Source organism: Panicum virgatum, chromosome 4K (assembly GCF_016808335.1).
Source record: "Panicum virgatum strain AP13 chromosome 4K, P.virgatum_v5, whole genome shotgun sequence".
NCBI lineage: Eukaryota > Viridiplantae > Streptophyta > Magnoliopsida > Poales > Poaceae > Panicum > Panicum virgatum.
The window spans coordinates 2,090,075-2,158,277 of record NC_053139.1 but is presented as its reverse complement, the minus strand read 5'-3'; the positions used below and the strand labels follow the sequence as shown (position 1 = coordinate 2,158,277).

The 68,203-nt window shown below is 48.1% G+C and overlaps 8 protein-coding genes and 1 long non-coding RNA gene across 13 annotated transcripts; 6 read left to right on the top strand and 3 right to left on the bottom strand.

Annotated features, from left to right (window-relative positions):
* The first annotated feature begins 3,738 nt into the window (after positions 1-3,738).
* Positions 3,739-7,759, top strand: LOC120702486 (indole-3-glycerol phosphate synthase, chloroplastic-like). The gene is made up of 10 exons (XM_039986302.1): positions 3,739-4,071; positions 4,275-4,499; positions 4,892-5,068; positions 5,154-5,228; positions 5,311-5,355; positions 5,438-5,602; positions 6,034-6,112; positions 6,275-6,354; positions 7,044-7,112; positions 7,459-7,759. Exons 1-10 carry the CDS (start codon positions 3,922-3,924, stop codon positions 7,540-7,542), a joined length of 1,149 nt encoding a protein of 382 aa, XP_039842236.1. The 5' UTR covers positions 3,739-3,921; the 3' UTR covers positions 7,543-7,759.
* A 13,564-nt stretch (positions 7,760-21,323) lies between these two features.
* Positions 21,324-30,041, bottom strand: LOC120702482 (protein DECREASED SIZE EXCLUSION LIMIT 1-like). Of its 3 annotated transcripts, none has more exons than XM_039986300.1 (14): positions 29,897-30,041; positions 29,701-29,763; positions 29,556-29,624; positions 29,031-29,155; positions 25,348-25,547; positions 25,206-25,261; positions 24,935-25,028; positions 24,283-24,349; positions 23,858-23,940; positions 23,661-23,752; positions 22,498-22,604; positions 22,188-22,251; positions 21,791-21,931; positions 21,324-21,641 (listed from the first exon to the last, which is right to left on the bottom strand). In XM_039986300.1, exons 4-13 carry the CDS (start codon positions 29,063-29,065, stop codon positions 21,791-21,793), a joined length of 939 nt encoding a protein of 312 aa, XP_039842234.1. In that variant the 5' UTR covers positions 29,066-29,155; positions 29,556-29,624; positions 29,701-29,763; positions 29,897-30,041; the 3' UTR covers positions 21,324-21,641. The 3 variants fall into 3 exon arrangements, with proteins under 3 accessions (XP_039842234.1, XP_039842232.1, XP_039842233.1); XM_039986298.1 differs by having other exon boundaries at positions 29,099-29,155; positions 29,897-30,035; XM_039986299.1 differs by having other exon boundaries at positions 25,348-25,436; positions 29,099-29,155; positions 29,897-30,035.
* LOC120702485 lies at positions 26,122-28,769 on the top strand. 2 transcript variants are annotated; one of them, XR_005686417.1, is made up of 5 exons: positions 26,122-26,896; positions 27,098-27,131; positions 27,331-27,363; positions 28,151-28,212; positions 28,591-28,769. It is a non-coding gene; the product is annotated as an uncharacterized LOC120702485 (long non-coding RNA). The 2 variants fall into 2 exon arrangements; XR_005686416.1 differs by having other exon boundaries at positions 26,123-27,131.
* Positions 30,042-32,303: 2,262 nt separating the features above from the next.
* On the top strand, positions 32,304-33,199 carry LOC120702484 (histone H3.3). The gene is made up of 2 exons (XM_039986301.1): positions 32,304-32,506; positions 32,617-33,199. Exons 1-2 carry the CDS (start codon positions 32,435-32,437, stop codon positions 32,953-32,955), a joined length of 411 nt encoding a protein of 136 aa, XP_039842235.1. The 5' UTR covers positions 32,304-32,434; the 3' UTR covers positions 32,956-33,199.
* Positions 33,200-38,608: 5,409 nt separating this feature from the next.
* Positions 38,609-39,814, top strand: LOC120702481 (histone H1-like). The gene is made up of 2 exons (XM_039986297.1): positions 38,609-38,951; positions 39,053-39,814. Exons 1-2 carry the CDS (start codon positions 38,700-38,702, stop codon positions 39,515-39,517), a joined length of 717 nt encoding a protein of 238 aa, XP_039842231.1. The 5' UTR covers positions 38,609-38,699; the 3' UTR covers positions 39,518-39,814.
* Positions 39,815-44,987: 5,173 nt separating this feature from the next.
* On the top strand, positions 44,988-50,091 carry LOC120702479 (barley B recombinant-like protein D). Of its 2 annotated transcripts, none has more exons than XM_039986295.1 (3): positions 44,988-45,309; positions 47,647-47,770; positions 48,781-50,091. In XM_039986295.1, the coding sequence occupies exons 2-3, from the start codon at positions 47,702-47,704 to the stop codon at positions 49,702-49,704; spliced, it is 993 nt and encodes a 330-aa protein (XP_039842229.1). In that variant the 5' UTR covers positions 44,988-45,309; positions 47,647-47,701; the 3' UTR covers positions 49,705-50,091. The 2 variants fall into 2 exon arrangements, with proteins under 2 accessions (XP_039842229.1, XP_039842228.1); XM_039986294.1 differs by having other exon boundaries at positions 45,041-45,314.
* A 323-nt stretch (positions 50,092-50,414) lies between these two features.
* Positions 50,415-51,618, bottom strand: LOC120702480 (peptidyl-prolyl cis-trans isomerase CYP18-1). The gene is made up of 3 exons (XM_039986296.1): positions 51,486-51,618; positions 51,149-51,385; positions 50,415-51,017 (listed from the first exon to the last, which is right to left on the bottom strand). The coding sequence occupies exons 1-3, from the start codon at positions 51,486-51,488 to the stop codon at positions 50,775-50,777; spliced, it is 483 nt and encodes a 160-aa protein (XP_039842230.1). The 5' UTR covers positions 51,489-51,618; the 3' UTR covers positions 50,415-50,774.
* A 108-nt stretch (positions 51,619-51,726) lies between these two features.
* Positions 51,727-55,071, top strand: LOC120702478. The gene is made up of 2 exons (XM_039986293.1): positions 51,727-52,344; positions 52,565-55,071. The coding sequence occupies exon 2, from the start codon at positions 53,151-53,153 to the stop codon at positions 54,759-54,761; it is 1,611 nt and encodes a 536-aa protein (XP_039842227.1). The 5' UTR covers positions 51,727-52,344; positions 52,565-53,150; the 3' UTR covers positions 54,762-55,071.
* A 6,565-nt stretch (positions 55,072-61,636) lies between these two features.
* On the bottom strand, positions 61,637-65,505 carry LOC120702477 (probable aminotransferase ACS12). Its single transcript, XM_039986291.1, has 4 exons — positions 64,863-65,505; positions 64,617-64,769; positions 63,256-63,416; positions 61,637-63,165 (listed from the first exon to the last, which is right to left on the bottom strand). Exons 1-4 carry the CDS (start codon positions 65,370-65,372, stop codon positions 62,307-62,309), a joined length of 1,683 nt encoding a protein of 560 aa, XP_039842225.1. The 5' UTR covers positions 65,373-65,505; the 3' UTR covers positions 61,637-62,306.
* Between the last annotated feature and the right edge of the window lie 2,698 nt (positions 65,506-68,203).

Sequence of the window (68,203 nt, the reverse complement as noted above, 5' to 3'; positions counted from 1 at the left end):
CCCCACAAAAACATCACTTTCCATCACATCTCCATCACATCGAAATATTAAATGTAGCAAATGACCCATGCATGGAGTACTAAATGTAGGTAAATAAAAAAATTAATTGCATAGTTTTGATGTACGTTGCGAGACGGATTTTTTGAGCCTAGTTAGGTCATGGTAGGACAATATCTACCACAAACAAATGAAACGTGCTACAGTGTGCTACAGTTGTTTTTTCTGACGCTACAGTGCTTTCCAGGGGAACTAAACACAGCCTCGAGTGTCAGGTAGTCATTCCCAGAAAAGTTTCAGTCACAGAGTTTTCTGTCCTTCTGTAACGAGCTGAAGAAAGCAGGCGACAGAAGGAATTCAGCAAACGTACTGCCAGTTGCGATCCTGCATTCCTGACAGTGCGCCACTAGTCTTGCAGAGGGGATGATGCCATCAGCTTTGGAAGCCTAGCAGGGAAGAACCCCGTGACCGACCCGTTGCCATCCCACGTCACGTTGTGCTCCTATACAATTTTTTTTCCATGTCTGAAATAGTCAGTCTTGTGCTTTTCGCAGAGCTTTGGTGATGGAGCTGGTGAGATCTTGGTTGACGCTACTAGCTCTTTTATGATCTCCACGGGTTGAAAACTAAGTCCAACGCAAGTGGGTGAAAAACAATAGTTTTTTTATTTATTTTTGAGCCGGGAAAAACAATAGTTTGCCTCGTGGTTTTTCTGTGGGTGATTTTTCAGAGGTGGTTACTGGGAACAGTGACATTTTGGCGATCTGAAAAGGAGCCGACGAGCCAGGTATGCAGTAGGTCGAGGCTGATGGTTGATAAACGGGCGAAAATAACGCGAGGTAAAGAGTACTGCCTCTGTGTACGTCTACACTGCAGCTAAGGATCAACCACGACTGAAGAAGAAGGCAGCGGAAGTACTTCAAAGAAAAAAAAAGGCAACGGAAGAAGCCATGGGTTCCGTGGGCCAGCCCATGTGGAGAGCAGCGCGGATTGGGTTCGGCCCAGCCGCGCAGACAACAACAACGTCGCCTAGACTGTGGTTGGCTGGGAAGCCGAGAAGCCTTTTGAATTTTGATGATGGACCCCAATTGTCTTCCAATTCCAATTTATTATGCCGAAGTTGAGGCGCTCGGCAGATGGGCCCCCAATAGTCCGCAAATACTCAGGAACTCCGCTGAGGGCCATTCAGCATTTCAGCAGACTTACTGCCAGTTGCAACCTTCATTGTCGAAGATGATAGCGCGCCTCTAGTCTTGCAGAGGGGATGCCATAAGCTTTGAAAGCTATGCAGTGATGCAGAGAAGAACCCCGTGATCGGAAGTCTGCTGGGACGACAAAGCTTGCTAAGGCTGTCACGAAGATCAATGGCATCCAGCAACATACACACATTGTGCCTGGCAAAGCCGTGGGTTTCTCAGGTTCAGCTGTTGATTGCAGCCAGACTGTTTTCTTGATGTCTTGTCTTGTTATGACCTGATCAATTTAACTGAAACATGGTGATTCCCCATTATGCGTCGTTGATGCTCATTCGCTCTCTCTGGGAAGTAATGCAGTGTGCAGACGTTGTGATGACAATTCGCTCTCTGACTATTGGCGCGAGCTGCAATTGCTCATAGCATCACGGCATTACGGCAAGCATATTCATAAGCAGTATCTTGAGCCCATGATTAGCATATGGATCATGAATATTGAGCAGTTTCGGAGCTTGCAAGAAGCTCCGGGGAATGAAATCCACACACCCCACCCCACACCCAGGGTTAACCCTCAAAAAAGGGACAGGACCAAGGCCTCCATAAATCAATCTTTCATCATTCTGCAATGTGCAATCCCTGTCCATTATCTGAATGCAACAGGAATTCATTAATCCGAGATCCCTGATCCCAGATTTTTGCGTTGCTGCTCAGAAGTAGTTACTCGTGCTTTCGAATATTTTTTCAGTGTGCAGGGCTGCAGGCTATAGAATATTGTAGACAACAGTGGACCATGTCGATGTGATCTACGATGAATATTTTTTTTCCAGAAACTTAGATGGTCTCGTGAACAATTCCTTGGTTGTGTGTAACCTGTGTCTGATATTGAGCTCATCGTGCCATTTAGCCCCATCTATATTGAGCTGAAGAAAGGATTGGGCCAACTTTCCTGGCTCCCAGCTCATGTGCTCTCAGAACTTATCAAGAGTTTCATCAATGACAGGCAAAACCTAGCCTATCACTTTCTGACTAGAAATAGAAGAGAACTTCTTCAGAGGTATATTTGGTACTTGCTGTTACAATTGCTATTGGACAATTCTGGTGATATTTTTTTCTTCAAATGTTTATCTCTACAAAAAAAAATCCCAGGTCCCAATATACTTGTGTTAGGGCACGTTTTAAGAGGAAAGAAGGAGAGAAGAAGAAATAGCAGAGCTCAACCCGGAGATTAAAAACTGAAGAGGAGGAGGCGCATCCTAACTTGTCCTTTCAGTTTACTTCGTTTAAACTTGAACATAGGTATTCAAACGCTTACTCAGGACTCGATTCTTGAGGCTGTCTTGCTGCTGTGATTTAAATTTCTGCGATGGATTTTGAAGTTGCAACGTTTTTTTTTTTTGATAAACGGAGCGACCTGTATTATGCATTAAGGAAAACATACATGGGAACAGTACAAATACAGGCACCCTCGGGAAGGATACAGAAGCACAGGTGTCCCAACCATTTTGCACAAAAGACCCTATGAAAAGATGAAATTACAATCAAGTACTGAAGATCTTTTGCACATCCTGTGATCATCGGCCGTCGTCTTCGCCTTCCGCCGCCGTCAAAAACTCCGGCACCAGGGAAAGGGAACAAGGCCACCCAGGCGAGAAGAAGCCACATCTCCCAAAGGCTTCGAGGAGAGCCGCAACAAGAGAAAACCAAAAAGGCACATCGGCTGGGGACGCGCCCCAAGCTTCTTCGGCCATGGATCCATACCTCATACCGACAAGCAGCAAAGGAAGAACATGGATCCATCCACCCCGCAACCAGCAACCCGAACACCTCTCTGTAATCCAAACCCCACTCCGTATACACCAACTCCGCCGGCCAAACAGCCCGGCGGAAAACGACTCCTGTACAAAAGCTTACCGGAGCTGAAACCACCACAGGACCACCAGATCCGGAAGCAAACGACCTCACAAGCTTGTCACCGATGCCGGAGGACGTAACGGCGAGGTGGAGAAGAAGCCGGAGGACCTTATTCCACCACAGCAGCAGCACCTCCACCCTGCGCTCACCACCTGGGGACACAAACCTAGATAAACTAGGACCTACCCTACACAGCCGGGCAGAGAACCACCCGTTCCCCTCGCATCCGAGGCCAACCAGGCCACCGGAGGCGAGGAAGAACGGAGGTCTCGCCGACTGGAGCACAAGATTCTCTCGCCGCCTTCGCAGTCGCCGAGAGAAAAGGAGAGGCTTCGAGAGAAAGGGAGGAGGTAGAAAGAGAGAGCTTAAAGTTTTGAAGTTGCAACGTTGAAGAGGCAGTGCCCTGATCTTCAGTTCCAGAGGTGTGATGCTCCTTGATGTGGCTGAGCTTACCTCTCTGCTATGTGCTCTTCCAGATCTAGATCACCGGCAGCAGTGCAGTTTATGAATTATGATTCCTTAACTTTGGTGATTTATCTCTATAATGCCTTTCTATAATCCTTACTAATAATAAAATAATAAATACGCACCAGATAATTGTTAAAGAGAAATTGCCATCCCGCAAGCGATGCAGTGCGGCACGTGCGCGCCTCCTCCTCTCCCTCGTGTCCGATGCCTCCCTGTCCCTTCCAAACCAGGGCAGCAGCTCATCCCACCAACCCCGCCGTGCCCCTCACACTACTAGTAGCCGCCGGCACCGTCCGTCCCCGCCTCCCCGATCCCACCACCCACCGAGACCCCCACCACCTCCGTGGCCCACATGATGGAGTCCGCCCTCGTCTCGCGATCCGTTGGGTCCTCCTCCTTCGCCGCCGCCCCCAGGGGTTCTTTGCCCCCAGGGCCCTTGCGCGTCGCCACCCTCACCGGCGTCCGCGCCCGCGCCCGCCCGCTCCGCGCCGTCCCCTCCAAGGTACGCCCTGCTGTCCAAGAGCTCCATTTCGTTGTGGTTTCATGTTTTCTTGGTACCATTTTGCATTTCTTTCCCCATTTCCCAAGCGCGATTTGCTTGTTTATCTGCCAGTAGAATCGTGCGTATAAAGAAGACTTTGTTGCTATGCTTATTTCCTTGGGCGCGTTCCTCGTGTTTGTGACAAATTTCCGTGGCTTACTCAGGACTCGATTCTTGAGGCGCTGGCACAGGACGATATGCTCAACGCCGCGGAGCTGGTCCAATGGGAGAACGGCAAGTCGGTCAACAGCATTGCAGCTAGCCAGGGGATCCGCATCCGCAGGCACTGCCGGCCCACTGCCTCCTTGAAGGAGGTAGAGGAGGAGCTGGGGGCGCCTCGCAACATCCTAGAGAAGATCATCTGGGACAAGGAGATTGAGGTGGCGGAGGTATGCAGCTGTAACTTGCTGATAATAATTGTATGTATTAGGCAAATCAAGTGACTGTGCACAACCACCTGCTCACTCAAATCAAGTGATTCGTTTGTGTATAACTCTCCTTGTCATTAAACATAGGTCGCATTGATAATGCTCACATTCTGCAATCTAGATCTTTGACCATTTCTTTACAAAAATTGTACCTCCAGTAAATGAAAAATCTGCACTGTCAAATTATATTTCACTAAAAATGTAATAAATCTGTTTTCATATGGTCGACCTACGTACTTTTACATATGCAGCAATCACTATTTCATAAGCTTGAACAGGGTTCGATCTCAAAAAAAAAAAAACTTGAACAGGGTTCTACATGATGGTTAACAGATGGTACTCGTCTTGTGCAGGGGCTCGCGAAGAACCCTCTGAAGGAGGTGATGGAGGCTGCAGCGAAGGCCCCTCCTACAAGAGACTTCTATGGCGCTTTACAAGCTGCCTTTAAGCGTAATGGGTTGCCTGCACTGATTGCTGAGGTCAAGAAAGCGTCCCCAAGCAGGGGTGTGCTCAGGGAGAACTTTAATCCTGTATGTTCTGGGCTTTGATTGCTGTCAAATCTCAAGTCAGTTTCAATGGCCGGTTTTGTAACTAATATGTATTTTCTAATTGCAGGTTGAAATTGCTAAAGCTTATGAGAAGAATGGGGCTGCATGTTTGAGCATCTTGACTGATGAGAAGTACTTTCAGGTATTATTTTCAATTCATTTGTGTTTATGGGGATCATAGAAGCTGTCTCTACAGGACTCGCTCAATTTTCTTCATTGTACAGGGGAGCTTTGAGAATCTTGAGAAAGTGCGCACCTCAGGAGTGAAGGTACCAATACATTTAATCTTTAAATATGAGGATGATTGAGTTACCAATTGTTCTCAAGATGAGCATATTCTGTTGTATACAGTGCCCTCTTCTCTGCAAAGAATTTGTCATTGATAAGTGGCAAATCTATAACGCTCGATCAAAGGGCGCCGATGCAATCTTGCTGATTGCTGCTGTGCTAACTGATCTCGACATAAAGTACTTCCTTCGGATATGCAAAGAGTTGGGAATGACAGCTCTTATTGAGGTTTGATATATTCTGCAACTTGTTTTGCCATACCTACCCATTAATTAGAAACTGGCTTCAATGATGCAAAGTTTAACATTATCCTTTTTAGTGGAAAAATCATAGCTAACTTTGCATGATATAACAATAGTTGGTTTTTATGCTTCTATATCGACTTGACCGTATAGGGACCATCCTTCTGTGTGTCTTTTAAAATACTGAACAACTATTTTGTAAAAAAAATTACTGCAATTTTCCCATTTGCATCTTCATAATGAAATATTGTGAAACTCCTTGCAATTCCCTGCTGCGCTTATACAATGTTTCAGTTTTCATGTATTACTTGTTAAGTTTGAAGTTTATGTCTGAGCAGAAAACATTAGTGTGTAAACTCAAATAATCTGTAATATGCCAAGCTTAATTTCAATATTCTGGTGGGTTTTATACTTTAGGTTCATGATGAAAGAGAGATGGAGCGTGTGCTGAATATAAATGGAGTTAAGCTCATCGGCATCAATAATCGCAGCCTTGGTATGATGTTCTTCTGGTGCTTGATTTTTTTCTGAAGACATTTTGTCATCTTAAGTTTAACCATTTTTAGTCCACATGGACTAATGCTTTCCATTTGTGTTTTCTTTAAACCATTTTACTGATTATGTTTATTTTTTTTCTTGAAAATTATTCACATTGCAGAGACATTTGTTGTTGATACTGCAAACACCAAGATGTTGCTTGAGAAGCATGGGGATAGCATCAGGGAGAAGGGAATTTTGGTAATATCTATGATCTTGGGTTCATATTTGATTTATTAAATACTTTTGTCAGTTCCTAGTTACTTATTGTACATACTATGCTCCCTCCTGGGGATTCAGAGCACATATTTTTAGTAGTACTATGCACAAGTGGGAGTGTTTCTTTAAACTTAGAATAATTGTGGTATTCTTTATGTATCCCTAATAAATATCTAATTTTTTTACTTTGTATTTCTTATGCATAGAGTGAGTGCTCAGAAATAATAGTTCTGGGGCAGCCGAGGCATATTAAATGCCGCATTCTTCTACATGCATGTTAAAATTTTCACTATCATTTTTTGAGGGAGGGAGCTGTTGGAACTTGATTAGTTACAAGAGTGTAGCTTATTCAGAAATGTGAAGGCACTAAGATGCCCTATTTTCCAGTGTGTTGAACATATTTCCTGCCATTACGTCTTAACATATATAAAAACAAGTTTCTTTACAACAAAACAGAAACAGAATATATTATGAAACTGAAACAGACACAATTTATCTTAAGTAACTATGTTAACTTATGTTCACTATCTATGTTGTCGTTATATTGTGTTTTGATGGATAGGGCATTTTTTCTAGCTTGCTCCTGATTTCTTTATTCGTAGAGTTAGCCCATTAAGTTTTATAACATCAACCTTGCTAATTGTTTCCCTGTTCCTTTTTTTACTTTTCAGGTTGTGGGTGAATCTGGGCTGTTTACCCCGGATGATGTTGCTTATGTGCAAAATGCTGGCGTTTCTGCTGTAAGTTCTGCTGATTCCCTGTGAATTTAGAGACTGTCTGCATGACTTTATAAGGACATATTTTGGAGCACAAATACTTAATATGGCTTCACCTTATCTTTTCATTTCTGTATTGGCTCACACATTTGTCAGTTTATCTTCAGTTCACTTCAATTTTGTCTCCATAATTTATAGATCGCTGAAATACGACTCAGTGTTGACAAACTCGCTTATGCTATACATGCTTAAGTATATCGTAATACATTTAATGAAGGCTAATATGCCTTGCTGGTGATATTTTCTCAGTTTACAAGTTCCCTTCCGTGCTTGAACTGAACTAACTGAGGCGCTCCTGTTGTTGCTGCAGGTTTTGGTGGGAGAATCCCTGGTGAAGCAAGAGGACCCTGGACGAGCCATCGCTGGGCTGTTTGGGAAAGAACTACTGCATTGAAAGGATAAAGATTCTAGTAGTACTTGCTTTGAAATAATAACATGTGAGCATTAGTTGTATTAATAAATTCGTATGTCGCCATATGCAAATAAAATAATGTTCACTTGTAAGCTTCATATGATGTTATATTTTCTAGGACGAGAGATAAAAATTTTGGTGATTTCTTAGTATGGAAAACCCATTGAGAAAAATGAAATTGGATGTTGTTACTTGAGTATGCGTTTCAGTTCCTTGCCAGAGAAATAAAAAATTGTCCTCCTTTTGTTTCGATCCAAACTTTCCAACTGCGTTAATACCCCGTTGTTGACAAACTGAGACAACGGCTCCAACTCAACCTGGGCTAGAAAGATCAGAGGACATGGCGAAACGGTCGGTGAGCCTGTATGTTTGAACTTGGCCACTGCTACAAGTCGCCCGATCATCAGCAGCTGTTGCTTGCTGAGGCGCCGTGGATGAGCAGCAGCATGTCTGCATAACTTGGACTCGATCTTTTCGACTCTAATTTTACACGATTGTGGGAAAAGTTAGTCAAGCGTCGCAGGTTGCATCTCGTACGCTTGGAAATTTCGCAACGGCACGTGTGTAAATGTTTTATGTTTACTGCTAGATGGTTGTTGCTTGGCAGCAGTGTTCAATTCAGGGTGGTAAAACGATGGCTGATGAAGACCGGCGACTCTGTCTGACGTTAACGTAAGCCATGAGTCCGGCCAAACTGCTGCAGCTGAAAGAATGATTCATACTGACGAAATGGCATATTTTCCAAAGCAGGAATGAAACCTGACGTGATGAGAAGAAGGAATAATAGTTGCAAAATGTGATGGTGTGAAATCTTCATTCCCCTGCAAACTCAGTCATCAGGCATTGAGGCTTACCATCTCACGGGATCTGCGCGGCCTTGGGCTGTAGCCTGCCCTCGGTGGCTAGGCTACGTCTTGTGCTCATCACATCACATACAGTTTGTCTTTTCATGTCTGAAAACTAACTGTTGCTGAATTGCGCGTGTGACTTGGTACAAGTAGAAGAACACTTTTGGCACAAAATTCCAAATCTGCGTTTGATCAATACTGCGAGCTAAAAGATTGTCGCACTATTCCCTTAAGCTTTGCATACTCACCACCTTGATCTGGTTCTTTTTGTAGCAAGGGTGTCATTTCAGTGTCCATATTCTGAACCTTAACAGTTCACACAAAATGACTAGGATTAACAGCACATTTGGTTCAATCTGAAGCTTAGTGTATTAGAGACATGTGCTTCAAAAATGCCTCTTACAATAAACATTGCTGTAATGTTCATAACTTGCATGTTCACATTCATAATCAGGTATTCTCGGTCGCGAAAAAATAATCAGGTATTCTGACATTCTGGAAGAGTCTGAAACCACAATTTAGCATTGTGCAGTTTCCACTTTCCACAACGCTGAATATACTATGCTTGGGTTAAAGAAAAACAGACACCCATCCTTATGATGCTCCTTAATCTAAAAAAAATCCTTCTGATGCTTGCTAACAAATTAAGCGCTCATGTTCAATGGCAATCTCAAAAAAACTACTAGCCGATAAGCATGGAATGTCAGATACTCAGATGAACAAGCTCCATCGGACGGTTAAGGATACTCATCTCGGAAAATCTGAATTGAGACCACAGAATTAGCAGCCAGCTTTTGTCAGATAGAAGCTCTCCGTGCCATTTCTCCTCCTGTTCCTGCTGATCCGTCATCCCCTTGGACCCCGCACTGCGAAATTGCGTCTGCCTGCCCTGACGAGGACGGCGACGTGGTTCAAGCCGGCGGCCGCATTCATCTCCCAGAGCTGGCCGGCCGCCCGGGCCCATAGACGCTTTGCTGCCCAGACCAGAGCGCATCATCGAGCTGCTTTTGATGATGATGAAGAAGAAGCGACGAGGTCTCCCTCCATCAGATCCCAACTCCGAGCTCGAGCAGCGCCGCCGGGCTGCATCGCATTCCCGCTGTCTAGCCTCCGGCGGTGGTGCTGGCCTGCCCCGCGCTCGTCTGGTAGGGAGGACGAGGACGAGGACGAGGACGGAGGACCCAGTCAACCGTTGACCCTCAATCTACGACCAATCTCAGCCGCATGTGGTCGATCCAACATCCGGAAGGGACCCAGGGGTGGACGGTATTTGAAATACCGTCCACCCCCGGTCGGTGTTAAGGGCGCCGTCCGCCCCCGGTTGTCGGTCTTGTCGCAAGGACTCGCTGGCTCCACTGCATGCCGTGGCTGATGGCTCGTCGGAGCGCCGCCCCTCGTGTCCCGAGCGTCGATTGATTTCCTCCATCCATGCTGCTTAGGTCACACGCTTCAACTAGGGAAGAGGAGCCGTAGCCGTTCCATGGCGGCGGCGAACACGGAGAGTACGGCCGGTGTTCCGACCCTGGTTGTTGCGAGGAGCGCCGCCTCTGCACCACGGCGTGGCTCGCTCACCGGAACGCCGTCACGTCCGTGAAGTAGCTTCCTCCTGCCCCTTCCTGGCGTCCGATTCCATTTCCATGGAGCCCTTGCATGCACCAACAGCAAACAGTCCCAAGGCCTGTGTCACCTTCTCCGTCCAAGGCGGCTCGTTGGAGCGCCGCCTCGTTCCGGTCTTCCGGATACGCGGACACTTCCACCACTGCCAGGCGTCGCCGACGGTGCCTCCACCACCCGCGTGACGCCGGTCTCGCACACGATCACATCGAGTCCGGTGGACATGAGCCCGTCCGCGCCCACGCACGCCTGGAGGCGGAGGCAGCTTCCGAGAACAGCTTTGATCTGTTGGCCACGCGTCGTGCTGATAATTTCACAGCAGCTCCCCAGTACACGCGCAGCTCTGGTGGCGACGAGGAGATGGCCGGCCGGCTGGCCGCGGCTTCTGTTCTCTGGATGCAGCCTTGCCGCGTCTCCAGTCACCCATCCCCCATGCCACAATTGTAGTTCTCGGCACTATGCCTAAAGGAGGCAAGGGATGAGATCCATCAACGCCCAGGATGCGGCGGCGCTCCGGCGAGCCACAGCGTGCCGCGGAGGCGGTGTCCTCGCGGCCACTAGGGGCGGACGGCGCCTGAAACACCAACCGGGGGTGGACGGTATTTCAAATACCGTCCACCCCCTGGGCCCCTGCTAGTCGTTGGATCGACAATGTGCGGTTTAGATCGGTCGGGGATCGCAGGTCAACGGTTGACTGGATCGATCGACCCCATCATGCAAGCCCAGAGGGCGGGAGCAGGTGCACGGCGGCGCCACGCTGAAGGGTGGACGGCGAGAACGCGGCGCAGCGCGGTGGCGTTGCTCAGCTCGGGAGAACCCGCCGCTTGTTCATCACGGGCAACACGACCGCGTGCTTCGGTCTGGGCAGAGCGTTCATGGCCCCGGCCGCCCGGACAGGGAGACGGCCGGCTTCTGGTTCTGGGCCGCGTGCACCGATTGCGCCGGCTCGAGTTCGCGCACGGCAAGGAGGACGCCGGTGAGACGGTGGCCACGTCCCGGCCGTAGCCTGATGTCGCCGCGCTCGCCGCGACAGAAATGGCTTCCATCTCTGGACGTGGACGGGAGCCCGTCCAGGTCTTCCACCCTGCGCTCACGGACAATCCCAATGCGCCAGCGCTCCGGCGATTCACGACCTGCAGTAGGTGGCCGGCCGGCAGCCGCCGGAGTTGCGCAGGACCATCGGGCAGATCGAGCACCAATCACGCGCTGTTTGTTGTTCGCTGAGCCACGCCGTGCTGCAGAGGCGGCGCTCCTCGCGACAACCAGGGTCGGAACACCGCCCGCCGGCCATGGTACCTCTCCTCTTCCCTAGTTGAAGCGTGTGACCTATGCAGCATGGATGGAGCCATGGAGGAGATCAACTGACGCTCGGGACATGGGGGCGGCGCTCCGGCCAGCCACGGCATGCAGTGGAGCCGGCGCGTCCTTGCGACAAGCCGACAACCGGAGGACGGGGGGTGGACGGTGTTTCAAATACCGTCCACCCCTGGGGTCCCTTTCGGACGTTGGATGGAGCGCGTGCGACCGAGATCGGTTGTAGACTGAACGTCAATGGTTGACTGGGTCCTCCGTCCTCGTCCTCCCTACCAGACAAGCCCAGGACGGGAGCCGAGGCGGGGCAGCACCACCGCCGGAGGCTGGACGGCGATGCAGCCCGGCGGCGCTGCTCGAGCTCGGAGCTGGGAGATGAATCAGCTGATGGGGGAGACCTCGCCGCTTCTTCTTCTTCATCAAAAGCAGCTCGATGACGCGCTCTGTTCTGGGTAGCAAAGCGCCTATGGGCCCGGGCGGGCGGCGAGCTCTGGGAGATGAACACGGCCGCCGTCCTCGTCGGGGCAGCCAAACGCAATTTCACAGTGCGGGGTCCAAAGTGGATGACGGATCAGCAGGAACAGGAGGAGAAATGTCACGGAGAGATTCTATCTGACAAATGCTTTCTCTGCTCGGCCATGCTGCTCGCGCGCAGGCAACCAAATGCTGGGCCTTTGCATGGCAGCAGCCTGGCCAGCTAGGGTCTAATTGATTGGTTGCCTGGGCATATGAGGGGACCTTGCACCACTGCTCTATACTCTCATGCAGCGTGGGTGCTCGTGCTAGCCTGGCTCGCCAGAAACGCTCGATTCCTACATTTCTCGTGAGCCTGGCTCACGGCCTCATTTTGCATCCCAGCAGCCAGGCTCAAGACCCGTGCAACCATCCAATCAAAGCACAGTGGCATAGGCTCGAGACCCATGCAACCATCCAATCAAAACACAGTGGCATGCGACGAGCCTGGTTTGGACTCATGCAACCAACCAATCACACCATAAGCCTGAATGCCTGATGACTGAATGCATTTACAGAATGTGCGATCGTTCGTTCTGAATGCTCCACCTGTCACAATCTCACGGGATCTGCGCGGTCTTGTGTTGTGCTCATCACATCACATACATTTTGTCTTTTCATGTCTGAAACTAACTGTTGCTGAATTGTGTGTGTGACTTGGTACAAGTAGAAGAATTTGATGGGCGTCTTCATCTGAAATTCTAAATTGTTTCTCCCGGTCTCGTCTTCATCCATCTAAACAAAAGTTGGATTACGAGTGGTGAGTTGGTGAGATTTTATTTGGTTGACGCTAGTAGCTCCGACCTCTGAGTGATAATGATGTCGACGCGTGTCCAAGTCCGACATAAAAGTGGGATGAAAAGAAACGTGTTTTTTATGCGTGAAATTTTTGACGGACGCGAGGTACCGGCGCCGTCGCATTCGACATGACTCGTCAGGTGAGACGATGACGCAGCCTGCTCTCTATCACGGGTGCTCCTATCTATCTTGTGGAAGATAGATAAACCATCCATCTATAAAGCTCATTTAGTCTAATTATTCAATATAAATTTCTGCAAGTCTATTTAACATTTTGGTACGATTAATTCAACATTTTATTGAACTAGTTCAACATTTGATAATAAAATGTTGAAATGGTACAGATAAAATGTTGAAATTGAATGTATGAAATGTTGAAATATTAGATTCGAAATATTGAATGGCGACCGGCCAAGCTTCTTCTCCGGCGAGTGATTGGACGCAGCGCAGGCGCCGGCTCGGCGGCGCAGCAGCGCTCAGGCCGCGGCGGCGGCGGGGCAGCAGCGCGTGCGCGGCGGCGGCGGCGGCGCAGCAGTGCGTGAGCGGCGGCGGCAGCGTAGCCTGCAGCGCGGGCGACGAACTGCAGCGGCGCAGCGCACATGCAAGCAGCGGCAAGCATGCAAGCAGTGCGCATGCAGGCAACGGCAGGCAGGAGCGCACACCGGCGGGAGTATGCTGCGCGTAGGGGACGTAGGGGCAGCGGGAGCCGCGGCCTGCGGGCGTGCAGCGCCGGCGGCCGATGGTGACGGCGGCGGGGAGAGTGAAGGGAGAGAGGTAGGGTTTGAGGTGAATCAAGGGTTGTGATTGATTACACGAATCTCAAACACTGGAAGCTTTGGATAGGTCAATCAAGGTAAGTTAGAAAAAATCTTGCGGAAAATGGATATGTTTTCTGCTCTATCACTGTGCGGGCGCTCGCGTGCAAGGAAGCTCCTTGGAGAAATCTGTCCGTGGGCCGGCCCATGTGGACAGCTGGAGCGAATTGGGCTCGGAAGCTTTGGAGGATGGGCCCATCGAAGAAAAGAGGTGCTTAGAAAAAATTGACACACCCCAGCAGAGCGGCTTTTTATTTTTATATTTTTTAAAAATGTTTTTTACAGAAATATATTTTTGGTTTCACATTTTACAATTTTATACCCCTACTGCCCGGCAGGGGGCCTATCGCCCGGCAGAGGGTGGCAAGGACCTACATGTAAATAAATATAATTTTTTTTGTGCGGAGGCCTCTGGCGGGAGCCTGCTGCCCGGCAGGGGGGCGGCAGGCTCCCCCCAATATAAAAGCTGAGCCCCTTCTCTCGCACCCTCATTTCTTGCCCACGAGATCCAGAGAGGGAAGAGGGAGAGAGGAGGGGTGAGGGAGGTAATTCCACCGGCGAAACCCTGCCGGATTTTGGATCCGAACCGCAGGTAACCAATATTTCTCAATTTTCTCATTGAAATTTTTTTGTATGTTTAATTCTATTATTATTTTTTATTATTACAAGCACTTAGGGTTCGGATTAGTGGTTATAATTGAAGTCATACCATATTTCTAGATATTGGAATAATTAAAATAAAGTCTTTGGATGGCCAGATATGTCGAGCAAGGTGGCGTTTCAAGTTCATTACGGTGACTTCTATAGAATTACTTATGATTCCTATGGAGTAAATCTATCAGCATTGAAAAGAAGACAATGCAGTCAAGATAAACCACTAGAGAGGAGTTTTGAGTCCATACGGAAATGTCTTCACAGGAAATCCGACGGCAGACACGTTGTATCCGGAACGGAATGGACGAGTCCGAGGCTGGAATGAAGAAAAAATATTGCAACTTGTGTGGAGCGGACGGTCACACTTACAAGAAGTGCCCACAGCTTTCAGTACCCACTGCTGCTGCCGAGGCTGGACCTTCTGGAAATCCAACGGATGGGTCGGCTCCACCTACAAGAATTCGCCGCATGTAGTTGTGCACGACACATCTTCTAATGTATTTGTTTGTACAAAACTAAGTATATTGTGTATGTAGTATGCCTAAATGTCTTGTTTAATTAGTTGGCGGTGCGTATTTCTATAGAATTTAGTTGTAATGAATGAAACCTTCAATGTAATATCTTAGTGGTATCTTGTTTAACGTTCAATTTAAATTTCGTTCATTGTATCAAATTGGTCAGCCACAAATGCTTGGACACATGATTTGTGGCCACCTTTAGCACAAGCATCAATTAAACAAATCAAACAATTCTGAACGCCAACTCTACTTGACCGAGTCATGGAGCCACACGAGGTTCAAGGATCACAAAAAAATATAATCATTGCAATCAAACATAGCAAACATATAATTATTGCAATTAAAGGTAGAGGAGGCCTGCCGCCCCGTCACAATTTACTTCACAATCTAAACCGATCAACACCATAACACCATATGATACACATCATGTTATTTCTTGGAGGCCATAGTTCGGGGGGGGGGGGGGGGCATGAAGTCATCTAGGTCGTCATCCCAGTTAACAGAACTTGGTACTGGAGGTGGTGCAGTTTGACTTTTATATTTGGGGGAGCCTGTCGCCCGGCAGGGGGGGGCGGCAGGCTCCCGCCAGGTGCCTCCGCGCAAAAAAAATTATATTTATTTACATGTAGGTCCCTGCCGCCCCCTGCCGGTCGATAGGGGTATAAAACTGTAAAATGCGAAACCGAAAATATATTTATGTAAAAAACGTTTTTAAAAAATATAAAAATAAAAAAAAGGCCCCAGCAGAAACAAAATGCATGCCTTGCTTGGGCTGCGTCGACATCTCTGATGACCTTCAGTCACAGATAGGTTCCATCTGTGGCCTTCTCATCATGCTATAGGTAGTGATAGCTGAAGAAAGAAAGCACAAGAATTTCATGCTTCTGAGATGTGAGTGAGATGTCACGCACCCACGGAGATCGATCCAAATGGGGCGCACATGCGGCAGGTCGTCGGACGGTGGCGGGACGAGTTCGCCGGCGGCGGCGGTGAAGGAGAAAGCTCGTGACATCGTCTTTGGAGCCTGCTGACCAAGATCTAAACTGACAGCCGTAAAATATTTAGTATATTTCCTGTGCCATTTTGTACTTCAGAAAAGTCGTTTATGCAATAGAAATTTGTTTCTGTAAGAGGAGCAACCATATTCCCATAGAAAACAACAATCTGCTTCTGTAGAATCTGTCATGATCTAAACAGAGTCTGCCACTGCATGTATGAGGTCAAAGCTCTGAAAACTTCCCACACATTTCTTATAAAGAGATGGATCAACGCAGTGCCCAAACAAGGTCGAATTTCCACAGGTCGTGATATCATGAAACTTTTGATTAGCATCCATGTAATAACATCTTTGACGGATCAAAGCTAGTAGCTAGGGTGATAATAATAATGCGGCGTGCATGTAACATGCTCATGTATTTATATACGTAGTATATGCAGGGTTCACCAAACCGGTGGGAACCGGTCCGGCTTGACCGGTTATCGGTCAAACCGGTCCGGCCGGTACCAAACCGGTTCAAATTCAAAATTCAAATTTGAATTCAAAAAATAAAAAATCCCTAAAAGATTTCTAAAAATACTTCAAGGTGCGACGAATCTAATGGTGTCAAATTTTCTCAAAAAATCGTTCATTTAGTATAGTTTGCGGAAATTTAAAGTTAAATCAAAAAAGAAAAAAAAAAACAAACGGCCCATTAAGGCCCATGCTGCGCGAGCGTCCAGTTAACCTCACTGGGGGTAACCCTCAGCCCCGACGCCATCCCCCCCTCAGTCCGCTCCCCCCTCACTCGCGCTAGGTCCGCCGCCAGGACACCCCGTCCGGCGCTCGACCCCGGCAAGCCGGCCGCGGCGCGCGGCTAGCCGGTCAGGCGCGCCGGTAAGCCGGGCCGGTAGCGGATCTACCGGCCCCGACCGGTTAACCGCCTGGGAAGCTTGGTTTACCGGCCCGGAGAGGCGGTAAACCGGCCACGAGCGGCGGTAAGCCGCGGCCAGGTAAGATTTCCCCCCCTATGATTTAGAGTATTAGATGATTTGTTTTAGGATTTAGGTGTATGACTTAGGTGTATTTAGAATGTAGGTAAGATTTATTTGTATTAGATGATTTTTTGCACTATGTAGTAGGTTTTAGGTAGATTTGATTTAGGTGTATTAGATGATTTGTGACACTATGAATTAGGAGTTAGAATATTAGATGATATGTTTTTGTTGTCCATGTATGCAGATAGACAATGGCAGGGAGAGATGTTGTATGGGAACACGGTGAAAATCTTTATCCCGGATGGCGATGCAACTATTGTCATACGCAGAAAGGAGGAGGTGGTGCGACTAGATTGAAACAACATTTGGCTGGGCGCGGGGCAGAGGTGGTCCATTGCAACAACCGTCGGAAAATTTCTTTAAATCACCGGTATACCGGCCAAACCGGCCGGTATACCAGTCTAACCGGCCGGTATACCAGTATTTTTTAACCGTCAGAATGTTTCTTCAAATCACCGGTATACCGGCCAAACCGGCCGGTATACCGGTCTAACCGGCCGGTATACCGGTACGAACCGGTTGAACTGCGTATTTTGAATTCAAATTTGAATTCCACCGGTACCGACCGGTTTCCGGCCAAACCAGACCGGTATACCGGTACCGGACCCCGGCAGTTCGGCCGGTCCGGTAGGTAAATGAAACCCTGAGTATATGATACTTGAGCATGAGCAGGGGCAGAGCCAGCGTCGGGGGGGGGGGGGTCAAGCCCCCCTACTCCTAGGAAATCAATTGGAGGCAAAGGGGGAGAAGGAGGAGGAGAGAGGGGAAAGAAGGAAGAAGAAGAGGGAGGAAGATGAAGGAGCCCGCCACTGAGTATGAGAGTCATGTTTCCCGAGTCACCTCCCCATGTGGGCGACTCGGGCGGCGGCCAAACTCTAGTTGCCGCTTGCACCTTCACCCTCTCTGAGTCACACCACCCACAGGGATGGTGGCGGCGAGGCTCTCTTTGTCACAGCGGTAGACCGGCGAGGGCGCGGCCTCATGCGAGTCGCGTGGGGCTTTACGGGGGCGCTCCTGGGTTGCGCCGGCACCGGCGAACCCTTTCGGCGTGAGGTGGTGGCCGCAGTCTCCTCTGTCCTCGCTTCCTCGGCGTGGTGGCGATGGCGGTGCTAGCCTGGCCTAGATCTGATGCCTGGGTGGCTGGATTCGACGCCCTCTTTGTGGGAATAGCAGTCGCAGTGGCGACCACGGCGCTGGTTGGGGGCAAGGGATCCTTGGCCCTAGCGGCCGGATCCATTGCCCTCTAGGCTGGGGGCGGCACCCATGGTGGTGGGGCGGTGGCCAGCCAGAGCAATGTGGGCACGTGGTAGTTCACGGCAGCGGTGACTTGGTCGTCTCTGTTGGAGCTACCGGGGTCGCCGGTCGCCATTTTTTGCTTGCATGTTCTCGGGCAAAAGCCTAGCTTATGCTGGTGATGATGGTGCCGTGGGCATCATTTTCCTTCCTGAAGGCGTTATTGTGAGGACCTCAACGTGTAGGGACATTTCCAGGTGAAAACCAAAGAACCGACTTACTGATTTGGACGGCGGCAACATCTTAATGTTGCTATCCTCTTGAGGCGTCATCTTGTAGTCCTTGGTTGCATCACCATGGTCAGCTTCGAGCAATGGCAGTGTCTGATCTGTTAGCGTGGTAGAGATCGAATCAATGTGGTTTCTAGTGCAGTCTCTAAATCATAGAGTGACCGGAAGGCATAGGAACGACAACGATCCTTACATCAAGAGTTTCTAAGAAGACAATTGATATGAGATTCTTATTTCTAGTCGAGGATCAAAGCAAGGTTAAAGAAAGGACGTAGGAGAAGTTCAAAGGCTTAGTCTTTTATTTTCTTTCTTATGTCTTGCTTTCTTGTCTTCTGCGTTCCTCGATTGGAGGTTCAGAGTCTAAGTACTCATGTAAACTTTTTGGCTTTGTGGCCGGATGTATTCCATTGTGATCGTAGACATTCCCCTGTGATGGTGTAAAAAGTCATGGTCCTGCATTCATCTATCATTAAGTAGTAATCATTATGAGTACACTATTGCCCACCACAAGCATCCACTCTGTTTGCTGTGCTGTGGCTGGTGGCTGGTGCTGATTTGTTGTGAGAGAAAAGTACTGCTGGCTGGCTGGTGTCTGCTGGCTGGTGCTGATTTGGTGTGAGAGAAAAATACTGTTGGCTGGATGCAGCGAATAAAGTGATCAAATTCAAAGAAGTTTGACACATTTGTGGACTTTGCGAGCTCTGATTTGCAAATTCTTCGTAGAAATAATGCATGATGCCCATTTCACAGTACTAGCTCAACTTGCACGTGCCTATACATCATGTATAGGCTACAAAATCGCCAGGATCCAGGTTGAAGGATTAGGAATAATTAAATGCCAGAGAGCATGTACTAAGACTGCCCTTCAAGTCAGCTGTGGTACTATATATGCGTCTTCCAGTGCAAATTAAAGTCAGCATGCTGGCACGTTGCTTATTTCTTCTTTAATTTCCAAGTCTCTAAGATATGCATGTGCTCGCCCCTACTAAAAAGACATGCATTAGCTCTGACTTATTTTATATTGACGCATGCATCTCTCGAATTACAATTCACTTGCAAAATTTGAAATCTCTTGAGTGAAAGTGAACCTCGCCGGATTTGAGATACTGCAAGAGGTAGTATAAAGTCTTTACTCTCAGCCTATGGGTGGGCTATAGCACCCGTTTGTAATGTTTACTAAAAACTTTGTTCGAATGCAAAATCTAGTAGGTTAAAAAGGGATCATTTATTTGTGTGATGTACAAAGAGGAGAAGATCACAGAGAGCAAGTTTTTTGCATGCAGAAAATTCTTTTTTAAGATCACATATTATGATATTTTATTAGCCCAAATGTTTTTGCAGTGGTCATGTTATTTTACATCACACTACGCCAAATGTTTTTTTTCGATAATCGTTAATAAATCATGAGTACGTGACATTTTGGGTTGTGCGCAGTCAATCATTTCAAACTCTAGTGAAAAATAATTTTTTTTTGTGTTCTTTTCTCTTTTGGATGTTTAAAATGATGTGAATATATTTTTCGTCCCCGCAGTATAAAAATACTCATACGTCTTAAGTGCGGTTACCGCGATGGAAGCGGGTGGAGCCCGTGTTGCATCGCACGAGGACAGAGGACTCCAACTCCGCTTCCCGCACGCCCTCTGCTTCTTCCGCGTCTCCGGCAAGATCTCGGCTTCCGAGCCGGGAACGGGTCGGCAAGCTCCGGACGCTCGCCTATATAAACGCCTTGATACGATCCTCCGAGCGAAACCAAGCGCATCGAATCGGCTCAGATCCCCATGGCGGCGTCGGCGGGGAGGCTCGTGCCCATGTTGGCCTTCTGCGAGGCGCCGTTCGATGGCACCCTGGACGGCACCTCGGCCCCGTCCTCGCCGGCCGCCTCCACCACCTCCGGCGGCGGCGACGCGGCAGCGAGACGACGCGCGCTGCAGATGGAAGTCACGAAGCAGTTGCCACCGACGTCGCAGCGGCGGGAACACGCGCAGAGTGGTGGGACGGTCGACGGCCTGACCATCTTCGAGACCGTCGCGTTGCAGTGAGCCAGTGATCAAACGAAGCTTAGGGCAACGGCAGCAATTGCTCTTCTTTAATTGCCTTTTACTTCTCGCAAACAACTGTTACGGATTTACGGGGCTGCATACCTTTGAGTTCATTATTTTCCTTCACTACTTGCTGTTGCCTGTCGGCGTATCTTAACTTCCAGGATACTCTCTACGTTTTTATTCTAAGTCAAACTTAATTAATTTTGATCAAATCTATAAAAAAAATATAGCAACAAACCAACAATATACTATCAAAATATATGCACTATCAACACATATTTCATGGTGATTTCAATGAAACAAATTTGATCTTAAATGTTATTGTTTTTTTCTATAACTTTGATCAAAGTTTGACTTCGAACAAACCTAATATAACATGTAAATAAAAATAGATGAAAAATTGTTTCCCGAGTCACCAAAAGCAAGTGGGAAATTTTGTTTGATCGAAAATTTGCAAATCAGAGACAATTAATCTTAGTAGAATCCAGATTGTCTGATCGAAAAGCTCATTGGATAGGAGAGGATATTCAGTGATACCTCAGCCACTCAGGTAGCGGAAGAACCAGAACGAGAGAGGTTAGGAGGGACGTGATCATAGGCATAGCGCGCGCATGGTGGATTCTTTTCCTTCTTTTTTGTCAGTCCTCACTTTAAACACCATGGGCTGGGTCCAACTCACACAAAATTCATCCCAATGACTAATCCGGCCCAGTACTCGGAGCCAGAGTTGTTCAATTACGCTCTCTTCCCTCAATCCAACCCCCCCCCCCCCCCCCCCCCCCCCCCCGCCCCTACTGCCTTTCTTCCAGTCAGTGCACCCATCGGCTGCAGTGATGGTGAGAGAAAGATTGCGCTTTTCCGTTTTGTGTCCATTTTCACTGATTTCTGAACGGAGATGTTACGCTTACCGTGGATTGTACCCTGCCGAAGCTTATGGCAAATGCATCTCTCTCTCCCTCTCCCTCTCTCCCTGTTTTTTTTTTTTTGCTAAAGTTTGATCAAGGAGTAGTCGAGTGTCAATTCTTCAATTGCTTTTTATCCTTTTCATTCGTGCTCTTGAGAATTGCTCATACATGTTCATAGAAAAAAGGAATTGTGGCGCGATACCAATCACAATTAACCGTTCTCCAAACAAACGTCAAAGGTTTACAGAGCTGCATACACTTGGCAATTTACCTGTTTGCCTATCATGACTTCCTGCTGTATTGTATGATCACCGTCAGCCATGTCAAAATCTCACCACCATTCGATTGCAATAGCTTCAGATTTTAACTACACCCACGTATGAAAATTTCAGTAGGCAGAAACATGGCGTTTAGCGGGGCAACAAAACATCTCAGATATTTTCCTTCACACAAGCAAACAGATAAGATCCACTGATCTACTTTTCAGCACTTAAAGTCCCAATAAACAGATAAGATCCACAGATAAGATCCACTGATTCACACAACTCCGTGAAATTGGGTGTCATGTTGAAAATCATGCCACTCAATGGCATGATTTTCAACATGAGATCTAATTTCAAGAAATTGGAGTGGCATGGATCCAACTGACCCTAAATTAACAGGAGACCTCATCCGATTTCACGTCGTCTAGTTTGCTTTGGGGTTTTGGGGGATAGAGCTCCCACAATGCAACCGTGGTATCCGTCGAGCAGGAAGCCATCAGCTTGCAGTCAGATGAGAATGTCACCGCGTTGCACTGTAAGCAAAAAGACAAGCATTAGAATTGCATGGTCTTCAGAAACTGGACTGACGACTGAGAGTATCAATCTAGCACCAAACAGGAACAAATGCAAATTATATGCAGGTTCTGATATGAGAAAATGACAATGTTCTACATTTTTTCTGAATCTGGAGAATAGCTCATGGAATCCATATCAACTGGCTAAGTTATGCAAAACATAAAAAAGATGAAAAGAAGGTTAGGAACACAATCAGATCAATAAGTTGCATACCGAATCACTGTGATACTTCAACACAGCTAGAGCATTTCCTTTGTTGTAGTTATACACTCGAATCCTGCAAGAGTAAAACCACTGAAGGATCACACAAATGCAACAATTGCAAACTTAAAAGCCAGCAACTATAAGAGATGACCATATGAAGTCCTCCACATTCTCTCAGTGGCCTGTAGGATCACCGGAACCGCATGCTAAGATTAATTTTTAATCACTAACAAGTTGATACAGGAACACCACTTAAATAGGTTTAATAGTTGCCCCTAGTGGACAGTATAAACAGTAAAAGCCAAGAATGGGGAAAAACCTGTGATCCCAACCAGCGGTTGCAGCGATCTTGTTGTCTGGCCGAATCGTTGTGCCAGCTATACCCGGTCGCTCAAGTTCTATCTCTTTCCTAAGAGTAAATGCACCCTGTAATCAGAAGGGGGGAAATTCATGTCAACATAGTGAAGCAACAAGACCTGAGCACAAAAGGTGTGGTTCACTCTGCAAATGCATGCACACAGATTTTCTTTTAAAATACACTAGATCTCGAAGTCAAGATGACATTTATAACAGAAGTGAGAAGCAGTTTAAATGGAGTTGCTGCAGGCTTGCAGAATGCAGAGGCAGGGCTCCAAAGCATGGCCTGCCCAGGATCTGGCTGGCCTGTGGTCAATAAGGCCAAGCCTGGGTCAAGACTGCAGATAGTTCAACCTGTTCTTGTCAGCTAATGGCAACCCATCCATCCCTAAATGCTTGTCCCTCTCCTGGGATCACCAGATGCTAAGTCACACAGATACTAACTCCAAAAGTGAGCATGCAAGAGCAGCTCGTTTTGCAGATCCGACCCTCACCAGAAACACAAATCTGACCAGATATGCAGAATATATCGACTATTATCACTGGAATAGCAAAACTGTAGCTCTGTATAGAGACTAACACATACTCCTCCCGTTAGAAATTTCTGTTTCGTTAGGAAAAGCGTTTGAGCAACAATTATACATAATTTATGTGACACATAATTGATGTTATTATATTCGTATTAAAAATACTTACTCATGATTATATTTTTGTATGTCACATAAATGATGTATTGATGGGGGAAATTGTTGGTCAAAGTTTATCCCAACAGGACGAAATAGAAAAAACAGAGGGGAAATAATAAATAACATTGCACGTTCATTCGATACAAAAATTTAATTAATGGAGTTTAGCTAGCCCCAAAACATGTTTATCCTGTGCCATGATAAATTCTTGTAGGCACTTCGTGTATGTATTACAACATTTACATAAACATGGCAGAAAATAAATAATGATGCATTGACAAAAATAAACTTGGGAACCCACAAGAAATACATGGTACAATCAGACTTGTAGTAAACAAGTACAAAGTGAAGATCATTACCCACAGGCCACAGCATGTGATTTCCATGACAAGGATAAAGATTTACAAGTAGCAAGGAAAGGGAACATTCAAGGGCAAACCTTTGGATGATCAAGCGTGAAAAAGACTACTTTATCATCAGCACCTCCTGAGATTCCACCATTGCAAGACCCATCGATAGCAATGGATAAAGCTGCACACCAGCACCTTATTAGATCATGCCTTTTTCCAGCAACTATTATTGGAAAATAGAAGTTAAATAGTTAGGATGTAACACTGATAGTGGTCCAAATGAGACCTGATTCTGAATGATACTTCACTGAAGATATAGGTAACCCAGGCTTTCGTACATCCCACCAAAGAGTGCTTCCATCTTCGTAACTGGTTCCGATAAAACCAAAGCTTTGTTACTAACCCATTACGTAAACTGAAAATGAAATTCAGAAGCAACAATCCAACAGAAGTTCAGCAAAAATAGAAGCTAAACAATAATGACTGCGCAAAGATATTTCCCTTGCGAATTCAATATAAAGGTTGTGATAACCACCCCCAGAAGCATACGACAGGATTCTTTCTTAGGCCAAACTGGTAGCATGTGGCCAAAAATGAATATTGGAAATGCATAGAAGCCAAGGTAACTTCCTCAAGCAATTTAGATCGGAAAAGAGGCCAAACAAAGAAAGGGACAAATTGGGCTTGCAAAAGCTGAATCCGGATGTTAACCTTGACAAAATGTTCACATGGCCTGCAGATTCATAGGGGATGAAAGCTTGCACAGCCATGCACAGTCCTACAATCAACAGAACAAGTTACCCATCAATCAGTTGAAGTACATATAATGACATTGAACACTTTCAAAGGGAGTTTAATGACTGTCCAGCAGATATTGCGCACTACACCACATTTTATTTTAGTATCAAACTATTGAAGAGGGATCCATCATATCTATATACATCCTTATTCCAGAGTCCAGTGATGCCAGAGGCACCACAGGAAAAGTATTAGGGCTGCCGAAAAACAATAGGTTTCTGGGATAAGGACCGGAGTTGAGTGTCATTCTGTAAAGTGTCCAATGGCCTGTTATAAGCTTGAATAAACTTCATATAACAGAAGCAAGAAAAACAGTGCCATAAATATATTTTTTGTTGGAGTCAAACAGATAAATAAGGAGAAATCAGGAAAGACCATCATCCAAGTCAGAGATATAACCATTCTCACTAATGCATCTCTTAGTACTGTACTACTGTCACCAATTGGTTATCTTTATGATTGTAAATATCTGAAGGCTCTACATATATTGAGTTCAGGATAGTAACTCATATTTTGTCGCGAGACAAAACGACTACAGCTGGAATGGTGAAACTTGAGAGCAGACCTTTTTGCTTAGTAGGGTGATCTGTTGTATCAGCACTTGATGATTGTGGCAAGCTTATTATCTTCCTTGCACTTGTAATGTCCCAAAGTTCAACCTGCGGATTTTATCTTTTTAAGTTAACGAACCAAATGAAAATAATGGTAAGAAAATTAAATAACACAAAAGTTCAGACAGCTTCCTGTATTGCATCAGCTCATCCAAGTAATCTACAGTACTAATTTCGTACGATAGATCAACTTTTGCACAAAAGGTAACACAATCATGGACTAACCTGGGATGATTCTTGACCAGCAATTGCCATCATAGTTTGTCCACTAGAGGTAATGCCTTGTAAACCAATACATAATAAAGTCAATGATGAAGAAAGAACCAACAGAGAGTTATCTGACTTTACCAGGGTGATTGCACAATACCTTCTCCATGTTCTTGGGGATCTTCTGTAGGCTTTACAACATGAGATTCTGTATTTTCTTCAGTGCCTTCTCTTGGTGGCTCTACATCACTAGTTTCACAGCTTGAGCTCAATCTCACGGAATGGGTAAAGGAAGGAGACTTTACAAGTGACATCTTGCAGAAATGGTATGTGCTTGTTTTGACTGTAAATATGGGCCTCCTAAAAGAAGTTAAAAAGAATGCATAAGAAAATGCATCCCGTGGCATTGCCTGCCTAGTAAAGACTCCATTGATGAATTTTAAGACTTGTAGCACTCGAAACATCCTATGTCTGTATATGTGCACATTCCCTTGACATTGACATTCGTCAGAGTTTATTTCCTACTAACCATGTCCCAGATCTCTAACTCTCTAATCTTGGACCAAGCTCGAGCATTCTATTGAGCCACGTCGCCTGCAAATATAAGCCGTTGGATCATCCATGGATGGTTGGGATCGCGGAAAACCAAGGGCCGCGGCTCCGTCTTCGCGAGACATCGTCCTCCCCCGGAACCGGAGCAGCGGGGTGTTTCAGGGCGCGATGTCGGCGCCGACCACGCCGCCGGCCCCGCCGGCCAACGCGACCACCCCGCCGCCGCCGACCCCGTCCGCGCCGCCGCCGTCCGCCCCGGCGGCGCCCGCCCCGCCCGTGCCGTCCCCGCCGCGTCGCCGCCCTCCTCCCCGTCCGTCCCGCCGCGTCCCCGCCCGCGCCGTCCTCCTCCACCCCGGCGACGCCCTCCACGCCCTCGGCCTCCTCCCCCGCTCAGCACGGGCGCAGGACCGCCCTCCTCCTCACACGCGGCCCACGAAGTAGTAGCGCAGAAGCACAATCATCCCCGCGACGAGGTGGAGTGGGAGGAGCACGGCGGCCGCAAGCGTAAGCCGCAGCGCCTCCGCCGACGCCAGCGGGCCGCGACAGATGACCCCATCCAGCTCCTCCGGCGGCTCCCCGCCTACCGCCTGGGCAGGCGCGGTGGCTGCGACCACATCGGAGAGGAGCGGGCTCTCCGTGTGGGCCCCGGCGGCGGCGCACCGGCACTGTGGAGAGCTATTGGGCATCCCCGCGGAAGGGCCGAGCGCCGGGCCGGATCGGCGCGGAGCGACGAAGATGGGGGCGCGAGCAGTGGAGCGACAGCTCTTCGACGGAGGCCATAGCGGCGGCAGAGATGTACTCACGGACCGCGACGGCGGCGTCAGAAGCGTATTGGCCGGTGATTGAGTCATTGAGTGGATAGGCGTCCTCCTCCAGGCCCTGCTCCATATCCTCCACGGCATCCCATCCTGCGCCTAGCTCCTGACCATCGCCGAGATGCTGAGAACAGCGATGGCCGCTTGGTTCCCTCCACCCATTGCCTCCTGCCCCAAGCCTAGGTGAAGCCTGGGCCAAAAAGACGGCCGAGCTGCGCCAAGCTACTCCCTGACGGTCGAGCTGCTCTTGACTAGAGCCTGCTACTCCCGACCAAGCACACGCAAAGGCAACCAACATTACCTGCACTACCTGCAAGTGTTCGACAAAATGCCTAGCCTAACGTATAGCTTCATTCACCACTATCCAATTTCTATTCTGCAAATGACGTCAACAGAATTATATTTTTACAAGCATGGTGCACGAGATGGAGTTCTGACTTACTAATGAGTATTTATTAAAAGAAAAATACACGTCATATTTAGTTCATGTATTACATAGAAGTAATCTCATAAAAAAACTAATACAGAATTTAATGTTTGCAGGTATACAGCTCAATCAAAGTTCTATGCAAAAAGGGTAAGAGGAACAAGCAATCTGAATTACATTCTCATGTAACCATTCAAGATCACTAAGATACATTCAACTAGGAAAATTCACATCTTTCATGTTTGTTCTTCATGCATGCAGAAGCAATCAATACACATGTTATATTTAGTTCATGTGTTATATAGTACTAATATCATAAAAAATTTAATACATAATTTAATGTTTGCAGGTGTAGAGCTCAATCAAAGTTCTTTGGAAAAAGGTAAGAAGAACAAGATCTTGCTCATTTTATACATAAATAATTTCGCTGCAATCTGAATTACATTCTCATATAATCAGACAAGATCACATAGATGCGTTCAACTAGGAAAAATATTGATTAAATAAATAAGTACTTTATTTCCATCTGTTTTTACTTTTTAACTCCATCGTTCTGAGCATGGAAACTATTCAAAATAGACATCCAATCTGTCATATTTGTGCAACACTTCAACTTTTTCGGAATAATTACTAATATTTTATTTTGTACTTCGAGTAAAAATTCCACATACTAAGAGACCTTCAAAAGTAGATATTGCTCTACACAAAACAGATGAAGAGAAAAAACAGGAACGAAAAAGAAAAACTACTGTGTACTTAGAAAAGAAAACACCATGCTATATCAATCCAATGAATAATAGCTATTTCTCTGCCATATATATCAAGCACCTAAAAACATCATATCCATATAGATCATACTATGGCAAGGCAAATAATGAATGCCAACACTGTGGTGCTGTGTTCTGGTATGAAGAAAGAAAAAAATCTGTTCACACAAAGGTTACATATAGTTCATGCTGCAAGGAAGGGAAGATTAAATTCCCACCTTTTAACAATCCCCCGGAAATCTACAACAGATACTCTCTAATTTACACAATGTTCAAATATTTCTGGCTCCAAAACGACCAAATAATTGCACTTTGAAACTTTCTAATGTTGAAATTCATTTGACAGGATGAATTACTAATTGTGTGCCAAAATAATTTGAGCCTCACCAATTATTTCTGCAGATAGCCATTATAAGGAAAACATCTACTGCTGCTACAATGATGTATGAACATGAGAAAGCAAGGTAAGACTTCCACGGAAAAAAAACATGACCCTCTATTCAAATTATTACTCCCCAATTATAGAGCATCATCAGTATTTCAGATTCCTGTTATTTCCTTTGCCTTATGTTGCATATAGCATATTGTTTGATGATCATGAACCAGCTACATTGAGCATATAATGCATGGTTCATTTTACATTGATCATGAACTGCCATTTGTGATCTAACCGCTGCTATATAACCACTTTTTTCATTTGCTTTGGTAAATAATTACTACCTTGGTTAAAGCATAATTTTAGAAACTACTATGCAAGCTTTCAATCTTCTGTATACGCTATTTATTTTCTGTTCATTACTTTGCTCAAATTTATGGTTGACTTCACCCCCTGCAACAAGCAGATGTTATTCTGAAGACACCGCTGCTAGGAAATGGCTGAGGAAACGAGGTTTTGCAGTTTTGTTGTTCTGAATAGCGGCAAGCTCTGCAATACGCTGGTTCACTCAATCAATATATTAAATATTACTTGGCAAATCTGCCTGATACACTGCTTCTCCTAAAAAAGTATTCTTGATGCTTATCTTTGTCTTTTACTTACTAAATACCATTTCCATTGCTTAAACGTATATTCTTGATGCTTATCTTTGTCTTTTACTTACTAAATACCATTTCCATTGCTTAAACGTATCGTTACCACATCAACTATGATGAAGCAAGGGCGCAAAACGACCAAAATACACTGGTCATCTCAGGTAGGCGCGGCAACGGCCGCGCCAGAGTTTCTAGTTATGCTTTAAGGTAAGGATCTCTAGTCTCTTTATCAAAACAGAAATTCACAGACCTGCATATTGTGTCCAAACAAAACTTTTGTTCCATCTTGTAGCAGAGTGCACGGACAAGAAGTCATACCGTGAAAGGCCAGCTTCTTCAATCACCCAGCATTTACAAGTTCCATCCCTACCCTGGCTGCATCAGAGTATCAACACCAAAAACATAAAAATTCGATCAATGCCCAAAATTATGCTGCACTCGGCATCTCTTGGATCTCTGTAACATGCAATGTGTTGAAGCTGTCTGAAATGCGTAATCAGATTGATAGAATAGTCTAATTATAAGGGGAATTTTACATAGGGATCCAGTTCAAATCAATCCTAAAATTACTGGGAGGTTGAATTGTCCTCTAGGCACAGTTACAATTTGACAAAGCTATGTTCTGTTGCAGTTCAGACATGAAAATGTTACACTTCAAGTAAGTTTCCCTTCATAACGACTATGCATTACATTATATGTATCTAGTGATAACTACCAAAAAAAAAATCAACTAGGCTTGTGCAATTCCTGACGAAATTCACCTCTAGGCACTGACCTGATGATCTTGTTTCCCAGTCCGGCAGCAGCAGCCACCGAGTACACCCCGGCCGTTCCGGCATGAGCCCTACACAATCCCACGCAATCGCATCAAAACACCCGATCGAACCACCCGTCGTAGCAGGAGCGGGGGCAGTACGAACCAGACCGAGGAGGCGGTGCGGTGGCTCGCGGTATCCCAGGCCCTGAGCTCCCCGTCGGCCGCGCTGGGTCGAGCAGCACCAGAGAGGAGACGTTACACACCACTCGCTCTTAGGAGAAGGGGTTCGCAGCACGAGGGCCGCTGCGGAGGGTCGGGGAGGGGTTCAGAGCCTGGGGAGCGGGGAGAGAGTGGAGTACCCGGAGAAGAGGAGCGGGAGGGAGGGGTGGAAGCAGGCGTCGTTGACGGCGGCGCGGTGGCCGCGGAGCACGGCGACGGGGTCCGGCGGAGGGCGGCGGCGGGGCCGCTCGATACAGGCCATCTCGCGCCTGTGCGAGCGGGCTCGAACCGAACGGAACGGAACGGAACGTTTGTACTCTCTCCCGCTGACCAGGCGCGTGGTCCACGGGTCCACTAGTCGGTCTCAAGGGCGTGTTTGGATGGCTTTCGAATTTTGGTGCTTTGACCACTAATTAGTGGTATTAAATAAAGTCTAATTATGAAACCACCTCCACGACTATAGTACTGTAGCAGCTAGGTCTTTGACTGCATGATTAGATGATGATTAGGCGCGATTACTGTAGCATCACTTTAGTCAATCATGGTGAAACTTGGCTCATTAGATTCGTCTCGAAAAGTTACATCCATTTGTAAAAAAATTCGCAAATAAACTTCGTTTAGTATCTCATACATCCATTCGTCTTTTTATGAAATTTTTTTAGGGTGTTATCCAAACACGGCCCAAGTAAAAAAGGGACAAGGCCATGATTCAAGAAAGCTTAACCAAGAGACTCCAAGATCGGATATGGATCGGATACGGACGGATATCTAGGCAATCAAGAACGGCAACGTATATTATACAAATCACATTTGTATGTAAACTATGAAAACTCCAATCTAAACCACCAGATCAATATCCAAAGGGAGCGCAGGGAGAGTGTGAGGTGAATTTGCAAAAGTATTATTATCTAATCCAAAGGCGGACGGTTAATTGTAAAATTACCCCTCCTCATGCTCCTTGGATCTTAATCCGATGGTTCAGATTGGGATTTCTATAATTTGCATACGTATGTGATTTGCATAGGATACGTTGCCATCAAGGACATCCCTATATCTAATGACTAGCGATCAAAACCCAAAGTTTTCCCTTTTGCTGATAATATAATCATATTTCAAATTTAAGCGTTGTCAACAAGGCATAAATATAAGAAATTTTATCTTGAAATAGAGCACTAGATAGCAGACCCGTTGAATCAACAAAAAAAGACGTTTACTAGTGACTAGTGAGCACTTGTCCTAGAACTATGAGGCGCAAAAGTTCTCATTTGGCCACTGCCTAGCGGTGAGAGAGAAGATGACATGCGTCACTCCGTAGCTCATACGAAATGCTCAATTTGCATAGAAGATTGCAATTTGGCAATGGGAAGATACGGAGGAAGGTAAAGAAGGCGGAAAGCTAAGAGCATCTCCGAGAGATTAGCTAAATTTATTGATTTAGCTACTTTTAAAATAGATTTGATAAAAAATATTAGAGCAATCCAACAAACTCTGCAAACCAAGAGGCTGGATGGCTAGTGAGGTAGGCTATCTAAAAATACAGAGCAAATAAGGTGAGATGGAGAGCCACTAAATTTGGAGAGTCATTTACAAAGTCTGTTGAAGACATTTTTTTCTTTAGCAATAGCTAAAATTATGTTTACAAAATGTTTACAATCATTAACCTCCACACACCTGTATGAGAATTCTACATTTCTTTCTGAACATGTATTTTTGGAACATAGAGGCATGATAGTAGAGTGACATGACTCAAACGATATTTGTTTTTCACACTAATATGCGAGGAGCATAAAAGTAGAGAACCAAGATACTAACCTCCGTTCATAAATAATTGATAACTTTAATTTTACTATTTAAAGTTTGATCTTCAATTTTCTCATAAATTCATTGTTATGCAATTTTAAACATGTGTCGTACTTAAAGTATTATTGACACAAAATACAATGATACTCTAAGTGTTCTCGTTAACTGAATATTTTTTAAATAATTAGCGGTCAAAGTAGCAATAGTAAAAGTCAAAGTTGGCAAGTATTCATGAACGGGGGTTAGTAAAATATATCATCTTTTCACAAAAAAGATAAAATATATCAATATTTCTCCTGTTTGTAGTTTGAATTTGAACTCTGCAATACAAATTCGAGTGCGCTGAACGAGGCCCAGTTCCCAGAACACAACGGCAGTCCCCGCCTCTCTCCTCTTCTCGGTCGGTGCGCAGTCCAAAACCGGACTCCACAACGGGCGCGGCGTTCCGTTCCACACAGCCCAAGCCCACGCGCAGCACCACGCCACGCCGGTCGCTGCCAATCCTGGCCCAGCCCCACCGCCACGTCACCGATCCGTGCCTCCCCTCCCACTCCACCAATCACCGCCTCCGACCCACCCTCCCACGGATCCTGTGCTTTCTCCCGTCCAACCCGGGCCGTCCGATCCCACCGCCTATGCCGAATCGGCTTTCCCAACGGTCACACGAAACCGCCTCGGTCCACACGCCTGCTGCCGCCCACGCGCCCCCGCTCCCCTCCCTGTTCTCCCCGTCCTATATAAATCCGCCCGGCCCCCTCCTTGTTTCCACTATTCGCCTTTCCGCACTCGTCTTTGGGCGTCGACTACTTCGAGTTCCCCCAGCCTCCAAATCCGCCGAGAAGGAAGCCAGGAGCAGCAAGTCGCCGAGAAGAGGAGAGATGGCCCGTACGAAGCAGACCGCCCGCAAGTCCACCGGAGGGAAGGCCCCCCGCAAGCAGCTCGCCACCAAGGTTGGTTCTCGTGCTCTTCCGTTCCGATCTGCTCTGTTGTCGCCGAGATTTGGCTGCGGTTGTTTGGGCCGAGTTGTCCTGAGACGCGTTTGCGATTCGCTGCTGTGCAGGCGGCGAGGAAGTCGGCGCCGACGACCGGCGGCGTGAAGAAGCCCCACCGCTACAGGCCCGGGACCGTGGCGCTCCGCGAGATCCGCAAGTACCAGAAGAGCACGGAGCTCCTGATCCGCAAGCTCCCCTTCCAGCGCCTGGTCCGCGAGATCGCGCAGGACTTCAAGACGGACCTCCGGTTCCAGAGCCACGCCGTGCTGGCGCTCCAGGAGGCCGCCGAGGCCTACCTCGTCGGGCTCTTCGAGGACACCAACCTCTGCGCCATCCACGCCAAGCGCGTCACCATCATGCCCAAGGACATCCAGCTCGCCCGCCGCATCCGCGGCGAGCGCGCCTAAGCCGCCGCCGTACCAGTAGGGGAGAGGGAGGAGGTCAAGATGGAATCGGCTTGTTGATCTGCCCCCCGCCGCGCGTAGTGGGTCTTGCTAGTAGTTGTCGGTCTCGGTTTGGTTAGTGTAAAAACAGGTTGACAAGTCTTACTTGTGTTCCGCTCCTATTTTGGCTTCGCTTCGAGATGAAGCCAGCTTGTTAAAGACTTAATTCGTGATGTTACTAGCAGTAAAAAAATTACATTGTTCTTAATCCCCGCTCTCTGTTTGGTGGTTGGTTGTTGATTCCTCTGCGATAGATGTCCCCGCGGTGACGTGTTATTGACGATTTCAATCGCTTTGTGGTGTGGTGGTGGTGGACGCGTTTTTGTTCAACCAGTGTTCGTAGGTGGTTCGCTGTGGCGACGTGGCGTCGTAATTCACGGAGTCCTTGTAATGGGATTCACGAGCTCGATGCTTTGGACAGCGCGTGGTGTCGTTTCAGTCGGTTGATTATTCTTGTGGATTTTATTTTTTTTCCTTTCTCTTACACCTGGAGGGCAATTTGCTGCGTTGAATATTGGGATGAGACTGACCTCACCAGACGACGGCGGAGGCGACGCTTCTCGACGCCTCTCGACTCCACCGCACACGTGGCCCGGCCCCGGCCCCGCCACCTCCGCCCGCCCGCCCGCCACATCACCCTCGCGACGCCTCCGCCGTCGTCTGCTGAGGTCAGTCTGACGAAGGAAGGGTGCGACACGCATGTGATGTTGCGGGGCAGTTTTCAAATCCGAACAGCGCTATCTGTATGACGCCTGGGCTGCCGGGGGGGGGGGGGGGGGCATTAGATGAACTCGGCCCAGCTTTGCTCAGCCCAGTACTGTACTGAGCTGTTGGCTGGGCCCAAACGGTAATAATTGACAGCTGGTGGATAACGTTTTCGGACGTTTAGTCATGTATCATGCCGGAGTCATGTCAGAGTAACAGAGTTTGCTAAGTGGGGACTGTACAGCTATTTTGATTTTTCTTATTTTCAATTGCTTTCTGAACAATAGTTCTCAGTTTGCAGTTTTATTACTGGATTATATTGATCAGAATAGAGAGATTACAAATCTGATCTTGAAAGAGGCAGGAGAAATCGTAGATAATGTCCAGCACCTTCCAACCAATCATTAAAACTTGTTACCGCACACACCTTGTGCCTCCCAACACAAACACAAAAAGCACACCATCACACAAACCCTCAAAATTCTCCCTCGAATCGAAACCATTCCTCCGAATTCAAAATCCCCAACACCCCTCTCACTCCCAGTTCGACTCCAAAGCCAAAAATCCCAGCCAAACTCCAAAATTTCACCCCGAATTCGCCCTCCAAAGTCCAAACCACCCACCCAAAAACACGAGACGCCGTTGGCCGTTATAAATCGCGCGGCGCGAATCAGCTGCTTGGCACGCCACTGAAAAATCCGCTTGCATCACGAGCACTGCACTTGTTTGTTGGCCATCCATATGCTAAGCTGCGAATTGTGCTGGCCGGTTGGGTTGTGTTGCTGAGGGGTTGGGTTGTGCTGCATGTCGCTGGTGAGGGGTTGGGTTGTGCTGCATGTCGGCTGTCAATCTCAGGGTGCATGAATGATTTATTTTGGTCCTAGTTGAGATAAATTTCATGACAGTTTTTGGTCCATGGGGCTAATCTTTCGCGACATGGACACATGGTTATCTGAGCCAAATGCTGATTTGCTCCTATACTCCGTAGTTTGCTAACAGTAGCACCTGCTATATACTGCAAGCATGAGCGCCAATGTTTTGAGTGATTATCAAGATTAACTAATACTAGCGTGTTAAATGAGGTGTGGCAATGCCATCAAATCCGGTGCCTTTGTTTTGGCCAGATTATCTCACAGATTTTTTTATATAGTAGATTATCTCACAGATTAAGTACTGTGTTAAATGAGGTGATCGGCTGCTTCAATCGAAAACGTGGGCATATACTAGATTATCACAAGCAATGGTGCCTGACACTTGCCTAAACTGAAAGTCTGAAATTGGAGGTCAGGAGGAGGTGACAAATCCGCGGGCGCGGTGCGCTGGTGATGTACCCGGGTGGCGGGTGGTCCGTGCGGCCGTGCCGGCAATGTTTTTTATTTTTTAAAAAAGTAGCATAGATGCACGTGCAATTAAAAAAACTAATTACTTTTTAATTTGAGAATGCATTGAATGATATATTAATTAAATTAATATTCAAATTAAATCTAAAAAACATGCAATATCATAGACATTACTGTTAAGGTCAATATGAATCTATTGCAACCACGAACGAAACTAAAATAATTAAACGGTTAAGGTTCAATGATATAGGAATAGGGATTAAGCGGTTGAGATTTTCACATGGAGGGAAGAGCCGCGGTGGCGGCGGCAGTGAGGCCCGGACTGTGTGGAGGAAGGGGGAGGGAAAAGGACCGCCGGGTAGGGGTGAGCAAACCTATGCTTTGGTGGGGGGTATGTGCGGGCGGGTAAGAGTAAGCGAAATATACATGTGGTGAGAAAAAAATTATTTTTTAGCGTAAATATTTTTGAACATGCAATTTGCGTTTACCCTTCCTGCTACCATCCCTCGACCCTAACACGTGAGTCAAAAAATAACTTTTCTAACATAAATGTTCTTGAACTTGCAATTTCTGTGGCCCTACCTTGGATCCTAACACGTGAGTCCAAAAATCGCTTTTGCTGCTTCTTTTTTTTATTCAAATTTGCAGTGTCTCCATGGCTGTGTTTAGATGAGGGGAATTGGGGGAGAAAAAGTCACGTCAGTCACTGTAGCACACTGTATCATTTTTCGTTTGTTTGTGGTAAATATTGTCCTACCATGACTTAACTAGGCTCAAAAGATTCGTCTCACAACGTACATCAAAACTATGCAATTAGTTTTTTTATTTAACTACATTTAGTACTCCATGCATGAGTTATTTGCTATATTTAATGTTTTGATGTGATAGGAGATGTGATGGATGTGATGGAAAGTTTGGAAATTTTGGTGGAACTAATCACACCCCCATATTGGTCCTGTTTAGACTTGTTTCGACTAAAAATTAAAGTTGCTTCGTCGATGTTGTGATAGGACACGGACTTTCAAAAAGGACACGGACGACACGAACAAATACTGTGTCAGAATCTCCTTACGCTACAACAGGGGACTCGCAGCTTGTGTGGACCTGACACGTTGGTATTGAGGAAGCCTTTGCTTTGCCAAGTCAGAGGAACACGTAACTCCGAACAAAAGACATGCAATAGGTAACGTGGTAGTCATCTATTAGGTGAGAAGTAGTATCGACCTGGGAGTCTTTTTTTCCCCCGGGCGCAGGCCTCTATTTTCTTGCAAAACACATGGGCAGATAAACAAACTTGTGGTGAGAAAAATAATTGATTTTGGACATAAACAACTCGCAGTTTTTATGGGTCTCCACTCCCTCCCACCTTTCTAAGTCCTAACAGGTGGATCCGACATGAGAGGTATGGTGGGTCCGATTTAGATGAGAAAAATTTTCAATTATTTTCGATTTTTATAGTATAGATAGATTTTAACTCGGACATGCGTAACCGCCACGCCACTCCGCTCCCTTCCCTCCCCTCCCCCTCTGCTCTCTGGAAATGGCGCGCCACGCCGCCACCTCTTCACTCCGCCCCCCGTCCATCCTCTCCTCTCCGTTACTCCACTCAGCGATTCCGCAACATTCAGATGCAACCCCTTGCATTTTCTGATTGGATGCTTGACAGGCAGCGGATTGTTACCGGCACATTCCTGCTGATGTTGCCTTTGATCGAGAACCTGCTGCAAATTAAGAACTTTTGAAAGTTGTTCGCCTCAAGGGTGCAACATCCAGCATCCCGCAGACATGGACATCCACCGCAGCAATCAGCACCGGCGAGGCCCTCCGAGTCCAAGCAGCGCGCGGAGACGGCACCAGGACGCTGGTCCATGTCAATTGGCGTGGGTAGGGCTGCAGGTGGCGGGCGCGGGGGCCGGGCTGTTCATCGGCGTCCCGGGTGGCTCTGGCCGCGGAAACGGACACGAAGGGCGACGTACGGCAGGGAAGATGCATGTCGGTCGCCGCCGCGGAGTGCAATGCGGCGAGGAGAGATGCGCGTGCAAGGGCGGAGACGGCGCCGGCGGCTGCTAGTATGACACTTTACACTTGTGAGGAGCGTGCTGTGACGTCGAGGGCGCCGGCGATGCCAAGCGCGGCGGCGCGCGCCCTGTTCGGTTGGGCGGCTGAGGCTGGGGCTGGCGCTGGACTACTGAGTCTGCGAATGGGCCTAGCAGCTCCAGCCCAGTAGCTCTCCGCCCAGCCAAATGTTTTGCAAATAGACTTTGTTTAGTACTCCATATATGCGAGATTTCTTTCTCGGCTTTGTGTACGAGGGGTTTCTAGTGTGAACCAAATAAGGCCATGATATAGTTTCTGACAGTGACAGTGTGCATCTATTTTGGCTTCGCTTCGAGATGAAGCGAGCTTGTTAATTCGTGATGTTACTACCAGTAAAAAAATTACATTGTTCTTAATCCCTACTCTCTGTCGGTTTAATCCCGGCGCGGCGTTGGAAGCTGGGGATCGATCAGGCGCTGGACTTGGCTCAACCAGTCGTCGGCGGTGGTTCGAATTGGCAACGTGGCTTAATTCACGTGTCACGGAGGGCGTGCGCGAGCTCGATGCTTTGGGACAGCCTGCGATGTCGTTTTGAGGCGATGATTCTTCGAGTGGGGTGAGTACACCAGGAGGGTAATTTGCCGCGTTGAATTGGGAGGGCGGTGTGAATTGTTTTGGGCTACGGTTTGGTAGACCTGTTTGGTTTTGGCGTGGGCTGTCGGCAGTAAAATTAGGCCCAACTAAAGCGGGCCAGCCCAATACTGAAGCAGCTCATATTCACGCTCTTGACCCTGGTCATTTCGCTTTGACTTGCTATTCTTTACCCTTTTTCTTGTCTCCGGTAAATAAAATAGTACTACTTAGCATGATACCGTATCATGCTGAGTAATGTCACGGATTGCTGTTCCGTGATGGTTCGGCAGGCAAAGCTATTTCGACTTTTCTATTTTCAGTTTTTTTTTCCCTAAACTTGCCTTCTCAGTTTGCAGTTTTATTATTGGAGCATAGTGGTTAGTACATGATTACAGAAACGAACAAATGCGAACTTGAAGTAAACTCTCAGGCATAAGCTGATAAGCTGCTGTAGATAACGTGATGGTCTCAGGCTCTAACCAATCCTCAAACCGTACAAACCTTGAGCCTCCCAGCACAAACACAAAAAGCACACCGTCACACAAATCTTCAAAATTCTCCTTGGATTCAAAACCATTCTTCCGGATTCAAAATTCGTCACACCCACCTCGCCCCCAACTCCACCGCAAAGCAAAAACCCCCAACACAAGTCCAAAATTTCATCCCCAATTCGCCCTCCAAACCATCCGCCCAAAAACACTCGAAAACACACAAGCACTCGGCCCTCAGCCCCTCACCCAGGGCCTCGCGGCGCGAAAAGTCCAGAAGCATCCCGGGGGCCAGCCGGCCGGATCGCCCGGCCACGCGTACGCTCCGGATGCGTCGTCCGAGGATCCCGATCCGCGTGCGGCCTCGTCCGACCAATCGGGGCGCGCCGTTGGCCGTTATAAATCACGCGGCGCGAATCAGCGGCTCGGCACGCCAGTGAAAAATCCGCTTGCATCACGAGCACACTGAAACAGAGTAGAGGAGCGATCTTTGCTGTTGTTTCCCATGGCGACCGCGGCTGAGGAAGCTGCACCGGCCGTTGCCGTTGCGCCGGCGCCGGAGAAGGTGGCTGAGGTGAAGGAGGCGGCCGCTGTGGAGACGCCGGAGAAGGTGGAGGAGGCGCCGAAACCTGCGGAGGGGGAGGGGAAGAAAGCAGAGGATGGGGAGGAGAAGAAGGCAGAGGCGGGGAAGAAGGCGCGGAAGCCGCGCAGCAGGAAGCCCAAGTCCGCCGGGCCGCACCACCCGCCCTACTTCGAGGTGAGCCAAGATTCTTCTCTTTCCTTTGTGGTTTGGTTGATCGATGAGATGATTGGGCGATGCTGATGGTCAAATAAAATGAATCTTTGCTGTGGGATCAGATGATCAAGGAGGCGATCCTGTCGCAGGACGGCAAGGCGGGGGCGAGCCCGTACGCGATCGCCAAGCACATGGAGGAGAAGCACCGGGACGTTCTCCCGGCCAACTACCGCAAGGTGCTGGCCGTGCAGCTGCGCAACTTCGCCGCCAAGGGTCGGCTCGTCAAGGTCAAGGCCTCCTTCAAGCTCGCCGCGGCCGAGGAGAAGAAGGCCGCCTCCGCCACGAAGGCGAAGCCAACGCCGGCGCCGGCGGCTGCGGCTCCCAAGCGCAAGAGGACCGCGGTCCCCGCCGCGGCCGCCAAGAAGAAGCCGGCGGCCCCCGCGGAGGCGAAGAAGGCGCGCGCGAAGCGGGCGAGGAAGGCGGCCCCGGCGCCGGCGCAGCCGATGCCGAAGCCGAAGCAGCAGCAGACCAGGCCCGTGCGCGCCGCCGTCGCCAAGAAGGCCGCCGCCAACAAGGCCAGCGCCTGATGAACCGCCGCCGCCAGTGCTCTGTTTCGTTTTGGTCCCGTGTGCGCGCCGCCGTGTACAGCTAGTAGTTGTCGTCGTCGTTAAGCAGTTGTAGTGGTCGTCTCCGGCAGCTCGATCGGGCCGAGCGCTCTGCTCCGCCGCTCGCTAGACCTTGTGTTGGATTGTAAATACCGAAACCCTGCGGGGGGTGATGCCAATAAGCGCGCGCTTGAAGCTTCTTTTGCTGGTGCTTGGAAGAAGATGCCCGTGTGGTGATATGCTAGTTATCTGGACTGTTGACCATCGTGCTAGTTCTAATCGCTGGTGCTGCTTTATTGGTGAAAAAGTTTGGATTTGGTAGTAGCACGTTTTGTTGTTATTTAATAATTACATGTTTTGTTGTTATTTAATAATTAATATTTAATTATAGATTAATTAATATCGTTAGATTTATTTTGTGGGAGTCGATTAGATTGCGTAATTAGTAATTTTTTTAATTATATTTAATATTTTATGTATGTATTTAAAAATTCGATGCGATGAAAATTATAAAAGAAATTGAAAAAATTGAAAACTAAACAGGGCCTTAACCTTTCTCTTGTTCTGCTTCAGAGATTCAGAGTACACCCAGCCAGCTCACGGTTCGATCTGATGCCTGGGAGGGCAGCCGCGTAGTGGCTTGGACCGTGCTGGAGTGATTCGTGGTCCGGGGTCCTGCCCTCCTGGGGAAGGGGCTCAATCGAGAAGCTTCTGGAAATATGTCGGCGACGCCATGGGAATTGGGAAGCCTCTGCCCAGTGCCCAGTGCTTACGTGGAAGAGAGATAAAACAGGAGAGAAGGTGGCGGGCGGTCGCCGAAGCGCCGGCTCAGGGGGTGTTTAAGATTGAGAGACTTCAAAAAAGTCTTAGGGACTTTTTAGTATTTAGAAGTATTAAATAAATATTAATTATAAAACTAACTGCAGAACCCTATGGCTAAACTGCGAGACGAATCTAATGAGGTATCTTAATCTATGATTAGCGAATGGTTACTGTAGCATTATTGTAGCCAATTATGAATTAATTAGGCTCATTAGATTCGTCTCGCAAAAAAGTACTCAGCTGTCAAAAAACATTTATAAACAGATTTTATTTAATACTATAAAATAGTAAGATTCCTTTTAATGTGATAGGGACTTCTGAAAAAAGTCCTGGAACCAAACAAGGCCTCAGGCGGGCTGAAAAGCCAAACTGCTGCTGCGATTGGCTGCAAATTGCTGCTGCGCATTAATTTTCAATGGGGCCCGCCACCATGAAGCCTTCTCCCGGCCCGTTGCGGGGTTTTTTAGGGGGTGTTTAGAAACAGGGACTTCAAAAAAGTCCCAGGGACTTTTTAGTATTTAGAAGTATTAAATAAATATTAATTATAAAACTAACTGCAGAACCCTGTGGCTAAACTGCGAGACGAATCTAATGAGGTATCTTAATCTATGATTAGCGAATGGTTACTGTAGCATCAATGTAGCAAATTATGAATTAATTAGGCTCATTAGATTCGTCTCGCGAAAAAACACTCAGCTGTCAAAAAAACATTTATAAACATATTTTATTTAATAATATAAAATAATAAAATTCCTTTTGATGTGATAGGGACTTTTGAAAAAAAAAAGTCCTGGAGCCAAACAGGCCCTTATAAAACTTGCTCTCAGTAGTCCAGCAGGAGAGAGGAAGACTGAGGAGCAGAGCCCGAGCAGCAGCCTCCGCCCAGCTCAGAAGGCGCGGGGACGTGGCGGGCGCGCACGCGGCCGCCAGTGACAGCGAGACCGCCGCGCTGGCATATTTTTTTTTTGAAAGCACCTTCTCTGGGGAGAGGAGTCCCGTAAGATTTTTGGACGGGACTCAACGTTGACAAAATTGTCCGCGAAATCTCATAACACGACATACTACAGCACTTACGCCACCACACGCACAATCTCATAACACAAAGTACTGTAGCACTTACGCCACCACCCACGCACACACGCTACAGTACCGTGGGAACACTGTTTCCAGTGCGACACCCGCGTTCCTCCCGATGGAAATCGAACATGGGCTGGCAAGCTCGCGCACCTGGCAAGTTGCCGACAGTGGCGCCACGGAATGCGGCGACCGGAGCAGCGGCTGGATGAGGTCCCTGAGATTTGCGTGGTGGAAACGCTCGGGCTCGGCCGATCTGGAGCTGGACACCCAACGTGCCCCTGGGTTTCGAGGAAAAAAATCGGGCGGACACCGGGCGCAGGGGCGCCCCCCTGCGACGCCCCGCCCGATGTTCGCCTTTTCCAATTGGACGACGCCTGTCGTTCGGCTCCCGCTTGCTCGGCGCCCGCTCGGCTTCCGCTAAACTCGCTCACTCGGCTCACCTCCTTTTCCTAGCCTCGGCTCGCCTCCCGATCGTAACGCAAGGCTGAAGCCCTAACTGGCGCTGGCGCTCGCGTGCAGCGACAGTTCATCGACGGACGGCGAAGCCCTACCCGGCAACAGCGACGGGCGGAGGGGATCAAGCGGCGGTTCATGTCACCCGTGCGAAGCTCTACCTGGCCAGGTGACGCTGCTGATTCACCTCACGCTTCTCTCGCATTCTTGTGGCTGCTTCGACAGCTTCGTTCATCTTCCTGGGCAGGCATTCTCGTTCTTTGCTTCAACGGCTGGTAGTTGTGAACTGTGCAAGGAGGCAAGGAGCACGCTAGAATGATGTACAGGTTGCAAGAACGATCTCATAAATGCTAGCACTAGGAAGCCAAGCCAAATTAAACAGATCATGCTAGCTGCGGGGGATGCCGTCATGTTTTTTCTACTTTGGCGCATGTGTGAATGATTTAGTTGCTTATTCTCTTACGCAGGTGATCAACCAGCTTCCATGGATCAACCAGCCGCCTCCGTGGCAGGTGTTCCTTGAGATCAATATCAACAGATAACAGTGTTATCAAGTCAAAATCGAAATTCATACATCACTCGATTCCACAATGTTTCATAGTTCATATCAATGCCAATTATTAGAGAAACAAAAGCATGAACATCACCCACACCAGCAGGAAACAAAACTGAATCCCAGCACAACGCAATTTGTTGCTACGTGAATGGAACTTAAGCAATTCGATTCCACAATGTTTTTATGACTATCTTCGAATTTCTGAATGAAGCTGAACAGCAGCACACAGTTCCACCATAACCGTACAAGGATATCTCATTCACAGGATTCAGGCAACAGCAGAAATCACTTGTACGATCACCAGTTTCTCAGCATTCCTCCTGAACAAAGATCACAAGAAAACGTAAGATCAGCTAGCCATCGAGCAAATCGCGAGTCCTACAGAACTCAGAGACCTCTTCTCGTTGACACCGCCTAACTCACCAATCATGGGGCGGTGATGGCAAGCGCAGCGCTCAGCCTAGCGAGATCCAGTGCGGCGCTCAGAAATTCGGGGGTGCGGCTGCCAGCAGCGAGGCCTCGGGCGCTCGGCGGCCGGCACCGGGGGCCTCGCACGCGCGACGGCCGGCAGCGAGGGCTCCAGCGCGCGGGTGCGGAGGCACCGGCGGAAGCGGGGGCGCGGCAGTGGGGAGCTGGCCACTCTTCTCTCGCTCCATCAGCTCCTCGCTCGCCGCAACGCCGTGAAGCCTCCCGCCGCCGCCATTGCCGAGGATTGGAGCCGTCAAGTCTCGATTGGTGAAGAAGGGAGCGATGAAGTGGAGCCGGGCGCTGGCTATTCCATTCACCGAGTCGAGGTCGTGTGCAAGCCAATCCCCCTGACGAAGCCGAGCCGTTCACTGCGCCATCCGTCAGATCCTAGAGGAACGGCATCCGGGCTGGGGGCGCACGGGAGGTGGGGCGCGCCCGGTGTCCACTCAATTTTTTTCCCGTTTGGATCCTTGGCACCACGGCTTCCGTTAGCCAGGTTCACGAGAAATGTAGAAATCGATTATTTCGGTCGAGCGACGCAGGTAGGGGTGGACAGCGCGAAGCAGCAGGAAGCGGTGGTAATGGATCATGGCATTAGTGATCTTTTCACAGTCTAGCTTTTTTAGATTCCAGTTCTTAAATTTTCCAGTTTAAAATATTGGACTCTTTATCACCTCTAGATGCTCGACTATGCTGTATGCATCCAGTTAACTAAACTGTGAGTTAACCAAATTGTGACTTGTGAGTAATTGCACACAGCTACTTTGATCAAGAAGAATCTGTTCGCAGCAGCGCGGCTAAGAAGAGCCTAGCTCGGCTGGTACGGTGAGGCTCGGGCACGCGGGCAACCAAAACAGCGCATAGGGCGGCACACGGCGGACAAAATCTTGCGCCATGGACGTGGAACGGATCGGACCCGCACTTCCTGTCCCGTAAGAGCAGGTATTATAAGTCTAGTTTCAATGAGAGTTTTATGGAGGGTTTCATGATATTAAATACCACCATTTTTGCTGATATGGCAAGGAAAGAGAAGGGTGGAGTTTCATGGGATGTGAGTAGAGTTTCATCACCATAAAACTCATCTGGCATAGTTACCTAGTTCTCAGTCTAGGTAACTGTGCCCATAAAACTCCCACTGAAACTGGCCTAAGGTCAGCGAGGCGGGCTGGGAGCACAACCACATCGAAAACGAAAAAATCATCGCTGGTGGAGAGAGAAATGGAGAGAGAAGGTAAAGCGGGCGTCTCGCTACACGCCGGCTTCTAGCCGGCTGTTGCGCGCGCGAGCTGCCCTCATTTGCTGCGCTGCTGCTGCGCTCGCGCGCGTGCTGCTTTCATTGGCCGCAGCGCTGCTTGCTTGCTCCTGCTGCCACCGCCCGCCATAAATGCTCACCATGCTGGTGATTTTCTCCGCCGGCAGCAGGCTGGGTTATAAGAGCAAGTATTATAGTTGGCGAAGAGTCGGCTGAATCCGACGTGGAAGGGTGAAAAAGTATGAAAGAGAAAGATGCGAACGTTTGGCCAAGGGTGTGTTTAGTTCCCACAAAATTTCCAAATTTTCCATCACATTCCATATCACATCAAAACATTAAATATAGCAAATAACACATGCATGGAGTACTAAATGTAGTTAAATAAAAAAACTAATTGCATAGTTTTGATGTACGTTGCGAGACGAATCTTTTGAGCCTAGTTAGGTTATGGGTGGACAATATTTACCACAAACAAATGAAAAATGCTACAATGTACTATAGTGAGTGATGTGACTTTTTCTCCCGACTTTTCACCCCATAACACAGCCAAACTTGCTCTAAGCCCTGCTCTAAACGTTGCTCCTGCGCCTGGTGGGCCCTCGCTGCAGAGGCACGCACGAAAGCATGTCACGCTCCGCCCTGCAATAGAGTGGAGAGGGACTGCGAGGAAAGGTGCGTGCCTGCCTGCCAGTGCTATCCCCTCCCCATCCATCCATACGCACGGCGCCCGTACGCCGCCGTCGCCCTCTGACACGTGGGCCCCATCTCCCGCCCCTCCGCCTCCTCCGCAACGCTCGCTTGCTCCCCCAACCCCTTACCAGCCAAAAAAAAAACCGAAAAAAAAACCGAAAGAGAGAGAGGGGGGAAGAGGAAGAGGAAGAGGGGGAGAGAGAGAGGGAGAGAGGAGAGAGACGGACGGAGAGGGTCAGTGGTGGTACTAGCAGCCGCACCAGGCCACCAGCTGCCTCGGAGAGCCCCCTCCCCCGCCGCCCCTGGCCTCCGGCCCGCTGCCGTTCCCACCCTCGCGCTTCCCCCCCAGCTGCTGCTCGCTCGCCGGCGGCTGGAGCCCACGGGTGGCAGGGCGGCCGCGCGCGCCCCGTCCTCCTCCGACGGAAGCCTCTAGAGCGTCCCCCAGCTGCTGATAGCGTACGGTAACCGCTCCCATCTCTCCATCGTTGGTTCAGCAACCGGGAGGCGATTCGCCTCCCAATTTTTTTCTCCCGCGCGGTTTCGCGTGACGGGGAGGGCCGCATTGGATGAGGGAGGCGGCGGGTTAGGCGGTTCTCCGCCCCGGCGAATCCGCGCGGGTTCTGGGCGGCGCTGGCGCTGGCGGTCGGAAGTCGGATTGGGTGATCTAGGGTTTAGTGCCTCTGATTTGTGTTTCTCGTCTTTTTTTGGCCGTGTCTATTGCGAATTCCTGGCCCGATTAGACCCGCGGGGATGGGGGGCTAGTTGGAATTCCCCGTCGAGCTGTGAACTGTGCATGCGAGGTTTTTGGACGGTTAAGCGAGTGGCAGCGTTCGTGATCGTTTGGTGGTGTGATTCCCTGGGGACGTCTATTTGACGCGCGCGCGGGTGGCCGCGATTGCATCGCACAAGCCGCCGCGCCGCCGCGCCACCGCTCCCCCGCCTCCGCCTCCGACTGCCTCCGGCCGCCTCCGCCTCCCCCTCCGGCCGCCTCCGCTCCGGTCACCGCCTCCGCCTCCGCCTCCGCCACCACCTTCGGCCACCTCCGCCGGCCGCCTCCGCCTCCGCCTCCGGCCGCCGGATCTCGCCGGATCCCGCTGCCTCCGCCTCCTCTGCCTCTCGCCGGATTCCCTCGCCGTGCATTGGGATTACGAGTGCCCTGCTGCCTTTAGAGTTGGTAGGGTGGGAAATTGGTGCTCTGCTAGTTACTTCTGCTACTGCTCCCTGTCCCATGCTGGGCTCTTAATCCCTAACATGTTTTGTCATTATAGTATGAACATTGACTGATTAGTGGCTTGGCTATCTGAACCACCTGTGAACTGTTGCCATGCCCTTCCTCAGCCACTGTTCAGGAGTTAATCGCTTCATTGACAGGTCATTGGTCGACCTAATGCTATTTTATGTGTACACTTGTCTTATCTGACTGCTTCCTGTAATAATCGCATCTATGGTTACTTCATAAAGCCAGTTGCAAAATAGTGTTTATAAGAAACTCCAATGCATTTCGGGGCTGACGGTGCACATTTTGGTTCTCCTGCTTGCGCTTGCTTTGCTGGGGATATGGCGTGTGATGTTCTTGGCCAATCAGAATTCCTGGTGACTGTTTTCGAACAAACCCTTGTAGGGATTGCACTCTATTTTGCACAATATGCATTTGTTCATGCCTCCTGTCACAAGATGAACACAACTGACGTTCAGCACTAGCATATTTTTATGCGAAATTTATGCGACAATCAATTGATGCCATGTTTCAATTAATAGAGCTCTGGATCTGTAGTCCATCCATAACTACCCTCTTCTAATACTTTGGAGCTATAATTCAATAATTAACACGATAAATCATATCTTACCCAAAGCTATACCCTGGTCACCTGGTGAAAACTGGGCTTGGATCCATGCATGTAGCGTCTTGTTTGTCCTTTCCCCTCCATTTTGCTGTGGCCTTCTGTTCTCATACATATTCTTTACTGAACTTGCTGCTATGGAGATAACATGTAGTCGTCCAGTCTTTTTTTTTTTTTGAGACAAGGGAGATTCATTCATTAACTAGACCTCTGGTGTTCTGCGGGTGAACTACGCACTCTGGGGTTTCATACCACCTCCCCGAAGGAACGCTACCTGAGACCTGCTTTGCCAGAACATGTGCAACCCTATTACAATTTCTACCAGAAAAAGATAGAGTAAAGTTCTGAAACAGAGAGCTCAACTCCTGGATCTCCCTCAGCAGCGCAAGCATGCTGGACCTCTGGTGTTCTCCTACATGCCAAAGTGTCACCGACTCCTGGCAGTCCGTTTCCATGGTCACTTGCTGCATCCCGAACTGCTGTGCTAGCGCCAAGCTCTGTAACCCCGATACTTCAACATGACCCCGTATCACGTATCCGATACGTATCCGCGTATCCGTATCCGATACTCTGATACACCTTTGTGCCTTTAAGTTTTGCAGAAATTTGACGTATCCACGTATCCGTATCAGGCCGATACTGATACGCCTATCCGTATCGGTGCTACATAGGCGCCAAGCCATCCCTACAAGCTAGGGCCTCCATTAGAAGAGCATCAAGACAGTTAGCGTACCATTTAGCTCCTCCTCTGAAAACTCCCTGGTGATCTCTAAGCACTGCACCAGTCTCCCCTTGCTGTTGATCAGCAATAGTGAAACCTTTTTTCAATTCCTGTCTGCCTCTGTTATTCCCGATCTCTCTAGAACTATAAGCTTGCTAAAATATAATCTCTTTGGAAAACAGTTTCCTGTATTGTTCTCTGTTTCACTGATTTTGTTCCTTTATTTTGCAGGTGATCTACTGATCTCATTGCTGCCCTGTTTTGCTGGCGGCGAGCAGATGTAATAATGGACAACCTTGGGCATAGAGAAAATGGAAGGCAAAGGCCTGACCAATTTAAAGCAGTTCATACTCAGGTTGGTGTAATTCATCCTCTAGAATTTGTATGCAGGTTTTGAAGTTTTCATACCTATACACATCCCTCGCCTCGGTCATATGAAATACACTGACTAAATGTGCCATAAGATATCTGCTTCAGCTGTTTTTACCACTGGACATTGTGCTGTAGCTAACCTTGATTGTTGAAGGATGTATGGTCTTAATATATCTAGACAAGTAAAAGAAGTGTAATTATGCTGTTTCTGCACCCAAAGCAAACCGTCCCCTTAATAGGAGGCAGAAAGTCTGATTACTGAAACAGAGAAAGATAAATTCTGGCACCAGCAACTATCCATCTTTACAAATGTAATGGCAAATGTTAACAAGTCAAAGAACAAAACACCATCAACATAATTATTCAGTCAAAATGGTCATGTCCGATCAGTTAATTTCTGCATGGGGAAGCTTGTTATGATTTTTTTTGATTTATTGCTGGATAGGTAGCCAGACTTCCAAATCTTATGAGTAAAGGTAGTTATTTCTGGGCTAACATATTCAAACAGCTCCGCTGCTCATTTACTGTTCATATATGCTAACTGCTATATTGTATCGAGGTTATGATGTTAAAACCTGCGATGCATATGCTGTTTCTCATTTTAGAACAAACTATTGTGGATGCAATCATGCGAACCCGTCTACCACTCTACCTTAATATCCAATGAGAGAACTCTTGAAATCCTGAGTGCTAGTTGGGCATTTACGCACAGTTGTTATATAGATTAAACCTCGTCTAACTTCATTCTCAGTTATACATTGTGGTTCATTGCTGTTCTGTGTATGCTGCATAATGTTTTAGTTTTCTGTTCAATTTTTATCCTATCTAAATATCTAAATGGTATAACTCTGGATGCTTATGCAATTATCTTCTTTGGTTATGCCATATAGCTTTGTAGCAAGTAGTAGGATACTAGGATTAACTGTGCAGTATGGAACTTCCATGTATCTGTTCCTAAAACAATGGACTTACGGTGCATGTTCTGTGTTTCAGTGGATGATGCCTCAGCTAAAAGACCATCATAGTATGAATCTCCTAGCACTCATGAATGAGAAGGACAGTGCCATCCGAGAAAGGGACCATGCTCTTGCTGAGAAGAAAGCTGCTATAGCTGAGCGAGACATGGCGTTTGCTCAGCGGGATGCTGCAATGGCTGAACGGAATGCTGCAATTGTAGAAAGAGACAATGCCCTTGCTGCACTGGAACTTGCCCGTACAAATGGGTTCAATACGAATAATGGAAATGGATTTCACCAACACCAAGGACCTCCTCTCCATGGTACAAAGAATATCCACCACCATGACCAGCTATCTCATGTACAATCATCGCCATTGCAGCTGGCTGATTCTCCATATGACCATGCCAGAGAAATGCACATATCAGAAGCATACCCTATCGCAACAGCTCCGGGATGTATTGGGAAAGGGAAGAAGCCAAGGAAGAATAATACACAGGCTTCTCCATTGAAGAGGCCATCAGGTGTGCTCCGGAAAACCAAGAAAGCAGCCAGTGAGTGGAAGAATAGGGGGATGTCTGGTGGAGGTGAAGATTCAACTCGTGCTTCTGTGATGAAGAACGAGTGGAAGGACCAAGATCTTGGCCTGAACCAGGTCCCATTCGATGAGTCAACCATGCCCGCACCCGCCTGCTCGTGCACAGGGGAGCTTCGGCAATGCTACAAGTGGGGAAATGGCGGGTGGCAGTCGTCGTGCTGCACCATGAGCATGTCCATGTACCCACTTCCTGTGATGCCCAACAGGCGCCACGCCCGCATGGGGGGAAGGAAGATGAGTGGCAGTGCGTTCACAAAGCTGCTCAGCCGGCTGGCAGCTGAAGGCCATGATCTCTCGACACCAGTGGACCTCAAGGACCACTGGGCCAAGCATGGCACAAACCGGTATATCACCATCCGGTAGCACCAGCGGTCATTGTTGTATCTGCCATTCAAGCTGAAAAGGGAGATGGTGCGAAAGTTGCTTCTCCTGCATCCCTGGAGCAGCCTTACTGGTGCCATATTTTGTAATGTCATTGGTTTCTAGAGGATGTGGGTAGACATTTGTGTTCACATGGCTGTAGGTTCTCCCCTTTCAGAACTGTTAATTGTGCTCGTGGCGCAGAAATGCTGCAGCCCACGAAAATGCAAGTGTAATTGTAGTTCCCAGGTATTCACCGTGAGATCATTGTATAGCTGTGATATCTGGTTTCAACTAGTATTTGTGGAAGGTGGACTATAATTAGCTTCAGTACCATGGCACAGTCCTACTTTCACGCCATTTGGTGATAGATCTAAATCATCTTGTCCATTTGGTGGTGGATCTTAATCTGGCGTGATTGACAGCTCTTTTTTTCTTTCTGTTTTTCAGACATGTTGAGTATAGTGTTAAACGATCTGCGAGAAATTCAGATCGTACGACCGTAGCTCTTAAAGGATTGATGCAAGAAACAGTGCAAATTTCTCTTGAAATCCAATATAATCCCAGGCAGCGAACAGAACTTGTGATAAAGGACAAGCACGTCATGAATTGCAGGCCAGGCAGCTAAGAATTATGATACGGTAACTCTGCAGGGCGACTATAAAAACCAAGCAAATATTTGGACTGTCAGTCCTGCAATAACATTCAGGCCATGTCCTAGAAGCACAATATTTGATTTCCTCAAACAGCATAATACGAGAGCCAGTTTTTGCGGAGTCGAGCCAATGCAAACATAAACGGCTACCAACCAATAATCATGTCAGGGGAGAACCAAAACTCTCAAAGTTACAGGTCATAACATCATCAGCATTAGGCGCTACAGATTTTGCTGATTCGTCCTGTGAAATTACAGTCCACATCACACTTCACAGTTCAGGGTGGGCAAGAAATTGCTACGCATTATCCGCCATTGCCATAGGATGTGCTTGCAGTAACAGAAGATTCAGGCATACTATAACCGCAGGACTAGCTGCAGCTAAGATGCAGGATGAGTTCCAGGCCGTGGTGGTGGATCAGCCGGCGAGTGGGTTTGCGTGGATGGTGACGCGGTTGAGCCTGATCTCGGCGAGCGGCCTGTCCCCTGGGCCGGTCTGCGCCTTCTCCATGAGGTCGAGGACCTCGAAGCCGTGGATGACCTTGGCGAAGATGGTGTAGTGGCCGTTGAGGTGCGGCTGCTTGGCGTAGGTGATGAAGAACTGGCTGCCGTTGGTGTTGGGCCCGCTGTTGGCCATCGACATGATCCCCCTCGCGTTGTGCTGCCCACCAATCCAGCACCCGGTCAGTAAGCCAACCGAGGGTTGGGCTCGCCGGAAGAGGAATCAATCGTCGAGCTGGTAAGGGAGGCGGGGGAGAGGAGAGATAGATCATCAGATCGATGGTATGGTACCTTGAGGGACTCCCTGAACTCGTCGGCGAACTTGGTGCCCCAGATGGAGGTGCCGCCCTTGCCGGTGCCGGTGGGGTCGCCGCCCTGGATCATGAAGCCCTTGATGTTGCGGTGGAAGACGGTGCCGTCGTAGTAGCCGCTGGCGCAGAGCGCCAGGAAGTTCTCCGCCGTGCGGGGCACCTGGTCGCAGAACACCTCGCACTTGATGTCGCCCAGGTTCGTGTGCAGCGTCACCGACTGCAAAGCCAAATCCATCCGTCCGTTCCGTCGATTCGGTCAGTCGGGGATAGAAATCGAGCCGAGGGGAGCGAGGGGTGGAAGGGGGAGAGAGGCTCACCATGGCGCCTGGGCGGACGGGAGAGGCGGGGGTGGGGGGCGAGGAGAGGCGTGGGGCGGCGGGGGGTTTAGGAGGCGGCGAGCCGGCGAGACAGACGATGGGTGGTCCGCGTGTGGTGTGACCGCGCGGCGAAGGAGTAGACGAAGAAGAAGAAGGCTGCGTGGGCCTATTGGGTTGGGCCACCGTATAGGCCGGGATTCGTATGGTGGAAGGGTCAAGAGCTCTCTGGATATTTTTTTATTTAAAAAACAAACAAACAGAGCTCTCTGGAAATGAAGCGCGGCCGACCTCCGGGCTCCGGCCGTCCCCAAGCGCGCCCCGTCGGCACAGATTTCGCACCCCGGCGGCCCTGTCAGCCGCAACCGCCTCCCCTACGCGTCCCCGCATGCCGCCTCGCGCGTACGCCCACAACGCCGGGCGCCCAGCCAGCCTTGCGCACGGCGGGCCGCAGCGGCGCGTGAGGCGGCGAGCCACCGGAGGAAACGAAGCGAGGTGGCGAACAAGCAGGACGTGGAGCTTCGTTGCTGATCTCTCCGCGCTCCCTGTGCTCGAGGGCCGAGGCTGATGCCGCGTCACGAACTCCCCCTTGTTGCTTTGCGAATCAGGCACCATCGCTGATGCTGGCAACATGTTCGACAAAATGCTCGCTGCTTGTTCTGGCAAGTTTTCTTCAACCTCCTACAGTCTAGGGCATGAGATAAGACAGAAGCTGGTACGCGCGAGGCCGATAAATATGACCATGGTCAGCAAGAGGCAAGGGGACGAGGCTGTCGGTGGCTCAAGTAGAACAGAAGAAGCTGCTTCACCAGGTGATGATGACCTACTGCTGTTGCTCAGGGCCTTTTGCCATCATGCACCGGTGAGTACAGAGATAAAATTAATCCATCTGTGTATGTATATGAAAATTGTTGACATATCAGATTTAGAGGCAAAACGGGCATTTGTATATCAGCTGTGAGAACTTTAGATTGCAACACCACCCAAGCAAAGAATTTATGCTTGCCTTAGCTTCCGTGTGTATTCAATCACATTTCCATCACCATTCACGTTAACCTCCATTCTTCTCCCTTTACCTCTAGCCTGGACTAGTTTGGAGAAGCCACAGACACTGTAGAAGCCATGGGGATCAAGAACTCCACCACAACCTTTGCCCAGAGCTGGAGCAGCACTCAAGGCGGGCTGGTGCGCGTGGAAGTCTTCGTTCTCTTCAGCGCCTTGATCTGGATCCTCGTCGAGTTGTTTGGCTCACTCCGGCGGCGGCATAGCCAAGGGTTCTTCCGCTTCTTCGTGTGGACGGTGTACACGCTCTTCATCGTGCTTGGCCCCTACACCATCGGATTGCTGCAGGACAGCCCCTTCCGTGACCAGACGTTCGTCCTGTGGGGCAGTACCCTCCTCCTCATCCAAGTGAGTGCCAATTCCCTCTCCGTTTACAGCATCCATGACATTGAGCAGAGGAAGAGGATGCTTGTGCAGCACGTGTTACAGATCATTCTTGTGCTATGGCTGATTGGGAATAGCAAAGGTCACAACAGAAGCTACACTGCAACCATCTGGATATTCTGGATTTAGAGCGTCATTTTAACATACAGAAAGTCTGGGGTTTTGAGCAACGCGAGCAAAAATGGAGGTTTGCTGAAGCAGTCGAAAGTGGTTGCTGATTATATGATGATTGACCACGAGCAAATACCTCCGGACGTCACTCCGAATCCTGAAACAATGGAAGGTTACAAGTACATATTCCATGGTGAAGAAGAAGTAGCTTCTCTACTTCCCACTGCACCTGAATATAGAGTTGGATTTAAAGAGGCGACACGTACAATGTTCGACTTGTTAATCTGCCAAAGGAGGGTGTTTGGAAAATGCACCACCATTGATTCCGTGTGGCGATGGATCGAGAGTCAGAGTGTTCTCACCAAGGAAGGTGTGGAAACAATAAAGGAAATTGCGCTCTCCTTTTCATTGTTTAAATTGTTGAAGCGGAGATTGTGTGGATACCAAATTGGTGAAGCTGGCCACACCAAGACATTAGATTTCGTGCTTAATGGGCTCATCTCTGAAGAAGGTAACTATGTTCGTGCTTTTAGAGTTATCGAGATTGAGTTGGCATTCCTATATGATTTCCTCTATACAAGATTCGATACAGTGGGTAATGGGTATAATGCCTTGACACTCTATCTTGCAGTAAGTGTTACTGTTTGGAATATTATCTCTGGAGCCTTTAGCAGACACTACCATCATAGTAATTTGGAACAGAGAGTTCATGGAACCGATGTTACTCACTGGGTAACCGTTGTGCTGCTTATCATTGTTTTAGTATTATCCTTTTTACCTGCCACCCTGGAAAAGAGGTGGGACATAGTGGATGAGCTCCATAGCTACAAACAACCCACGAGGATGTCAGCGATGTCTGATATGTATGGATTAAATCGTGTAGCAAAGAATTGCTGGCAGAGAGCATTTGGGCAATACTCCCTGTTACTGGGCTTCGACTACCACTCGTGGAATGTGCTACCGCTTTTGTCACTGGGTCTTGTAGACAAAACAAGAGATGGACAGAAGGCTGGGAAAAAGATCATGTTGACTGCTGAAATCATCGAGCGCGTCCTTTTTGGGTTCAAAGAGAGCAATGGGCAGCTACAAGATGGGCAGTCAGCTCTGGCCAGAAATCAGCTGCTAAGCCAATTCTCATGGTCATGCACCCTGCCCACACACATCCATAAGATTCTCGTATGGCACATCGGGACGACCATCGCCATGGATGGGCACCTGGTTCCCCGAACTGGCGACCACCGTGTCGCCAAGACGCTGTCGGACTACTGCGCCTACCTGGTAGCCTTTTTTCCAGACATGCTGCCCGGCCATGGCTACGACACCCAGCGCATCTTCGACGCCGTGGTCATGGAGGCTCGGGAAGGCCTCACCGGGTGTGACACTGTGAGCAGCAGGTGTGAGAAGCTGACGATGATGGTCCTGCCAAGCGACAGCAGCTGCACAATCCTAGAGCTAGGGGGCTGGCTTGGGAGAGAGCTCAGAGGCGTGGTTCCGGAGGTGCGGAGGTGGAAGGTGCTGGCTGACTTCTGGGCCGAGTTCATCCTCTTCCTCGCGCCGTCAAGCAATGCCGAGATCCACGCCGAGAAGCTCACCGCCGGCGGGGAGTTCATGACCCATCTCTGGGCACTGCTCACACACGCCGGCATTCTGGAGCGCCCCTCGATGACCGGCGGTGTGGGAGGAGGTAACAATGGTGCCCTTGTACATGATTCTCCGGTTTGAGCAATCAAAGCGTTCTTCATCCTCGCTTTTGTTCTTGTCTGAAGCATACTGCTCTTCTGCCGGAGTAATTGATTTATTTTGAATGTTCGCTCGTTAGATTCGAAATTAATTTGGGTGCAGGGTGGATCTTGTTTCACATGACTATGTTTGTATGTTAGCAGTGTGCTATCAGTGTAAGAAGACGACTTTTACGGCGCACAATACTACCATATACTACTGTCTTAAAATAACTCGCATGTAAACATCGTATGGTCTAGTTTTATTCTCTACTATTGAAATATTATTCTGTACTACTTTAAGTAGTTTGACTATGGCATTCATTAAGTTTTGCATGCTCTTCATTATATGTTAATATCTAAAACACCAGTTGCTTTTGATAAAGTTATACCAAATACATAAAAATAAAAGGGCTTCACCCAAATAAACCAAATGAAATTCGGGAATAGCTGACAAAGAGAGGAGAAAAAAATGGCTTTGGTAAATATTATCATATTACCGCAAAGTGTTCTTAAGTTGTAAAGTGTTATAAAAAAATACCATATTACCATTAGGAAGCTACTTTGGTGAATATTTTTTTAAAAACAGCTTCGATTCCATGAAAAATGTGATTTTAGCATTGAAGCCAAAACTAAAGCAATTTTAGAAGGAATTTGACTTCCATACATTTTGGAACCAGGGAGGAAGTGCGAATGCGTAAATCACCTTTTCATTTTCATCAACATTCATTCACGTTATTTTCTTTAAACGAAAGAGCCTATTTTATTAAGTAAATGAAAGAGAGTGTTTCTGAGTTTTATGAGAATTTTAAAAAAAATTCTACTTATTAAATAAGTGTTCACCTAGGATTCTAGATGGTTTCATGTGGAGGCTTCAAAGAAATTTCAATTGATACTAGTAGGAGAGAACTTGCTTATATTAGTTTGAGTTGGAGGAGGAACATCACTAGGGTCGACGGCCGTAGTGTCTGCCCGCCGCCGTTGGCGCGATGCCGCGATAGCCGATGGCGCGATGCTGCAATGCCACGACCACGAGCGAGTCTGCGTTAGCCGACGGGCAACCGGGAGCGACGAGCGAGCTCGGCAGGCACGCAGCTCGGCAGCTGGGCCTTCCTTTCTTTGCTCCTACGGCCTACCTACTTTCGATTTGCTTCCGTACGCATAGTTTGTTCTGAAGGTATCAGTGGCGGAACTGAGAGGAGCTAGACAGACAAAAAAAAAACGCGGGCAGGGGGTGGGGAGATTGTGAACGGACTCCACTGTTTTTCATTAAAAGGAAGTGTTTTTTCGTGGTATAGTCATGGGTTTTTTCGTGTGGGCTGTGTACATGTTTTTCACCGTGCTTGACCCCTACACCATCGGATTGCTGGAAAAATGTATTCTACACCTGCTTGCAGCTACACCCATCTCAGATATGACCGGAGAAATAACCGAGGGTGCCTAGCTTCTCTTATCGGGTAGACCCGATAAGGTCAGGTCATCGGTACCAGACCATCCTATTTTGGCGTCCCCGTCCCCAGATCCATTCCGTCCTCATTTGTAGGACGCAGCAAACCAATCGGCAGGTGACGGCGGCGCGACGACGGACAACCACGTACGAGGTGCTGCTTCTAACAGAAATTGACGAGGTAGTAAGAACGGCAGGGGCGGCACGGCGACCACGAGCTGCTGCTTCTAGCAGAAATTGACTAGGTAGGCATAAGTACGTGTGAATTGAATCTTTACCGCTCGCCAGTGCTCAATATATACATCTGCATCTGCATATTCATGTGTTTTTAGGCTGGGGGAGATGGGATCATGGGAGCGGCAGCAGATTTGTTCTTGGCTTGCTGCCTGCTGTCCGTATTTGTACGAGTCTGCATTGAGGAGCGAATCGCCAGGCGATGGTCGCACATACCGTATTCCGTCAGGCTTGCGATGGATCGATCGACATGGCAGCTGCTAAATTGCGTGGCGACGATAGCAACCTTCAGGGGTTCATCATCATCGTCGATTAGTTTGTCACGGACATCCCTGACTTCACCTGCATATGATGGCTCCACATAGCAGGCACGGCTGCTCATCACGTACTGCAATCTCTAGCGTGTATGCATTGGATGGAGGTTATTGTTCCATACATATTTTTTCAGATTATTAGATTAGTATCACTTGATACTTCTTTCATATTGCAGGTATCCACTGATACTTATTCATATCACATGATCACTTGATACTGCGTTTTCACACAGTTCCCAAACTATACGATTCACATGGATTGATTCTTTCATGTTCACTACTTCCCAGCGACATGGCAATTTGCAGGAGTGAGCGAAAGTCAGGTGATTTCGATCTGGCTGCCGCAAAACAGCGCCAGGAAATGAGCTAATTTAGATAATATTAGTATGACGTACTAGCCATGGGCACTTCATCGGCAAGCTGTTACTATTATTGTCTTGTTGATGACACAATCAATTCTAGTTAGGCTTCTAAACGTATTCATATACTCCCTGTTTGTATGCACCCATACTTCTTATAAACATATTTATGTATGTAAATACTGTCCTTACACATCAACACATGTACTCACCCACTTGGCAAGCACGTACACAATTAATTACTATATTGACTATTCCTAAAGTATATGTGTATGTATTTATACTAATCTCAAGAAAAAGTATGCCCGCATACTAATCTCAAAAAAGAAAAGTATGCCCGCATACTACCTGCGAATACTTCCATATAGTCACAAGCTAACATACTACGACCTGCATAGATAGTATGTACTCATACTTTACTAGATCCGCATATACTATTATTCGGATGTTATCGCCAGAAATCTTTCGGCAAGAGTGCAGCGCTGAGCCATTAAAATATAATTTTATGTATTCCTCAATTAAATCAATCCAGTAGTTTTTTTAGTGCCTCAAACTAGGTACAAGCTGTAGTATCTGTACTCACTCCCTACATAAACACCCACGCACTCCCTAACTAACTAGAAACTACAACCTATACACACACGCCTACTGAGAATACAAGTGACGGGCACGTCATCCCATTATGGTCTATAGGCACTTGAGGCTCCTTCTCCTAAAAAAAATCTGGAAAAACCAGACAGGTGCGACACCAGCGGAACCCGGTGGGGGTTCCGCTGGCGGGGGGCCTCCCCACCGGAGGACCCAACCACCGAGCCATGAGCTCGTTCGCAAATCAATCCGGTAGTTGCACTTGCATGTGCATGCAAACGCTCGCCTCCGATCCTAAAAATTAGCTGAGCTGGTACTTGGTCTGCCCGTGCATACAAAACCCGGTAGCAGAAGGGTGTAACTACACGCAACTGTAGAAAAAATGCGTGTTCTATCGCAGAGAAGGGATACCCATTGTGCCAGTTGTACCGACATATAGCGTACATGGTTACTAGTGTGTCTAAAATTTTCTAAAGGAACAGTAAGGAGTAAGTTCATTTCGTTGATACCCAAATGAAACCAAGCCACTGTCATGGTTTCCACTGAAGCACTGGCCTTTGCGAGCACAGACGGGTGTTGACTTAACATGAGGTCTAACAAAATTAAGGACTGGAGCAGTGAGACTGACTAGTCTCCTACTGTAGGTCCATAATTTAGGCCGTGCAATCTGGATCTGATCTGGGTATTCGTTCTATAAGTACAGTAATATATTATCCCTCCATTCTAACGTAGGTGCATTTTTTATTAGGACAAACCATTGACCAACAGTTTCTTTATTATTACATGATTTTTGTAATAATACAAATTAATCTTATTTGAAAACTACTCCTACTCACTTGTTATGATGATTTTGTACCACATAAATGATATTATATTAGAGTAATTACAGGTCAAACTCTTGTCCTAATGAAACAAAATATATGCATAATGATTTTAAATGGCCTCTGTACTTGTGAATGTGTAGAGACCTTCTCATCACCGTTCAGGTTAACCTGGCTTGCCCCTTCTCCTTGTACCTCTAGCCTGGACTAGTTTGGAGTAGCCACAGATACTGTAGAAACCATGGGGATCAAGAACTCCACCACAACCTTTGCCCAGAGCTGGAGCAGCACTCAAGGCCAGCTGGTGCGCGTGGAAGTTCTTGTCCTCTTCAGCGCCTTGATCTGGATCCTCGTCGAGATGTTTGGCTCACGCCGGCTGCGGCATAGCCAAGGGTTCTTCCGCTTCTTCGTGTGGGCGGTGTACACGCTCTTCACCGTGCTTGACCCCTACACCATCGGATTGCTGCAGGACGGCCCCTTCCCTGACCAGACGTTCGTCCTGTGGGGCACCATCCTCCTCATCCAAGTGAGTGCCAATTCCCTCTCCGTTTACAGCATCCATGACATTGAGCAGAGGAAGAGGATGCTTGTGCAGCAAATGTTACAGATCATTCTTGTGCTATGGCTGATTGTGAACAGCAAAGGTCACAACAGAATCTACACTGCAACCATCTGGATATTCTGGATTCAGAGCATCATTTTGACATACAGAAAGTCTGGGTTTTTTAGCAATGCGAGCAAAAATGGAGGTTTGTTGAAGCAGTCGAAAGTGGTTGCTGATTATATGATTGAGCATGAGCAAACACCTCCGGACGTCACTCCGAATCCTAAAACCATGGAAGGTTACAGGTACATATTCTATGGTGAAGGTGAAGTAGATTCTCTGCTTCCTACCGCACCCCAATATAGAGTTGTACTTAAAGAGGCGATACGTACAAGGTTCGACATGCTCATCTTTGGAAAATGCACCACCATTGATTCCGTGTGGCGATGGGTCGAGAGGCAGAGCGTGCTCACCACGGAAGTTGTGGACAGAATAAAGGACATTGCGCTCTCCTTTTCATTGTTTAAATTATTGAAGCGGAGATTGTGCGGATACCAGATTGGTGAAGCTGGTCTCACCAAGACATTAGATTTTGTGCTTGATGGGCTTATCTCTGAAGAAGGTAACTATGTCCGTGCTTTTAGAGTTATAGAGATGGAGTTGGCATTTCTATACGATTTCCTTTATACAAGATACGACACCAAGAATTTTGTGTACTGGATGTGGAATTTTTTGTTTGTTGTAGCAACTGTTACTGTTTGGAATAGTACCCCTGGAGCATTTAGCAGGCACTACCATCGCAGTAATTTGGAACAGAGAGTTCATGGAACCGATGTCACTCACTGGGTAACTGCTTATCATTGTTTTAGTATTGTACTTTTTACCTCCGACCCTGGACGACAGGTGGGAAATAGTGGACGAGCTCCATAGCTACCAAGAACCCACGCCGACGACAGGGATGTCTCGTACGTCTAGAATAAAACCTGAAGCACTGAAATGCTGGCAGAGAGCATTTGGGCAATACTCCCTGCTATTGGACTTCGACTACCACTCGTGGAATGTGCTACCGCTTTTGTCACTGGGTCTGGTAGACAAAACAAGAGAGGGACAGAAGGCTGGGAAAAATATCACGTTGACAGATGAAATCATCGAGCGTGTCCTTTCTGGGTTTAAAGAGAGCAATGGGCAGCTACAAGATGGGCAGTCAGCTCTAGCCAGAAATCAGCTGCTAAGCCTATTCTCATGGTCGTGCACCGTGCCCACACACATCCATAAGATTCTCGTATGGCACATCGGGACGAGCATCGCCATGGATGGGCACCCAGTTACCCAAACCGGCGACCACCGTGTCGCCAAGACGCTGTCGGACTACTGCGCCTACCTGGTAGCTTTTGTTCCGGACATGCTGCCCGGCCATGGCTACGACACCCAGCGCATCTTCGACGCCGTGGTCATGGAAGCTCGGAAAAGCCTCACCGGGTGTGATACTCTGAGCAGCAGGTGTGAGAAGCTGACAATGATGGTCCTGCCAAGCGACAGCTGTTGCAGAATCCTAGAGCTGGGGGGCAGGCTCGGGAGAGAGCTCAGAAGAGTGGTTCCGGAGGCGCGGAGGTGGAAGTTGCTGGCTGACTTCTGGGCCGATTTCATCCTCTTCCTCGCGCCATCAAGCAATGCCGAGATCCACGCCGAGAAGCTCGCCGCCGGCGGGGAGTTCATGACCCACCTCTGGGCACTGCTCACACACGCCGGCATTCTGGAGCGCCCCTCTATGACCGACGGTGTGGGAGGAGGTAACAATGGTGCCCCTGCACATGATTCTCCGGTTTGAGGAATCAAAACATTCTTCATCCTCGCCCTTGTTCTGGTCTTCAGCTGGAGTTAATTTGATTTATTATGAATCACATGTGGAGTTAATTTGGGTACAGTGTGGATCTTGCTGTTAGCAGTGTGCTGTTTAAGGATAAAGCAGAGTTGTCTGATTTACTGTTATGTGGTTTCTCATGAACGTTCGTCTGTCACATTTGAAGTTAATTTGGGTACAGGGTAAATCTTGTATTCACATGGTCGTGCTGTAAGTTAGCAGTGTGCTATATTTTGGGTAATAAAGTGGAGTTAATGTCTGATTTGCTTTTGTGTGGTTTCTGAGCCGAAGGGGCATTCGCCAATTTGTTGTCATGAGGTGTCCCGATTGTGCAATGTTTGGCAGGAACTGGCATGGAATGGAACGGAATATGGTTCAATTCCTACGCGTCAAACCGAAACAAGACTTTGGTTGGACAATACTACTTGTGGTGGAATACAGCAGTCCCACAAATACCTTATTTTACTACAGCTGTTGCACTAATACCTGATCTTCAGAGTTTTTGTGGACGTTTAGAAACTGTAGTTGAACCTCTGTCAACACACATCAAATTGAGTTCAAAACAAGGTCAAATATCCGAAGCAGAACATAGCCTAAGGATGGCATTACCTTATGAGAATCCAACTAATAAAGCCTAAACACATTGAGTTGCCAGACAGGTTCACTACACAAGTATAGCATAAATGTCTCCCCCTTCTTCCAAGAAACAAGTAAAGTTTGTAACACATAATTCTTTTCATTATTTTTTTGAACAATTGATTCTTTTCATTATTTCCCCAGCCCTCCATTGACTAACTTGTTCTGTCCATGACCCCCCCCCCCCCCCCCCCCCCAAAAAAAAAAAAACTCACTTTCAGTTGCAACGTATAAACAGCGTTCAAAACCCTGGCACATGCAGGAACCATTGCTTTACAAAACCCAAACCTGAACACTAACTTATGTAACCAAAGAACCAAAAGAAAAATAAAAAGGAAAAAATAAGACAGGATCCGGGTGTAAGGATTGGCTCAGCTCGGCGCCTCAACCTTATCACCAGATGAGCAATTTGTCATCTGAATCACCTACAGTGCTACAAAGGAAGCAACTGAGAGCAAGAGGTTGTAACCATCCAGAGTGCTGCAGCATCATGGCTCATCCGAAACAGTGGACAGTTGACCAATATGAATATGTTTTCAGAATCCTAATCATCCTTCCACCAGTCAATGGGCTTCTAGCAATTGCCGGTTCCGTAGCAAGAAGATGCTCAATGTCTATGATCCAAAATAAATGGATTGCGCAATTTTTTTTTTCCTGAGCACCCCTGCATTCCACTGTGGAGCACCCTGCGAGATATGGTTATTTCAATACCTCAGGGGTTTGGAAAGAAAAAGAACCTAGTCGTTTAACTGTTTGACTTGTGGCTATCTGTAACCCTCCTGAGCCTTTCCACCAAGACAGGAATGTCCTCCTCACTCAATGCAGTGAAACAACACCTGAACCATCCAGGCTCAATGCAATGGCATGATGAACCTGGAGTGGCATTGACCTTTGCCTCCTCCAACAGCCTGTCCCAGAGCTTGCGTTCTCCTTTCTCATTGTAAGACCGGATGTACCTGCTCATGTCTGCCCAGCAATAGAACCCTCCGCTGCTTTTGAAGCATTCAATCCCCACTTGTTTCAAAGCATCGACAAACAAATGGTACATTTTCTGGAGCCTCTCTCTGTTAACTGTTAGATATTCTGAAATGAACTTTTGGTCTGAAAGCATGGAAACAAGCAGGCGTTGTGTTGGAGTTGACACTGATGAGAATCGAGCAATTTTAGCAGCAGCTGCCACAATGTTTTCATTGTAGGAATATATCACTCCAACTCGAAACCCAGCAAGAGATAGGTCTTTTGAGAGTCCATATATGATGTGAACCCTGCCTTTATCGAAGTCTTCTAGCTCATCCACAACTTCTGCCACACTGACAAATTTGTCACTTCCATATGTTGAACCAGCAAATATTTCATCAGAAATGAAGTGTATGTTCTTCTCTGCAGCAAACTCTAGAAGATCATGCAGTGTTTCCCTTGGCACAATGCCTCCTGTTGGGTTGGAAGGGTTAGATATGAGAACCCCACGAACCCTTACTCCTCGCTTCTTTGCCTGTTTGTAAGCTATTTCGAGAGCAGTGATACTAATGTTAAAGTTATCAGTGCTACGGCATGGAACAGGTATCAACTCAACGCCAGTTCGCCATTTTATGTCCCTATCCCAACTGTGGAAACAAAAGTAACGAGGTCAGCTCATCACTTAAAATAAAAAAAAAACGTGCATAGAAATGTATCAAGAGAGTGAGCAAAATTACCCGGGGTAGTAAGGTGATGGGACAAGAAATGCATTTCCTGGATCAGCAATACAGAAACTCAGTATTTCCATGGCAGGAGTTGCACCAGATGTAATCACCATTTGAGATGGATCAAAGGATACTGATTCATGCATGATTTGCCTCATGAATCCAGCAAGAGCCTGAAACAGAAATTGAGTTCATATTTGGAAAATAATTATCACACCAACAAATTGGGATTCATGGAAGTAGAGCTCCAAACATTTACTAGTCCCACTTTCCATGCAGCATTCACAATTCAGAACAGGTTACTTAGATTCCCTGAACGAATAAGCTGGAATTAAGTTCTCTAAATAGCAATGAGCGAAAACGGAAAAATAAGGTAAAAGGGAATGTTTCGAATCCAATAAGCAGAACCCTATTTACCCACTTCAGTTGGGAACTAGGTGTTTTAGCATCACACCATTCAACATTAAAAAATTCCGTATGTAGCAGGATAATACAATGTAAAATTTCACGTCAAATTCGCAAATATTCACAGCAGTTAAAGGCACAGAACATGCAACTAAGACTCTTGAAATATTCACAACTTTAGAAACAAACTGATCAAAACAACAAGGCCTATCAAGTCGAGTCAAGATTTGACAAATGGTGCAATTCCAGCCAGCAAGGATCCATATGCCTAGAATGACAACCAAGAAAAAACAGAGCTGGAATGGTAACTCTTTGTCCCATTCCCATCTGCTTCGGATAGCATGTATATGGCTACGAAAAATCAATCAAAAGGAAAACAAAAGAAACAAACAAAATTACACAACACCATGAAAAATGAGAAAAAAGATACCCCACAACAGGCTTAGACGCTAACTCCGGTTGTCTTATTTTACAGCAATTCAATGATTAGTCGCCACTGTTATCTCTGATTGAGGTACCAACTCCAACAGTGCCTCTAGCATAATCCACCGAATCAAAACAGTAACCTAAAAAGTGTCGATACCACAGAAACTTTTTCTGAATCTGAAAGAGGAAAGAAAAACTAAAATAACCCACATATGAGAAACAATCCATCAGACTACTTCGCAGGTTGAATGAAGCAGTACTACACCATACTAAGTTCTTAAGATTGGGAAAAACTTTTTTGGTCGATGTAACCTAGGTGGCCAATTTCAAAGTGAAGCAAAATTTGGCCAGACACCGAACGTATCTTGCAGATGGAATCATGAAATGGGATGTTTCACATTTCATAGGCACAGATGGTCCCCCGTGTCATTCACTAAGAGTGGCAAATTCACGAGTGGTCAGTTTGCAGTCTAATATTGCAATTTTTTCGTTTTATGGACGGAAGAAGAGGGTGGGAATCAAGGCGGATTCCGTTAGCCTACCATCTTCAAGGCAAGTATCCCGTCGTACGGCTGGTAGGTGGCGAGCCCCCGGATGGTGAGGTCCCTGGCGTCCTCCCCGACTCCCGCAATCCCGTCCAGCATCGCCGCCCCCGCGTGCTCCTCCATCCAGCGCCCCACCAAATCCAGCGACAGCTGCGCGCACGGAAGGCCATCCATCATTACCTCCGAACAAATTCCTTGGAAGGCGAAAAAAAAAAGGAAGGAAGGGGATAACGCGATTCCTACGTGGTTCTCGGCGAGGCCGAGGTTGATGAGGCCGTCGGGGTTGCACGCCCGGTGGTACGGGTCGTCGGCGCATCGTCGGAGCCCCGCGTAGTAGAGCGAGTCCTCGTCCCCGGCCCGCACGACGGCGCCGCGGGCGGAGAGCGACGGGAGCGCGGCGCGCGGGGTGAGGAGGCCCCGCGAGAGGGAGCGGTGGATCGAGGAGGAGGCGGAGTTGGCGTTCCCCGCGGCGGCGGCGGCGTCGGAGCCCGGAGGCGGGGACCCGGGCGCGGGCGCCGGGGGGCAGTTGCGCTTGATGTAGAGCTGGAGGAAGTAGAAGAGCGCGCAGGGGATGAGGGAGCCGAGCACCAGGCCGCCCCGGCCCTGCACGACCCCCTGCAGCGGCACGACGATGCGCATCCCGCCGTCGGCGCGCGGGCGCGCCGCCCTGTCGCGGGGGGACGGCGAGGGCTGCTCCTTCTTCGCGCGGGCTGCGGAGGAGGCGGGGCCGAAGTCGTCGTCGCCGTCCCTCATGGGCGCAGCTGCCGCGGCGGCATAGGGCGCGGGGGTTGCGCGTGTGGTGGGCGGGGCTGGGTTGATTGGCGGCGCGGGCGGGGGATTTGGGGTGGCTGGCCTGGTGATGGTGGCCGAGGACGAGGAAGAGGAGGCCAGAAGGGAGTGGGGACGCCGGGCTTGGCGTCTTGCTTGCCGCTTCTGGCGCCGGGCGGTGGACGAACGATACGATACGAACCCCGTTGGCTCGGCTCGGCTCGGATTGGCCGGCTCAGGTGGGGAGGCCGTTGCCCATTCCTCGCCGGGCTCGCTAGCCGACCGTTCCCGAGTTCAGCAACCAGCCAATGAGCCAAGCCAACGGCTCGTGGCCTGTGTGGTCCTTCTCCGGCTGACCTTGTTGTAACCTTGTGATCCCGTGAATCGTTCGTGATCCTTGATCGGTGATCTTGCCGACCTTGCTGTAACCTTGTGATCCTTTGTTTGCGTGATCGGAGATCTTACCCTTTCAGTAGATCATGTACAATGGAAGTGCTTAGAGGAGGTGCTTAGTTTTTTTCTTTAAAAAAAGATTTAATCATGTGTCATTAGCGTTGGGTGCTTTAAACACAGATACCGACACGTACGCCGCTTAATATAATTGTGCCAGCGATATCGTTGGCCCTATTTAAGCCCCATTTCATACCATGCCAGTAATGACATGATAATGTCTTTTTTTTGTCCTTTATAAACGCTCACGTTTAAAACACCTCATGTTCAGGTTGCGCCATGATGTTCATCAGTTCATCTATCGAGTTGCTTCAGCGAGGACAAGCAATGCATGCACATGCGCAGCACGCGCGTGCTGCCCGCCAGCCAGCCAGTCACGCGACGGCGTGGTTCGTGATGCGTACGTGCTCCTCGTTCCATCCCGTTTTCGTGTTCTTCTTCTTTATTTATTTCTCGCAGCACCAAAAACACCGTCGAATTCTCAGCTCCGTTGGTCGCAAGGAACAAGATCGATCGGCAACGACGAACGATTCCGTGGCCGTGGATGCGGACGCCGCCCCAGTTGCCGCCGCTCTTGTTCGCATCGGAGGCGAGCGACCTGCTGAGCTGAGCTAACAAGGGGCGGACCGGGACAGGACGGGACGGGGGCGCACAACTGTTGCGGAAAATGACGAGGGGCGTTGGCCGTTTCCGGCCACCTGGCTCGGCAGGACGGACGGCGAGGAGCTCCCGAAGCTGTCAAGCTGGTGTGGTCTGTCTGGCCTGTCACCACCGTTTCTCGTTGGGCTGCCGAGCAGTGACGTCACAGGTGGCATGGCTGACTCACCGAGACATGAACACGCCCAGGTACAATCATTTTTTTTCCGATAAAGGTTAGGTATAATCATTGGTAATGACTTCTCTACGAGCCGCCGTAATTTCGATCGATCGTACGGCACCCATCCGCATGAGTGACCCATGGATCATTATCTTCTCACCTTCTCTATTTTCCTTCACCCACCTCATCGGCTCTCTCTCCTCTCTCCACCACAGAACATTATCTCCTCACCTTTGTTCTTTATTTTTGCTTCTGGCACAGCACCAGCCCTCTCTCTCTGATGCCGCGGCGGTGCATCCTGGTGGCGGTAGCAGCAGCGTGGGCTCTCTCTCTGATGCCGCGGCGGTGCATCCTGGTGGCGGTAGCAGCAGCGTGGGCGTGTGGCGCAGCAAATCTGCTCCCCGCGTCGCCTCCCCAACCTTCCATCCTCTACACATTGGGCCCTTGCCGGCCTTGATCTGCTCCCATGGCCGGGCGTCTAGGTGTGGCTCTGGTTGCGCTCGTGCTCGAGTCTCGTGGGGCCTATCCGCAACGGCACGACGCGGCCGTGACGGCAGATACAGGCGTGGTGGATTTGTGCCAACGATGAGGTGTAGGGTCACAACTCACCAGTGAGGCTGTGAACGGGAGCGGCGGGTACCGGCACATCATGCGGCCATGTACATGGAGGATGGGGCACTGCTCTTTCACACATCAGCGTCGAGGTATATACCTCCCTCATCTCTCTCTAATTTCCCCCAATTTAATTTGGTCCCTATTCTAGGGTTTGGGCTAGAAATGGGTGTCGTTCGTGGGTTCATCTACCGGGATTGGATATCCTCAGGATTTTGGGTTCTGATCCCCTTTGATTTTTTTTCTTCAGAATCAGGTGTGTGTAGTTTGTCGACAAGCAGAGGACTCCCTGCAGAGGAAAGAGCGCGCAAATGCGAGTCAAATCGATTCCCCCTCCTTAATTTAGCAAGCTTTTTGTGATTGTTGTAGTTAGATTTTTTTTTACATTTTTGTCTGTGGTTGGTTGGGGAGGTGGGAGGATATATTGTGTTGAATGATAGTGCTGATGAAATAGCTTTGTACTGTCGAAGAATGTTATACTGTGTATAGCTCTTTGAACCATATTAGCTCTTCTGGTTAACAAAATGCTTGGGTTCATATGTTGTGACTTTTTTTACCAACTATATTTTGAATGTTTTTGGTTTTGATCTTTTGATGTTGTGTGCAAAGTTTTGTAGTTAGCAGAAGGCTCCCAGTAGAGGAAAAAGCATGCAAAGTTCAGCCAAACCGGATCCAAATATGATTCTCATATTGGCAATAAAAATGAATTTGTACGTTTAGGAAATAATTAAAAAGGGTTTTGGATTATCCAAAACAATATACTTCACTGGTTCTGATTAGTCAATAATATGATTCTGAACCATACAAAATAGTTTACTTGATTAGCCAATATTTAATTTATAGTTTTATAATTTATTTTTCGTTGGCTGCCTAGCACTAGTATTTATCACATAGTATGTGATTGGACTGAAACTAGTATGTTTATTTTTAGACATGC

Bases quoted from the DNA above. Each gene is read 5' to 3' on its own strand.
- LOC120702478 (XM_039986293.1), top strand. From the start codon at position 53,151: ATGATGATTGACCACGAGCAAATACCTCCGGACGTCACTCCGAATCCT.
- LOC120702480 (XM_039986296.1), bottom strand. The intron at 51,018-51,148 runs GTACCATACCAT...ATTGGTGGGCAG, and splicing joins AGTTCAGGGAGTCCCTCAAG to CACAACGCGAGGGGGATCAT.
- LOC120702482 (XM_039986298.1), bottom strand. From the start codon at position 30,018: ATGGCCTGTATCGAGCGGCCCCGCCGCCGCCCTCCGCCGGACCCCGTC. The intron at 29,625-29,700 runs GTTCGTACTGCC...GGGATTGTGTAG, and splicing joins CGCACCGCCTCCTCGGTCTG to GGCTCATGCCGGAACGGCCG. The intron at 23,941-24,282 runs GTTAACATCCGG...TATCGGAACCAG, and splicing joins CATGTGAACATTTTGTCAAG to TTACGAAGATGGAAGCACTC.
- LOC120702481 (XM_039986297.1), top strand. From the start codon at position 38,700: ATGGCGACCGCGGCTGAGGAAGCTGCACCGGCCGTTGCCGTTGCGCCG. The intron at 38,952-39,052 runs GTGAGCCAAGAT...CTGTGGGATCAG, and splicing joins ACCACCCGCCCTACTTCGAG to ATGATCAAGGAGGCGATCCT.
- LOC120702477 (XM_039986291.1), bottom strand. From the start codon at position 65,372: ATGAGGGACGGCGACGACGACTTCGGCCCCGCCTCCTCCGCAGCCCGC. The intron at 64,770-64,862 runs GTAGGAATCGCG...CCGTGCGCGCAG, and splicing joins TCGGCCTCGCCGAGAACCAC to CTGTCGCTGGATTTGGTGGG. The intron at 63,166-63,255 runs GTAATTTTGCTC...TTGTTTCCACAG, and splicing joins CCATCACCTTACTACCCCGG to TTGGGATAGGGACATAAAAT.
- LOC120702486 (XM_039986302.1), top strand. From the start codon at position 3,922: ATGATGGAGTCCGCCCTCGTCTCGCGATCCGTTGGGTCCTCCTCCTTC. The intron at 5,603-6,033 runs GTTTGATATATT...TTTATACTTTAG, and splicing joins GAATGACAGCTCTTATTGAG to GTTCATGATGAAAGAGAGAT. The intron at 7,113-7,458 runs GTAAGTTCTGCT...TTGTTGCTGCAG, and splicing joins AAAATGCTGGCGTTTCTGCT to GTTTTGGTGGGAGAATCCCT.
- LOC120702484 (XM_039986301.1), top strand. From the start codon at position 32,435: ATGGCCCGTACGAAGCAGACCGCCCGCAAGTCCACCGGAGGGAAGGCC. The intron at 32,507-32,616 runs GTTGGTTCTCGT...GCTGCTGTGCAG, and splicing joins GCAAGCAGCTCGCCACCAAG to GCGGCGAGGAAGTCGGCGCC.
- LOC120702479 (XM_039986295.1), top strand. From the start codon at position 47,702: ATGGACAACCTTGGGCATAGAGAAAATGGAAGGCAAAGGCCTGACCAA. The intron at 47,771-48,780 runs GTTGGTGTAATT...TCTGTGTTTCAG, and splicing joins TTAAAGCAGTTCATACTCAG to TGGATGATGCCTCAGCTAAA.